Source organism: Rhipicephalus microplus, unplaced genomic scaffold, assembly GCF_043290135.1.
Source record: "Rhipicephalus microplus isolate Deutch F79 unplaced genomic scaffold, USDA_Rmic scaffold_116, whole genome shotgun sequence".
Taxonomy (NCBI): domain Eukaryota; kingdom Metazoa; phylum Arthropoda; class Arachnida; order Ixodida; family Ixodidae; genus Rhipicephalus; species Rhipicephalus microplus.
In genome coordinates, this window is record NW_027464688.1 from 380,212 (window position 1) to 452,300 (window position 72,089).

The following is a 72,089-nucleotide window of genomic DNA, read 5'->3' on the forward strand; positions in this document are numbered from 1 at the left end:
TGGGCTCGAAACTTGAACCTTTCGGTTAACAGCCGATCACGCTAGCCAATTGCCCCACGGAGACAGTCGTGCTCCACTCTCACCACCATCAGAACATATCTTCGAAACTATCAGCGCAAAGAAAAAAAAAGCGCCGCACCACCACCGGGTGGGCTTGAACCTCCAACCTTTTGTTTAACAGCCAATCGCGCTAGCCAATGGCACCACGGAGACAGTCCTGCTCCACTCTCACCACCATCAGAACATATCTTCAAAGGTATCAGCCCGAAAAAAAAAGCGCCGCACCACCACCGGGTGGGCTCGAACCTCCAATTTTTCGGTTAACAGCCGATCGCGCTAGCCAATTGCGCCACGGAGACAGTCCTGCTCCACTCTCACCACCACCAGAACATATCTTCAAAGCTATCAGCCCCAAAAAAAGCGCCGCACCACCACCGAATGGGCTTGAAACTCCAACCTTTCGGTTAACAGCCGATCGCGCTAGCCAATTGCGCCACAGAGACAGTCCTGCTCCACTCTCACCACCATCAGAACATATCTTCAAAGCTATCAGCCCAAAAAAAGCGCCGCACCACCACCGAATGGGCTTGAAACTCCAACCTTTCGGTTAACAGCCAATCGCACTAGCCAATTGCGCCACGGAGACAGTCCTGCTCCACTCTCACCACCATTAGAACATGTCTTCAAAGCTATCAGCCCAAAGAAAAAAAAGCGCCGATCAACCACCAGGTGGGCTCGAAACTCCAACCTTTCAGTTAACAGCCGATCACGCTAGCCAATTGCGCCACGGATACAGTCCTGCTTCACTCTCACCACCATCAGAACATATCTTCGAAGCTATCAGCGCAAAGAAAAAAAGCGCCGCACCACCACCGGGTGGGCTCGAACCTCCAATCTTTCGGTTAACAACTGATCGCGATAGCCAATTGCGCCACGGAGACAGTCGTGCTTCACTCTCACCACCATCAGAACATATCTTCAAAGCTATCAGCCCAAAGAAAAAAAAGCGCCGCACCACCACCGGGTGGGCTCGAACCTCCAACCTTTCGGTTAACAGCCGATCGCGCTAGCCAATTGCGCCACGGAGACTTTTTTTTCTTTATTGCCTTCTTGACTACAGGTCAAGCTAATATGACAATCACTATTACACGTGTTTCATGGGTGACAACGCGTCAAACAAAGATATTACATCTTCATTACAGTCGGTAGTCTTATACACATCTCGCACTTTTATAACAGCTTCCACGAAACACTCATTAACGGATAGAACTCTCACATCACAGTGTCTGTACGATAGCATACTACGCCAAACCGAATGAAGACCAAGTACAAATATAACATCCAAATGTTGCACAGAACTATCACAAGGCAAAAAACGAATTCCATATGAAGTAATTGCGCCACGGAGACAGTCCTGCTCCACTCTCACCACCATCAGAACATATCTTCAAAGCTATGAGCCCAAAGAAAAAAAAGCGCCGCACCACCACCGGGTGGGCTCGAAACTTGAACCTTTCGGTTAATAGCCGATCACGCTAGCCAATTGCCCCACGGAGACAGTCGTGCTCCACTCTCACCACCATCAGAACATATCTTCAAAGCTATCAAAGCAAACAAAAAAGCAACACACCACTCCCGGGAGGGCTCGAAACTCCAACTTTTTGGTTAACAGCCGATCGCGCTAGCCAATTGCGCCACGGAGACAGTCCTGCTCCACTCTCACCACCATCAAAACATATCTTCAAAGCTATCAGCCCAAAGAAAAAAAAGCGCCGCATCACCACCGGGTGGGATCGAAACTCCAACCTTTCGGTTAACAGCCGATCGCGCTAGCCAATTGCGCCAAGGAGACAGTCCTGCTCCACTCTCACCACCATCAGAACATATCTACAAAGCTATCAGCCCAAAGAAAAACAAGCGCCGCACCACCACCGGGTGGGCTCGAACCTCCAACCTTTCGGTTAACAGCCGATCGCACTAGCCAATTGCGCCACAGAGACAGTCCTGCTCCACACTCACCACCATAAGAACATTTCTTCAAAGCTATCAGCCCAAAGAAAAAAAAGCGCCGATCCACCACGAAGTGGGCTCGAACCTCCAACCTTTCGGTCAACAACCGATCGCGCTAGCCAATTGCACCATGGAGACAGTCGTGCTCCACACTCACCACCATAAGAACATTTCTTCAAAGCTATCAGCCCAAAGAAAAAAAAGCGCCGCACCACCACCGGGTGGGCTCGAACCTCCAACCTTTCGGTCAACAACCGATCGCGCTAGCCAATTGCGCCACGGAGACAGTCCTGCTCCACTCTCACCAACATCAGAACATATCTTCAAAGTTATCAGCCCAAGAAAAAAACGCAGCACCCCCACCGGGTGGGCTCGAACCTCCAACCTTTCGATTAACAGCCGATCGCGCAAGCCAATTGCGCCACGGAGACAACCCTGCTCCACTCTCACCACCATCAGAACATATCTTCAAAGCTATGAGCCCAAAGAAAAAAAGCGCCGCACCACCACCGGGTGGGCTCGAACCTCCAACCTTTCGGTTAACAGCCGATCGCACTAGCCAATTGCGCCACGGAGACAGTCCTGCTCCACACTCACCACCATAAGAACATTTCTTCAAAGCTATCAGCCCAAAGAAAATAAAGCGCCAAACCACCACCGGGTGGGCTCGAACCTCCAACCTTTCGGTTAACAGCCGATCGCACTAGCCAATTGCGCCACGGAGACAGTCCTGCTCCACTCTCACCACCATCAGAACATATCTTCAAAGCTATCAGCGCAAAAAAAAAGCAACACACCACTCCCGGGAGGGCTCGTACCTCCAACCTTTCGGTTAAGAGCCGATCGCGCTAGCCAATTGCGCCACAAAAAAGTCGTGTTCCACTCTCACCACCGTCAGAACATCTCTTCAGAGCTATCAGCCCAAAGAAAAAGAAAGCGCCGCACGACCACCGGGTGGGCTCGAACATCAAACCGTTCGGTTAACAGCCGATCGCGCTAGCCAATTGCGCCACGGAGACAGTCGTGTCCCACTTTCACCACCATCAGAACATATCTTCAAAGCTATCAGTGCAAAGAAAAAAGCAACACACCACTCCTGGGAGGGCTCGAAACTCCAACCTTTCGGTTAACAGCTGATCGCGCTGGCCAATTGCGCCGCGGAGCCAGTCCTGCTCCATTCTCACCACCATCAGAACATATCTTCAAAGCTATCAGCCCAAAGAAAAAAAAGCGCCGCACCACCACCGGGTGTGTTCGAAACTCCAACCTTTCGGTTAACAGCCGATCGCACTAGCCAAATCCGCCACGGAAACAGTCGTGCTCCACTTTCACCACCATCAGAACATATCTTCAAAGCTATCAAAGCAAAGAAAAAAGCAACAGACCACTCCCGGGAGGGCTCAAAAGTCCAACCTTACGGTTAAAAGCCGATCGCGCTAGCCAATTGCGCCACGGAAACAGTCCTGCTCCACACTCACCACCATCAAATCATATCTTCAAAGCTATCAGCCCAAAGAAAAAAAGCGCCAAACCACCACCGGGTGGGCTCGAACCTCCAACCTTTCGGTTAACAGCTGATCGCACTAGCCAATTCCGCCACGGAAACAGTCGTGCTCCACTTTCACCACCATCAGAACATATCTTCAAAGCTATGAAAGCAAACAAAAAAAGCAACACACCACTCCCAGGAGGGCTCGAAACTCCAACCTTTCGGTTAACAGCCGATCGCGCTAGCCAATTGCGCCGCGGAGACAGTCGTGCTCCACTCTCACCACCATCAGAACATATCTTCAAAGCTATCAGCGCAAAGAAAAAAGCAACACACCACTCCCGGGAGCGCTCAAACCTCCAACTTTTCGGTTAACAGCCGATCGCACTAGACAATTGCGCCACGGAGACAGTCCTGCTCCACACTCACCACCATAAGAACATTTCTTCAAAGCTATCAGCCCAAAGAAAAAAAAGCGCCAAACCACCACCGGGTGGGCTCGAACCTCCAACCTTTCGGTTAACAGCCGATCGCACTAGCCAAATCCGCCACGGAAACAGTCGTGCTCCACTTTCACCACCATCAGAACATATCTTCAAAGCTATCAAAGCAAAGAAAAAAGCAACAGACCACTCCCGGGAGGGCTCAAAAGTCCAACCTTACGGTTAACAGCCGATCGCGCTAGCCAATTGCGCCACCGAGACAGTCCTGCTCCACTCTCACCACCATCAGAACATATCTTCAAAGCTATCAGACCAACGAAAAAAAGCGCTGCACCACCACCGGGTGGGCTCGAAACTTCAACCTTTCTGTTAACAGCCGATCGCACTAGCCAATTGCCCCACGGAGACAGTCGTGCTCCACTCTCACCACCATCAGAACATATCTTCAAAGCTATCAGCCCGAAAAAAAAGCGCCGCACCACCAAAGGGTGCGCTCGAACCTCCAATTTTTCGGTTAACAGGCGATCGCGCTAGCCAATTGCGCCACGGAGACAGTCCTGCTCCACTCTCACCACCATCAGAACATATCTTCAAAGGTATCAGCCCAGAAAAAAAACGCAGCACCCCCACCGGGTGGGCTTGAAACTCCAACCTTTCAGTTAACAGCCGATCGCGCTAGCCAATTGCGCCACGGAGACAACCCTGCTCCACTCTCTCCACCATCAGAACATATCTTCAAAGCTATGAGCCCAAAGAAAAAAAGCGCCGCACCACCACCGGGTTGGCTCGAAACTTGAACCTTTCGGTTAACAGCCGATCACGCTAGCCAATTGCCCCACGGAGACAGTCGTGCTCCACTCTCACCACCATCAGAACATATCTTCGAAGCTATCAGCGCAAAGAAAAAAAAAGCGCCGCACCACCACCGGGTGGGCTTGAACCTCCAACCTTTTGGTTAACAGCCAATCGCGCTAGCCAATTGCACCACGGAGACAGTCCTGCTCCACTCTCACCACCATCAGAACATATCTTCAAAGGTATCAGCCCGAAAAAAAAGCGCCGCACCACCACCGGGTGGGCTTGAACCTCCAATTTTTCGGTTAACAGCCGATCGCGCTAGCCAATTGCGCCACGGAGACAGTCCTACTCCACTCTCACCACCATCAGAACATATCTTCAAAGCTATCAGCCCAAAGAAAAAAAGCGCCGCATCACCACCGGATGGGATCGAAACTCCAACCTTTCAGTTAACAGCCGATCGCGCTAGCCAATTGCGACACGGAGACAGTCCTGCTCCACTCTCACCACCATCAGAACATATCTTCGAAGTTATCAGCCCAAAGAAGAAAAAAGCGCCGCACCAACACCGGGTGTGCTCGAAACCCCAACCTTTCGGTTAACATATAAAACTTCTAGGCGCGTAAAACTTCAGACAACTAACATAAGAGACAAGGACGAGCGCAGACTTTCAACTGATTTTATTACTACTACGACACACATATATATATTAGAAAGAAGATAAGCAACACACAAAATCAAAAGGCGAAAAGAGAGATTGCAAAAACATCACACAAAATCAAAAGGCGAAAAGAGAGATTGCAAAAACATCACGTGCTCACCCTGGGCCCCCACGTGCCGAATTTAAAAACGCCAATTCTTTCCCAGATAATGCTATCGATGGTTTGCTGATACAGCTACCTCGAGCAATTGCTGCAGCTTCAATTACAAGTCTTGTGCCTTCATTAGGGTGGGACGCGAGAACCCTTGTCTGTTCGAACAAAGGCTGGCATCCACATTCGGAACAATGAGCGGCCAAAAAACCGTCCCGTCCTGCATTTCTTACTTTCTGGCAATGTTCTTGAAGTCTTACATTGAGGCACCTGCCCGACTGACCGACGTACTCAAGTCCACAAGACAAAGGTACGCCATAAACAATCCCTGTTGCACACTCAACAAACTTCTTTCGGTGCTTAATTTTGCAGCTACTCGTAGTGGTTCCTACGGGGCTTGTTTGGACAGATAATTTTGACAATTTATTCGGTGCGGAAAAAACCACTGACACGCCCGCTCTCTGGCCTATTTTCTTGAGTTTATGCGAGATACCATGTAGATACGGTATCACCGCCACCCTCTTGGGAGTTGCTTCTTGTAAAACGTCCCCATCGTTACCGGCCCTTGATTGTCTGCGCAGCTTCTCACACACAGAAACTAGCAACGAACCGGGATAGCCCGCTGCCTCTAGACGGAGAATCTGCCTGTCGAAACTTCGCTGGACTGAGTGGAAGCAAGATTTTGTTAAAGCGTTATATAAACATGCCTTTACAATTCCACGCTTCACCAGTTTGCTGTGAGAAGACGCGTACGGTAAAAGGGGTTTTTTCCCCCGTGGCTCATACGTCCAACACACGTGCCCAGCTGAAAAAGTTAGTATTAACTCTAAAAACCTCAGGGAACCATTTTCCGGCAACTCATACGTGAGAGACAGTGGTTCAAGGCATTCCTGGAACACTTGCAAGACTTGCTGAAAGCACTCACTAAGGACCTCAAGATCGCAATCAAACAAAATTAAGTAATCATCGACAAACCGGAAGCACTTACTGACATTCATTTGTACCAACCGTTGATGAATCTTTCTATCCAAATGAGCGAGATATAAATCGCTCAACACTGGGGCGATGCATGAGCCAATGCACACGCCTGTTTTTTGCAGAAAAACTTCACCATTCCACTCCGCAAAGGTGGAGGCAAGGTAAAGCTTCAGCACATCCAGGAAGCCAGAAACAGAAATACCACACTCGTTTTGAAAGGCAACAGCACCAAAATCCGAAATTGCTTTTTCAATGACATCAACAAGTGGTTTTTTGAGGCAGAGAATAGTAGAGATCCTTTATGTCGATGGAAACACCCACTCGACGAGTGGACACGTGTTGACGGAGGAAGCCAACAATCTGCGAAGAATTGTTCACTAGAAAAGGATCATTAATCGGCAACAGTTTTAGGTACCTCTGAAGCCAAGAGGCAACACACTTCTGCCATGTGTCCCGTTCAGAGATTATAACACGAAAGGGCATATCAATCTTATGCGTCTTTGCAGAAAAAAACAAATTAAGCGCCAGTCTTTCTTGTTTGTTAACTGATCTCACGAGGCTACATAGATTAAGCTTATCAAGCATGTTGCACGCTTTTCGCTTCGCATCCTTCAGATTAATTTGCGGGCAAAGGTTAAACACAGAGTCAATAGCCGCGTGGCCTTTACTCATGAAGGTCCGGTTTCTTACGACACAAAACCCACCTTTCTAGTGAACAATTCTTCGCAGATTGTTGGCTTCCTCCGTCAACACGTGTCCACTCGTCGAGTGGGTGTTTCCATCGACATAAAGGATCTCTACTATTCTCTGCCTCAAAAACCACTTGTTGATGTCATTGAAAAAGCAATTTCGGATTTTGGTGCTGTTGCCTTTCAAAACGAGTGTGGTATTTCTGTTTCTGGCTTCCTGGATGTGCTGAAGCTTTACCTTGCCTCCACCTTTGCGGAGTGGAATGGTGAAGTTTTTCTGCAAAAAACAGGCGTGTGCATCGCCCCAGTGTTGAGCGATTTATATCTCGCTCATTTGGATAGAAAGATTCATCAACGGTTGGTACAAATGAATGTCAGTAAGTGCTTCCGGTTTGTCGATGATTACTTAATTTTGTTTGATTGCGATCTTGAGGTCCTTAGTGAGTGCTTTCAGCAAGTCTTGCAAGTGTTCCAGGAATGCCTTGAACCACTGTCTCTCACGTATGAGTTGCCGGAAAATGGTTCCCTGAGGTTTTTAGAGTTAATACTAACTTTTTCAGCTGGGCACGTGTGTTGGACGTATGAGCCACGGGGGAAAAAACCCCTTTTACCGTACGCGTCTTCTCACAGCAAACTGGTGAAGCGTGGAATTGTAAAGGCATGTTTATATAACGCTTTAACAAAATCTTGCTTCCACTCAGTCCAGCGAAGTTTCGACAGGCAGATTCTCCGTCTAGAGGCAGCGGGCTATCCCGGTTCGTTGCTAGTTTCTGTGTGTGAGAAGCTGCGCAGACAATCAAGGGCCGGTAACGATGGGGACGTTTTACAAGAAGCAACTCCCAAGAGGGTGGCGGTGATACCGTATCTACATGGTATCTCGCATAAACTCAAGAAAATAGGCCAGAGAGCGGGCGTGTCAGTGGTTTTTTCCGCACCGAATAAATTGTCAAAATTATCTGTCCAAACAAGCCCCGTAGGAACCACTACGAGTAGCTGCAAAATTAAGCACCGAAAGAAGTTTGTTGAGTGTGCAACAGGGATTGTTTATGGCGTACCTTTGTCTTGTGGACTTGAGTACGTCGGTCAGTCGGGCAGGTGCCTCAATGTAAGACTTCAAGAACATTGCCAGAAAGTAAGAAATGCAGGACGGGACGGTTTTTTGGCCGCTCATTGTTCCGAATGTGGATGCCAGCCTTTGTTCGAACAGACAAGGGTTCTCGCGTCCCACCCTAATGAAGGCACAAGACTTGTAATTGAAGCTGCAGCAATTGCTCGAGGTAGCTGTATCAGCAAACCATCGATAGCATTATCTGGGAAAGAATTGGCGTTTTTAAATTCGGCACGTGGGGGCCCAGGGTGAGCACGTGATGTTTTTGCAATCTCTCTTTTCGCCTTTTGATTTTGTGTGATGTTTTTGCAATCTCTCTTTTCGCCTTTTGATTTTGTGTGTTGCTTATCTTCTTTCTAATATATATATGTGTGTCGTAGTAGTAATAAAATCAGTTGAAAGTCTGCGCTCGTCCTTGTCTCTTATGTTAGTTGTCTGAAGTTTTACGCGCCTAGAAGTTTTATATGGATTACCAACTAGCCCAATCCCACACTTTACTTTCGGTTAACAGCCGATAGCGCTAGCCAATTGCGCCACGGAAACAGTCCTGCTCCAACACTCACCACCATCAGAAAATATCTTCAAAGGTATCAGCCCAAAGAAAAAAAAGCGCCAAACCACCACCGGTTGGGCTCGAAACTCCAACCTTTCGGTTAACAGCCGATCGCGCTAGCCAATTGAGCCACGGAAACAGTCCTGCTCCACACTCACCACCATCAGAACATATCTTCAAAGCTATCAGCCCAAAGAAAAAAAGCGCCAAACCACCACCGGGTGGGCTCGAACCTCCAACCTTTCGGTTAACAGCTGACCGCACTAGCCAATTCCGCCACGGAAACAGTCGTGCTCCACTTTCACCACCATCAGAACATATCTTCAAAGCTATCAAAGCAAACAAAAAAGCAACACACCACTCCCGGGAGGGCTCGAAACTCCAACCTTTCGGTTAACAGCCGATCGCGCTAGCCAATTGCGCCGCGGAGACAGTCGTGCTCCACTCTCACCACCATCAGAACATATCTTCAAACTATCAGCGCAAAGAAAAAAGCAACACACCACTCCCGGGAGCGCTCGAACCTCCAAATTTTCGGTTAACAGCCGATCGCGCTAGCCAATTGCCCCACGGAGACAGTCGTGCTCCACACTCACCACCATCAGAACATATCTTCAAAGCTATCAGCCCGAAAAAAAAGCGCCGCATCACCAAAGGGTGGGCTCGAACCTCCAATTTTTCGGTTAACAGGCGATCGCGCTAGCCAATTGCGCCACGGAGACAGTCCTGCTCCACTCTCACCACCATCAGAACATATCTTAAACGTTATCAGCCCAAAAAAAAACGAAGCACCCCCACCGGGTGGGCTTGAAACTCCAACCGTTCAGTTAACAGCCGATCGCACTAGCCAATTGCGCCACGGAGAGAACCCTGCTCCACTCTCACCACCATCAGAACATATCTTCAAAGCTATGAGCCCAAAGAAAAAAAGCGCCGCACCACCACCGGGTGGGCTCGAAACTTGAACCTTTCGGTTAACAGCCGATCACGCTAGCCAATTGCCCCACGGAGACAGTCGTGCTCCACTCTCACCACCATCAGAACATATCTTCGAAACTATCAGCGCAAAGAAAAAAAAAGCGCCGCACCACCACCGGGTGGGCTTGAACCTCCAACCTTTTGTTTAACAGCCAATCGCGCTAGCCAATGGCACCACGGAGACAGTCCTGCTCCACTCTCACCACCATCAGAACATATCTTCAAAGGTATCAGCCCGAAAAAAAAAGCGCCGCACCACCACCGGGTGGGCTCGAACCTCCAATTTTTCGGTTAACAGCCGATCGCGCTAGCCAATTGCGCCACGGAGACAGTCCTGCTCCACTCTCACCACCACCAGAACATATCTTCAAAGCTATCAGCCCCAAAAAAAGCGCCGCACCACCACCGAATGGGCTTGAAACTCCAACCTTTCGGTTAACAGCCGATCGCGCTAGCCAATTGCGCCACAGAGACAGTCCTGCTCCACTCTCACCACCATCAGAACATATCTTCAAAGCTATCAGCCCAAAAAAAAGCGCCGCACCACCACCGAATGGGCTTGAAACTCCAACCTTTCGGTTAACAGCCAATCGCACTAGCCAATTGCGCCACGGAGACAGTCCCGCTCCACTCTCACCACCATTAGAACATGTCTTCAAAGCTATCAGCCCAAAGAAAAAAAAGCGCCGATCAACCACCAGGTGGGCTCGAAACTCCAACCTTTCAGTTAACAGCCGATCACGCTAGCCAATTGCGCCACGGATACAGTCCTGCTCCACTCTCACCACCATCAGAACATATCTTCGAAGCTATCAGCGCAAAGAAAAAAAGCGCCGCACCACCACCGGGTGGGCTCGAACCTCCAATCTTTCGGTTAACAACTGATCGCGATAGCCAATTGCGCCACGGAGACAGTCGTGCTTCACTCTCACCACCATCAGAACATATCTTCAAAGCTATCAGCCCAAAGAAAAAAAAGCGCCGCACCACCACCGGGTGGGCTCGAACCTCCAACCTTTCGGTTAACAGCCGATCGCGCTAGCCAATTGCGCCACGGAGACTTTTTTTTCTTTATTGCCTTCTTGACTACAGGTCAAGCTAATATGACAATCACTATTACACGTGTTTCATGGGTGACAACGCGTCAAACAAAGATATTACATCTTCATTACAGTCGGTAGTCTTATACACATCTCGCACTTTTATAACAGCTTCCACGAAACACTCATTAACGGATAGAACTCTCACATCACAGTGTCTGTACGATAGCATACTACGCCAAACCGAATGAAGACCAAGTACAAATATAACATCCAAATGTTGCACAGAACTATCACAAGGCAAAAAACGAATTCCATATGAAGTAATTGCGCCACGGAGACAGTCCTGCTCCACTCTCACCACCATCAGAACATATCTTCAAAGCTATGAGCCCAAAGAAAAAAAAGCGCCGCACCACCACCGGGTGGGCTCGAAACTTGAACCTTTCGGTTAATAGCCGATCACGCTAGCCAATTGCCCCACGGAGACAGTCGTGCTCCACTCTCACCACCATCAGAACATATCTTCAAAGCTATCAAAGCAAACAAAAAAGCAACACACCACTCCCGGGAGGGCTCGAAACTCCAACTTTTTGGTTAACAGCCGATCGCGCTAGCCAATTGCGCCACGGAGACAGTCCTGCTCCACTCTCACCACCATCAAAACATATCTTCAAAGCTATCAGCCCAAAGAAAAAAAAGCGCCGCATCACCACCGGGTGGGATCGAAACTCCAACCTTTCGGTTAACAGCCGATCGCGCTAGCCAATTGCGCCACGGAGACAGTCCTGCTCCACTCTCACCACAATCAGAACATATCTTCAAAGCTATCAGCCCAAAGAAAAAAAAGCGCCGCATCACCACCGGGTGGGATCGAAACTCCAACCTTTCGGTTAACAGCCGATCGCGCTAGCCAATTGCGCCACGGACACAGTCCTGCTCCACTCTCACCACCGTTAGAACATGTCTTCAAAGCTATCAGCCCAAAAAAAAGTGCCGCATCACCACCGGGTGGGATCGAAACTCCAACCTTTCGGTTAACAGCCGATCGCGCTAGCCAATTGCGCCACGGAGACAGTCCTGCTTCACTCTCACCACCTTCAGAACATATCTTCGAAGCTATCAGCCCAAAGAAAAAAAAGCGCCGCACCACCACCGGGTGGGCTCGAACCTCCAACCTTTCGGTTAACAACTGATCGCGCTAGCTAATTGCGCCACGGAGACAGTCGTGCTTCACTCTCACCAGCATCAGAACATATCTTCAAAGCTATCAGCCCAAAGAAAAAAAAGCGCCGATCCACCACCAGGTGGGCTCGAAACTCCAACCTTTCGGGTAACAGCCAATCACGCTAGCCAATTGCGCCACGGAGACAGTCCTGCTCCACTCTCACCACCTTCAGAAGATATCTTCAAAGCTATCAGCCCAAAGAAAAAAAAAGCGCCGCACCACCACCGGGTGGGCTCGAACCTCCAACCTTTCGGTCAACAACCGATCGCGCTAGCCAATTGCACCACGGAGACAGTCGTGCTCCACTCTCACCACCATCAGGACATATCTTCAAAGCTAGAAGCGCAAAGAAAAAAGCAACACACCACTCCCGGGAGGGCTCGAACCTCCAACCTTTCGATTAACAGCCGATCGCGCTAGCCAATTGCGCCAAGGAGACAGTCCTGCTCCACTCTCACCACCATCAGAACATATCTACAAAGCTATCAGCCCAAAGAAAAACAAGCGCCGCACCACCACCGGGTGGGCTCGAACCTCCAACCTTTCGGTTAACAGCCGATCGCACTAGCCAATTGCGCCACGGAGACAGTCCTGCTCCACACTCACCACCATAAGAACATTTCTTCAAAGCTATCAGCCCAAAGAAAAAAAAGCGCCGATCCACCACGGGGTGGGCTCGAACCTCCAACCTTTCGGTCAACAACCGATCGCGCTAGCCAATTGCACCATGGAGACAGTCGTGCTCCACACTCACCACCATAAGAACATTTCTTCAAAGCTATCAGCCCAAAGAAAAAAAAGCGCCGCACCACCACCGGGTGGGCTCGAACCTGCAACCTTTCGGTCAACAACCGATCGCGCTAGCCAATTGCGCCACGGAGACAGTCCTGCTCCACTCTCACCACCATCAGAACATATCTTCAAAGTTATCAGCCCAAAAAAAAAAAACTCAGCACCCCCACCGGGTGGGCTCGAACCTCCAACCTTTCGATTAACAGCCGATCGCGCAAGCCAATTGCGCCACGGAGACAACCCTGCTCCACTCTCACCACCATCAGAACATATCTTCAAAGCTATGAGCCCAAAGAAAAAAAGCGCCGCACCACCACCGGGTGGGCTCGAACCTCCAACCTTTCGGTTAACAGCCGATCGCACTAGCCAATTGCGCCACGGAGACAGTCCTGCTCCACACTCACCACCATAAGAACATTTCTTCAAAGCTATCAGCCCAAAAAAAAGCGCCAAACCACCACCGGGTGGGCTCGAACCTCCAACCTTTCGGTTAACAGCCGATCGCACTAGCCAATTGCGCCACGGAGACAGTCCTGCTCCACTCTCACCACCATCAGAACGTATCTTCAAAGCTATCAGCGCAAAGAAAAAAGCAACACACCACTCCCGGGAGGGCTCGTACCTCCAACCTTTCGGTTAAGAGCCGATCGCGCTAGCCATTTGCGCCACAAAAAAGTCGTTTTCCACTCTCACCACCGTCAGAACATTTCAGAGCTATCAGCCCAAAGAAAAAGAAAGCGCCGCACGACCACCGGGTGGGCTCGAACATCAAACCGTTTGGTTAACAGCCGATCGCGCTAGCCAATTGCGCCACGGAGACAGTCGTGTCCCACTTTCACCACCATCAGAACATATCTTCAAAGCTATCAGCGCAAACAAAAAAGCAACACACCACTCCTGGGAGGGCTCGAAACTCCAACCTTTCGGTTAACAGCTGATCGCGCTGGCCAATTGCGCCGCGGAGCCAGTCCTGCTCCATTCTCACCACCATCAGAACGTATCTTCAAAGCTATCAGCCCAAAGAAAAAAAAGTGCCGCACCACCACCGGGTGTGCTCGAAACTCCAACCTTTCGGTTAACAGCCGATCGCGCTAGCCAATTGCGCCACGGAAACAGTCCTGCTCCACACTCACCACCATCAAAACATATCTTCAAAGCTATCAGCCCAAAGAAAAAAAGCGCCAAACCACCACCGGGTGGGCTCGAACCTCCAACCTTTCGGTTAACAGCTGATCGCACTAGCCAATTCCGCCACGGAAACAGTCGTGCTCCACTTTCACCACCATCAGAACATATCTTCAAAGCTATGAAAGCAAACAAAAAAAGCAACACACCACTCCCAGGAGGGCTCGAAACTCCAACCTTTCGGTTAACAGCCGATCGCGCTAGCCAATTGCGCAGCGGAGACAGTCGTGCTCCACTCTCACCACCATCAGAACATATCTTCAAAGCTATCAGCGCAAAGAAAAAAGCAACACACCACTCCCGGGAGCGCTCAAACCCCCAACTTTTCGGTTAACAGCCGATCGAACTAGACAATTGCGCCACGGAGACAGTCCTGCTCCACACTCACCACCATAAGAACATTTCTTCAAAGCTATCAGCCCAAAGAAAAAAAAGCGCCAAACCACCACCGGGTGGGCTCGAACCTCCAACCTTTCGGTTAACAGCCGATCGCACTAGCCAAATCCGCCACGGAAACAGTCGTGCTCCACTTTCACCACCATCAGAACATATCTTCAAAGCTATCTGTCATAATATGTGCTGCGCGGGCGCGAAACAGAAACTAAAAAAAAACGACAATAGTGTGCCGTGCGGTGGCGAAGAGGATGTGATGTGTGCGTGTATGTGCCGGGCGGTGCCTACGAGGAAGACGACAGCTCGTGAGGCGCGGGCTCGAGCGTGGGTGACCCGTGTGTTCGGAAGTGCGAGAGGTACGTCGTTCGAGGCAGGACTACCTCGTTGGGCGTCTGGCCCACAGGTACGACCCAGGCCACGTCGCGACACTCGTACTAGCCGAGTGGACAGCTCAGCCTCCGCTAGACGACCGGTCTAGGAGAGCTGGCGCCAGGTTCCTGAACCTGTCCTTGTCCCGCTGGTCGTGGAGAGCTGGCGCCGGGTGCCTGAACCTGCCCTTGCGCCGCTGTTCCAGGAGGGCTGGCGTGGGTCTCCGAGGCGGACTACAGGTGCTCAAGGGCACAACTCCCTGCCGCCGGAACACGTGAGTCGTCGGCTCCAGTTCGTCGACAGTGGCGCTGAGCCACTGGAGTTCGACGCGGCGACCCTGCGTCTCCCGACTTCGTCACTGCAGGTGACGACGCCGCCCAACGTCGACTTCGCCACTGAATGTTGCCGACGGGGCATCAACGACGGCCCAGGCTACTACCCCGACGACCTGAACTGTAGGCCGAATGTTCTACTTATTCATTCAGTTTAGCCGCGTGTTTTTGTGTTAGGAATTTCGTAATGTGTGGGTTGTCCATGTGTGAAGGGTACAATAGAAGTTGGACGTGTGTTTGTGCACTGGCGTGCTGTCTGATTCTTTCTGGAGCGGTCCTGCCCCAATAACATCACAAACTGGCGAGCCTGCCAGGATCCGCTCGTTAAACCAGGGAAAGAAGACAGTTTCGCTCGAGGCAGACACACGTTCAGACTTCACCATGGACTTGGAAAAACTCGCCGCTATAGGGCTCTAACTAGGGTTCTCGGGTGCAGAGCTAAACAAGTGGATTGAGGCCCAACAGGCTAAGCTAAGGGATGAGAGAGCTGCAGAGCGAGAGGCAGCCAAAGAAGCTGACGAGAGGCAGCGTGAAATTCTGCAGCTTAAGCTAAAGCTTCAGGAAGGAGCTCAGAATATGCCTGTTAGCAGCTAATGACGCTTTGACTGCGCCCAGCACCTACTCACCCCTCAATCCGCAGAAGTTACTGCCTGTATTTGACGAGAAACGCGATGATCTGCACGCGTATCTGCAGCGATTCGAGCGCGTAGCCACAGGACAGGATTGGCCGCAAGAAAAATGGGGTCTCGCTGTTAGCCTGTGCCTAACGGGGGACGCGTTAACCGTGATAGGCCGAATGACTGCCGCTGATTCGCTGGACTACCAAAAAGTAAAGAAAGCTCTACTGCAGAGATTTCAGTTTACGGCTCAAGGCTACCAAGATAAGTTTCGGAAAGCACGAGCAGCCGATGGTGAAACTGGACGACAGTTAGCAGGAAGAATTACCAGTTATTTCGACCATTGGATAGACATGGCAAACGTATCCCAAACCTATGAAGGTCTAAGGGATCACGTAATCTCTGAGCAATTTTTGCGTTGTTGCCATCCAAAGCTGGTTGTTTTCTTAAAAGAGCGAGAGTGCAAGTCACTAGATGAACTCGCTAATTTGACGGATCGCTTCCTTGAGGCGCAGAATTTGACTAATATAGGAAAAGGTCCTGACCCCGCGAAAGAATCCAGTGGAAAGCCTACCGAAGCGTCGCGGAAACCGCAACTCAAGTGTATCCTGTGTCATCGTTTCGGACATTTGGCTCCTGACTGCCGCAATCCACCTAAGCAGATGCTGAAATGCAAGTTGTGCGGTAAAACGGGACATGTCACAGAAACTTGCCGAAACCAGCATGGGAACAACAAACCGAGTTCTTCGTGCGCATTTAGCGAACCGGACTCTGGCCGGGCTGGTGCTAGAAAAACAGCCAAGCGTCCAGGAGGGAAGATTCCTTGCTCAAGTCACCACGACGACAAGAACGTGCAGGGTACAATACGTTTCCTGGCCGACGGGATGCCAGTGGTCGAAGGTCTGCTGCTAGGAAGAGAGGTTCGAGTCTTACGCGATACGGGATGCAACACGGCAATCGTCCGACGGGAGCTCGTTCCTGATGTGTGCCTGACAGGCAAGAAAATCAGTGTCGTTCTCCTAGACAGGTCAACTAGCCATCTCCCGGAAGCTATTGTACAAGTCAACACGCCGTACTTCACAGGGATGCTGAAAGTGGCTTGTATGGATCAACCCCTCTATGACCTTGTGCTGGGAAATCTTCCAGGCGTCAGAGGACCATACGATCCAGATTCTGACTGGAAGCAGGCGACTCATACCCAGGTGGATGAGTTACCTGCGCAAGCACACCCGACCAAGTCACCTGTCACCTCAAGATCTGCTTCTTCAAGCGTGGCAAAAACCAAAGCCAATCAACAAGGTCAAGAAAATATCAGGCCTTTGTACGTGTCAACAACGCTCTTACCTGACGTTACCAGAGCCCAACTCGCCGAGGAACAGCGAAATGACCCGACACTCAAAGCTGTCTTTGCTAAAGTGAATAAAGAATTCAAATCGGGAAAGGGCCACTGTTACGATTCATCGAAAATAAAGGATTGCTTTATCGACGCTACCGCCTTGCCACTGGCAGGACGTTTAAACAGCTGGTCACTCCGAAAGCGTTCCGGGTAGGCATACTGGACATTGCTCATGGCAGTATCATGGCGGGACACCAAGGCATCAAAAGAACTACTGATCGTGTCCTAGAAGAATTTTATTGGCCTGACCTGAACGGAGACGTAAAGCGCTTTGTCTAGTCTTGCGACAAGTGCCAGAGAACTACCCCTAAAGGAAAAGTTGGAGTCGCACCACTAGGCAACATGCCTCTTATCCGGACACCTTTTGAAAGGGTCGCGGTTGATTTAATCGGACCATTTTCACCAAGATCGGACCGTGGGAACCGATATGTTCTGACACTTATCGATTTTGCGACTCGCTACCCTGACGCTGTAGCATTGCCCGCAATCGATGCAGTTCACATTGCGGAAGCACTCATCGAGATGTTTTCCCGCATCGGCTTACCAAAGGAAATCGTCACCGACCAAGGGGCAAGTTTTACCTCAGAAATAATGAACGAGGTTAGCAGGCTTCTCTCCGTGAAGATGCTAAAGACAAACCCCATATCATGCGATGGCGAACGGTCTCGTGGAGAAATTTAATGGCACCCTGAAGACAATGCTAAAGAGAATGTGCCAAGAGAGACCTCGATCTTGGGACAGGTACCTAGCTCCGCTACTCTTTGCATATAGGGAAGTTCCACAGACAAGCCTCGGGTTCTCTCCGTTTCAGCTCATTTACGGCCGCCACGTCCGAGGACCGCTAACCGTGCTGAGAGAACTGTGGACAAATGAGGGGCTAGACGCAGAAACGCGGACGACTTACACCTACGTCTTTGATTTGCGCAATCGCCTAGAGGAGACTTGCAAGATAGCCCATGAACAGCTGGAGAAGGCTCGTGTGAAGTAGAAAACCTATTATGACAGGAAAAGTCGCCCTAGAAAATTATGCCCAGGCAACAAGGTTTTAATTCTGCTCCCGACTGACTCCAACAAGCTGTTAATGCAGGGGAAAGGGCCAGGTGCTGCATCCAGTTGCTTACGCAAGTCGTAATTTATTGCCCCGAGAAACCCACTATTCAACAATAGAACGGGAATGCCTTGCACTTGTTTGGGCAGTGCAAAAATTTCATATTTACCTCTATGGCAAACCTTTTGTCATTCAGTCAGACCACCAACCATTACAGTATTTAAATTCCGCCAAACACGTGAACAACAGAGTGTTGAGGTGGAGTCTCCTTATGCAGGAGTACTCATTCACAGTTCATTACATCAAAGGTTGTGACAATGTTGGAGCCGACTACTTGAGTCGCGCATAACGGCCGTTTAGGTAGCAACGTGGTTCTTAATACTACTAGGCCTCAGTCGTGAATAGTTGACTCCTAGTTGCGACATAGCAACCCTACTTGTACGGTAGTTTTCCAACCGAACTGTAAGCAGCCTTCTGTGAACATTCTGCTACTATGTACATGCGACCCCTAAGACAATGCAGTGCAGTGCAGGGACCGTGCAGTGACCGTGCAGTGCAGTGACCATTCGTTCGCCCCGCGCCCTTGTAGTAGAATAGTTGCAAACAACTTTCTCGGAAAAGGGGGTGATGTCATAATATGTGCTGCGCGGGCGCGAAACAGAAACTAAAAAAAAACGACAATAGTGTGCCGTGCGGTGGCGAAGAGGATGTGATGTGTGCGTGTATGTGCCGGGCGGTGCCTACGAGGAAGACGACAGCTCGTGAGGCGCGGGCTCGAGCGTGGGTGACCCGTGTGTTCGGAAGTGCGAGAGGTACGTCGTTCGAGGCAGGACTACCTCGTTGGGCGTCTGGCCCATAGGTACGACCCAGGCCACGTCGCGACACTCGTACTAGCCGAGTGGACAGCTCAGCCTCCGCTAGACGACCGGTCTAGGAGAGCTGGCGCCAGGTTCCTGAACCTGTCCTTGTCCCGCTGGTCGTGGAGAGCTGGCGCCGGGTGCCTGAACCTGCCCTTGCGCCGCTGTTCCAGGAGGGCTGGCGTGGGTCTCCGAGGCGGACTACAGGTGCTCAAGGGCACAACTCCCTGCCGCCGGAACACGTGAGTCGTCGGCTCCAGTTCGTCGACAGTGGCGCTGAGCCACTGGAGTTCGACGCGGCGACCCTGCGTCTCCCGACTTCGTCACTGCAGGTGACGACGCCGCCCAACGTCGACTTCGCCACTGAATGTTGCCGACGGGGCATCAACGACGGCCCAGGCTACTACCCCGACGACCTGAACTGTAGGCCGAATGTTCTACTTATTCATTTAGTTTAGCCGCGTGTTTTTGTGTTAGGAATTTCGTAATGTGTGGGTTGTCCATGTGTGAAGGGTACAATAGAAGTTGGACGTGTGTTTGTGCACTGGCGTGCTGTCTGATTCTTTCTGGAGCGGTCCTGCCCCAATAACATCACACTATCAAAGCAAAGCAAAAAGCAACAGACCACTCCCGGGAGGGCTCAAAAGTCCAACCTTACGGTTAACAGCCGATCGCGCTAGCCAATTGCGCCACCGAGACAGTCCTGCTCCACTCTCACCACCATCAGAACATATCTTCAAAGCTATCAGACCAACGAAAAAAAGCGCTGCACCACCACCGGGTGGGCTCGAAACTTCAACCTTTCTGTTAACAGCCGATCGCACTAGCCAAGTGCCCCACGGAGTCAGTCGTGCTCCACTCTCACCACCATCAGAACATATCTTCGAAGCTATCAGCGCAAAGAAAAAAAAAGCGCCGCACCACCACCGGGTGGTCTTGAACCTCCAACCTTTTGGTTAACAGCCAATCGCGCTAGCCAATTGCACCACGGAGACAGTCCTGCTCCACTCTCACCACCATCAGAACATATCTTCAAAGGTATCAGCCCGAAAAAAAAAGCGCCGCACCACCACCGGGTGGGCTCGAACCTCCAATTTTTCGGTAAACAGCCGATCGCGCTAGCCAATTGCGCCACGGAGACAGTCCTGCTCCACTCTCACCACCATCAGAACATATCTTCAAAGCTATCAGCCCAAAGAAAAAAAAGCGCCGCATCACCACCGGGTGGGATCGAAACTCCAACCTTTCAGTTAACAGCCGATCGCGCTAGCCAATTACGACACGGAGACAGTCCTGCTCCACTCTCACCACCATCAGAACATATCTTCGAAGTTATCAGCCCAAAGAAGAAAAAAGCGCCGCACCACCACCGGGTGTGCTCGAAACTCCAACCTTTCGGTTAACAGCCGATAGCGCTAGCCAATTGCGCCACGGAAACAGTCCTGCTCCAACACTCACCACCATCAGAAAATATCTTCAAAGGTATCAGCCCAAAGAAAAAAAAGCGCCAAACCACCACCGGTTGGGCTCGAACCTCCAACCTTTCGGTTAACAGCCGATCGCACTAGGCAATTCCGCCATGGAAACAGTCGTGCTCCACTTTCACCACCATCAGAACATATCTTCAAAGCTATCAAAGCAAAGAAAAAAGCAACACACCACTCCCGGGAGGGCTCGAAACTCCAAACTTTCGGTTAACAGCCGATCGCGCTAGCCAATTGCGCCGCGGAGACAGTCGTGCTCCACTCTCACCACCATCAGAACATATCTTCAAAGCTATCAGCGCAAAGAAAAAAGCAACACACCACTCTTGGGAGCGCTCGAACCTCTAACTTTTCGGTTAACAGCCGATCGCACTAGCCAATTGCGCCACGGAGACAGTCCTGCTCCACACTCACCACCATAAGAACATTTCTTCAAAGCTATCAGCCCAAAGAAAAAAAAGCGCCAAACCACCACCGGGTGGGCTCGAACCTCCAACCTTTCGATTAACAGCCGATCGCGCTAGCCAATTGCGCCAAGGCGACAGTCCTGCTCCACTCTCACCACCATCAGAACATATCTTCAAAGCTATCAGCCCAAAGAAAAAAAAGCGCCGCACCACCACCGGGTGGGCTCGAACCTCCAACCTTTCGGTTAACAGCCGATCGCACTAGCCAATTGCGCCACGGAGACAGTCGTGCTCCACACTCACCACCATAAGAACATTTCTTCAAAGCTATCAGCCCAAAGAAAAAAAAGCGCCGATCCACCACCAGGTGGGCTCGAAACTCCAACCTTTCGGTTAACAGCCAATCAGGCTAGCCAATTGTGCCACGGAGACAGTCCTGCTCCACTCTCACCACCAGCAGAAGATATCTTCAAAGCTATCAGCCCCCAAAAAAAAGCGCCGCACCACCACCGGGTGGGCTCGAACCTCCAACCTTTCGGTCAACAACCGATCGCGCTAGCCAATTGCACCATGGAGACAGTCGTGCTCCACTCTCACCACCATCAGAACATATCTTCAAAGCTAGAAGCGCAAAGAAAAAAGCGACACACTACTCCCGGGAGGGCTCGAACCTCCAACCTTTCGATCAACAGCCGATCGCGCTAGCCAATTGCGCCAAGGAGACAGTCCTGCTCCACTCTCACCACCATCAGAACATATCTTCAAAGCTATCAGCCCAAAGAAAAAAAAGCGCCGCACCACCACCGGGTGGGCTCGAACCTCCAACCTTTCGGTTAACAGCCGATCGCACTAGCCAATTGCGCCACGGAGACAGTCCTGCTCCACACTCACCACCATAAGAACATTTCTTCAAAGCTATCAGCCCAAAGAAAAAAAAGCGCCAAACAACCACCGGGTGGGCTCGAACCTCCAACCTTTCGATTAACAGCCGATCGCACTAGCCAATTGCGCCACGGAGACAGTCCTGCTCCACACTCACCACCATCAGAACATATCTTCAAGGCTATCAGCCCAAAGAAAAAAAAGCAACACACCACTACCGGGAGGGCTCGCACCTCCAACTTTTCGATTAACAGCCGATCGCGCTAGCCAATTGCGCCATGGAGACTGTCCTGCTCCACTCTCACCACCATCAGAACATATCTTCAAAGCTTTCAGCCCAAAGAAAAAAAAAGCGCCGCACCACCACCGGGTGGGCTCGAACCTCCAACCTTTCGGTTAAAAGCCGATCGCGCTACCCATTTGCGCCACGGAGACAGTAGTGCTCCACTCTCACCACTGTCAGAACATTTCTTCAGAGCTATCAGCCCAAAGAAAAAAAAAGCGCCGCACCACCACCGGGTGGGCTCGAACCTCCAATCTTTGGGTTAACAGCCGATCGCGCTAGCCAATTGCGACACGGAGTCAGTCGTGGTCCACTCTCACCACCATCAGAACATATCTTCAAAGCTATCAGCCCAAAGAAAAAAAAGCGCCGCATCACCACCGGGTGGGATCGAAACTCCAACCTTTCGGTTAACAGCCGATCGCGCTAGCCAATTGCGACACGGAGACAGTCCTGCTCCACTCTCACCACCATCAGAACATATCTTCAAAGTTATCAGCCCAAAGAAGAAAAAAGCGCCGCACCAACACCGGGTGTGCTCGAAACTCCAACCTTTCGGTTAACAGCCGATAGCGCTAGCCAATTGCGCCACGGAAACAGTCCTGCTCCAACACTCACCACCATCAGATCATATCTTCAAAGCTATCAGCCCAAAGAAACAAAAGCGCCAAACCACCACCGGGTGGGCTCGAACCTCCAACCTTTCGGTTAACAGCCGATCGCACTAGCCAATTCCGCCACGGAAACAGTCGTGCTCCACTTTCACCACCATCAGAACATATCTTCAAAGCTATCAAAGTAAAGGAAAAAGCAACACACCACTCCGAGAAGGGCTCGAAACTCCAAACTTTCGGTTAATGGCCGATCGCGCTAGCCAATTGCGCCGCGGAGACAGTCGTGCTCCACTCTCACCACCATCAGAACATATCTTCAAAGCTATCAGCGCAAAGAAAAAAGCAACACACCACTCCCGGGAGCGCTCGAACCTTCAACTTTTCGGTTAACAGCCGATCGCACTAGCCAATTGCGCCACGGAGACAGTCCTGCTCCACACTCACCACCATAAGAACATTTCTTCAAAGCTATCAGCCTAAAGAAAAAAAAGCGCCAAACCACCACCGGGTGGGCTCGAACCTCCAACCTTTCGGTTAATAGCCGATCGCACTAGCCAATTCCGCCACGGAAACAGTCGTGCCCCACTTTCACCACCATCAGAACATATCTTCAAAGCTATCAAATCAAAGAAGAAAGCAACAGGCCACTCCCGGGAGGACTCAAAACTACAACCTTATGGTTAACAGCCGATCGCGCTAGCCAATTGCGCCACGGAGACAGTCGTGCTTCACTCTCACCACCATAAGAACATATCTTCAAAGCTATCAGCCCAAAGAAAAAAAAGCGCCGCACCACCACCGGGTGGGCTCGAACCTCCAACCTTTCGGTTAACAGCCGATCGCGCTAGCCAATTGCGCCACGGAGACAGTCGTGGTTCACTCTCACCACCATCAGAACATATCTTCAAAGCTATCAGCCCAAAGAAAAAAAAGCGCCGCATCACCACCGGGTGGGGTCGAAACTCCAACCTTTCGGTTAACAGCCAATCACGCTAGCCAATTGCGCCACGGAGACAGTCCTGCTCCACTCTCACCACCATCAGAAGATATCTTCAAAGCTATCAGCCCAAAGAAAAAAAAGCGCCGCACCACAACCGGGTGTGCTCGAACTTCCAACCTTTCGGTCAACAACCGATCGCGCTAGCCAATTGCACCACGGAGACAGTCGTGCTCCACTCTCACCACCATCAGAACATATCTTCAAAGCTAGAAGCGCAAAGAAAAAAGCAACACACCACTCCCGGGAGGGCTCTAACCTTCAACCTTTCGATTAACAGCCGATCGCGCTAGCCAATTGCGCCAAGGAGACAGTCCTGCTCCACTGTCACCACCATCAGAACATATCTTCAAAGCTATCAGCCCAAAGAAAAAAAAGCGCCAAACCACCACCGGGTGGGCTCGAACCTCCAACCTTTCGGTTAAAAGCCGATCGCGCTACCCATTTGCGCCACGGAGACAGTCGTGCTCCACTCTCACCACTGTCAGAACATTTCTTCAGAGCTATCAGCCCAAAGAAAAAAAAGCGCCGCACCACCACCGGGTGGGATCGAACCTCCAACCATTCGGTTAACAGCCGATCGCGCTAGCCAATTGCGACACGGAGACAGTCGTGGTCCACTCTCACCACCATCAGAACATATCTTCAAAGCTATCAGCCCAAAGAAAAAAAAGCGCCGCATCACCACCGGGTGGGATCGAAACTCCAACCTTTCGGTTAACAGCCGATCGCGCTAGCCAATTGCGACAAGGACACAGTCCTGCTCCACTCTCACCACCATCAGAACATATCTTCAAAGTTATCAGCCCAAAGAAGAAAAAAGCGCCGCACCAACACCGGGTGTGCTCGAAACTCCAACGTTTCGGTTAACAGCCGATAGCGCTAGCCAATTGCGCCACGGGAACAGTCCTGCTCCAACACTCACCACCATCAGAACATATCTTCAAAGCTATCAGCCCAAAGAAAAAAAAGCGCCAAACCACCACCGGGTGGGCTCGAACCTCCAACCTTTCGGTTAACAGCCGATCGCACTAGCCAATTCCGCCACGGAAACAGTCGTGCTCCACTTTCACCACCATCAGAACATATCTTCAAAGCTATCTGTCATAATATGTGCTGCGCGGGCGCGAAACAGAAACTAAAAAAAACGACAATAGTGTGCCGTGCGGTGGCGAAGAGGATGTGATGTGTGCGTGTATGTGCCGGGCGGTGCCTACGAGGAAGACGACAGCTCGTGAGGCGCGGGCTCGAGCGTGGGTGACCCGTGTGTTCGGAAGTGCGAGAGGTACGTCGTTCGAGGCAGGACTACCTCGTTGGGCGTCTGGCCCATAGGTACGACCCAGGCCACGTCGCGACACTCGTACTAGCCGAGTGGACAGCTCAGCCTCCGCTAGACGACCGGTCTAGGAGAGCTGGCGCCAGGTTCCTGAACCTGTCCTTGTCCCGCTGGTCGTGGAGAGCTGGCGCCGGGTGCCTGAACCTGCCCTTGCGCCGCTGTTCCAGGAGGGCCGGCGTGGGTCTCCGAGGCGGACTACAGGTGCTCAAGGGCACAACTCCCTGCCGCCGGAACACGTGAGTCGGTAGCTCCAGTTCGTCGACAGTGGCGCTGAGCCACTGGAGTTCGACGCGGCGACCCTGCGTCTCCCGACTTCGTCACTGCAGGTGACGACGCCGCCCAACGTCGACTTCGCCACTGAATGTTGCCGACGGGGCATCAACGACGGCCCAGGCTACTACCCCGACGACCTGAACTGTAGGCCGAATGTTCTACTTATTCATTTAGTTTAGCCGCGTGTTTTTGTGTTAGGAATTTCGTAATGTGTGGGTTGTCCATGTGTGAAGGGTACAATAGAAGTTGGACGTGTGTTTGTGCACTGGCGTGCTGTCTGATTCTTTCTGGAGCGGTCCTGCCCCAATAACATCACACTATCAAAGCAAAGAAAAAAGCAACAGACCACTCCCGGGAGGGCTCAAAAGTCCAACCTTACGGTTAACAGCCGATCGCGCTATCCAATTGCGCCACCGAGACAGTCCTGCTCCACTCTCACCACCATCAGAACATATCTTCAAAGCTATCAGACCAACGAAAAAAAGCGCTGCACCACCACCGGGTGGGCTCGAAACTTCAACCTTTCGGTTAACAGCCGATCGCACTAGCCAATTGCCCCACGGAGACAGTCGTGCTCCACTCTCACCACCATCAGAACATATCTTCAAAGCTATCAGCCCGAAAAAAAAGCGCCGCACCACCAAAGGGTGGGCTCGAACCTCCAATTTTTCGGTTAACAGGCGATCGCGCTAGCCAATTGCGCCACGGAGACAGTCCTGCTCCACTCTCACCACCATCAGAAGATATCTTCAAAGGTATCAGCCCGGAAAAAAAAACGCAGCACCCCCACCGGGTGGGCTTGAAACTCCAACCTTTCAGTTAACAGCCGATCGCGCTAGCCAATTGCGCCACGGAGACAACCCTGCTCCACTCTCTCCACCATCAGAACATATCTTCAAAGCTATGAGCCCAAAGAAAAAAAGCGCCGCACCACCACCGGGTTGGCTCGAAACTTGAACCTTTCGGTTAACAGCAGATCACGCTAGCCAATTGCCCCACGGAGACAGTCGTGCTCCACTCTCACCACCATCAGAACATATCTTCGAAGCTATCAGCGCAAAGAAAAAAAAAGCGCCGCACCACCACCGGGTGGGCTTGAACCTCCAACCTTTTGGTTAACAGCCGATCGCGCTAGCCAATTGCGCCACGGAGACAGTCCTGCTCCACTCTCACCACCATCAGAACATATCTTCAAAGCTATCAGCCCAAAGAAAAAAAAGCGCCGCATCACCACCGGGTGGGATCGAAACTCCAACCTTTCAGTTAACAGCCGATCGCGCTAGCCAATTACGACACGGAGACAGTCCTGCTCCACTCTCACCACCATCAGAACATATCTTCGAAGTTATCAGCCCAAAGAAGAAAAAAGCGCCGCACCACCACCGGGTGTGCTCGAAACTCCAACCTTTCGGTTAACAGCCGATAGCGCGAGCCAATTGCGCCACGGAAACAGTCCTGCTCCACTCTCACCACCAGCAGAAGATATCTTCAAAGCTATCAGCCCAAAAAAAAGCAACACACCACTCTTGGGAGCGCTCGAACCTCTAACTTTTCGGTTAACAGCCGATCGCACTAGCCAATTGCGCCACGGAGACAGTCCTGCTCCACACTCACCACCATAAGAACATTTCTTCAAAGCTATCAGCCCAAAGAAAAAAAAGCGCCAAACCACCACCGGGTGGGCTCGAACCTCCAACCTTTCGATTAACAGCCGATCGCGCTAGCCAATTGCGCCAAGGAGACAGTCCTGCTCCACTCTCACCACCATCAGAACATATCTTCAAAGCTATCAGCCCAAAGAAAAAAAAGCGCCGCACCACCACCGGGTGGGCTCGAACCTCCAACCTTTCGGTTAACAGCCGATCGCACTAGCCAATTGCGCCACGGAGACAGTCGTGCTCCACACTCACCACCATAAGAACATTTCTTCAAAGCTATCAGCCCAAAGAAAAAAAAGCGCCGATCCACCACCAGGTGGGCTCGAAACTCCAACCTTTCGGTTAACAGCCAATCACGCTAGCCAATTGTGCCACGGAGACAGTCCTGCTCCACTCTCACCACCAGCAGAAGATATCTTCAAAGCTATCAGCCCAAAAAAAAAAAGCGCCGCACCACCACCGGGTGGGCTCGAACCTCCAACCTTTCGGTCAACAACCGATCGCGCTAGCCAATTGCACCATGGAGACAGTCGTGCTCCACTCTCACCACCATCAGAACATATCTTCAAAGCTAGAAGCGCAAAGAAAAAAGCGACACACCACTCCCGGGAGGGCTCGAACCTCCAACCTTTCGATCAACAGCCGATCGCGCTAGCCAATTGCGCCAAGGAGACAGTCCTGCTCCACTCTCACCACCATCAGAACATATCTTCAAAGCTATCAGCCCAAAGAAAAAAAAGCGCCGCACCACCACCGGGTGGGCTCGAACCTCCAACCTTTCGGTTAACAGCCGATCGCACTAGCCAATTGCGCCACGGAGGCAGTCCTGCTCTACACTCACCACCATAAGAACATTTCTTCAAAGCTATCAGCCCAAAGAAAAAAAAGCGCCAAACAACCACCGGGTGGGCTCGAACCTCCAACCTTTCGATTAACAGCCGATCGCACTAGCCAATTGCGCCACGGAGACGGTCCCGCTCCACACTCACCACCATCAGAACATATCTTCAAAGCTATCAGCCCAAAGAAAAAAAAGCAACACACCACTACCGGGAGGGCTCGCACCTCCAACTTTTTGATTAACAGCGGATCGCGCTAGCCAATTGCGCCATGGAGACAGTCCTGCTCCACTCTCACCACCATCAGAACATATCTTCAAAGCTTTCAGCCCAAAGAAAAAAAAGCGCCGCACCACCACCGGGTGGGCTCGAACCTCCAACCTTTCGGTTAAAAGCCGATCGCGCTACCCATTTGCGCCACGGAGACAGTCGTGCTCCACTCTCACCACTGTCAGAACATTTCTTCAGAGCTATCAGCCCAAAGAAAAAAAAAGCGCCACACCACCACCGGGTGGGCTCGAACCTCCAATCTTTCGGTTAACAGCCGATCGCGCTAGCCAATTGCGACACGGAGACAGTCGTGGTCCATTCTCACCACCATCAGAACATATCTTCAAAGCTATCAGCCCAAAGAAAAAAAAGCGCCGCATCACCACCGGGTGGGATGGAAACTCCAACCTTTCGGTTAACAGCCGATCGCGCTAGCCAATTGCGACACGGAGACAGTCCTGCTCGACTCTCACCACCATCAGAACATATCTTCAAAGTTATCAGCCCAAAGAAGAAAAAAGCGCCGCACCAACACCGGGTGTGCTCGAAACTCCAAGCTTTCGGTTAACAGCCGATAGCGCTAGCCAATTGCGCCACGGAAACAGTCCTGCTCCAACACTCACCACCATCAGATCATATCTTCAAAGCTATCAGCCCAAAGAAAAAAAAGCGCCAAACCACCACCGGGTGGGCTCGAACCTCCAACCTTTCGGTTAACAGCCGATCGCACTAGCCAATTCCGCCACGGAAACAGTCGTGCTCCACTTTCACCACCATCAGAACATATCTTCAAAGCTATCAAAGTAAAGGAAAAAGCAACACACCACTCCGAGAAGGGCTCAAAACTCCAAACTTTCGGTTAATGGCCGATCGCGCTAGCCAATTGCGCCGCGGAGACAGTCGTGCTCCACTCTCACCACCATCAGAACATATCTTCAAAGCTATCAGCGCAAAGAAAAAAGCAACACACCACTCCCGGGGGCGCTCGAACCTTCAACTTTTCGGTTAACAGCCGATCGCACTAGCCAATTGCACCACGGAGACAGTCGTGCTCCACTCTCACCACCATCAGAACATATCTTCAAAGCTAGAAGCGCAAAGAAAAAAGCAACACACCACTCCCGGGAGGGCTCTAACCTTCAACCTTTCGATTAACAGCCGATCGCGCTAGCCAATTGCGCCAAGGAGACAGTCCTGCTCCACTGTCACCACCATCAGAACATATCTTCAAAGCTATCAGCCCAAAGAAAAAAAAGCGCCAAACCACCACCGGGTGGGCTCGAACCTCCAACCTTTCGGTTAAAAGCCGATCGCGCTACCCATTTGCGCCACGGAGACAGTCGTGCTCCACTCTCACCACTGTCAGAACATTTCTTCAGAGCTATCAGCCCAAAGAAAAAAAAGCGCCGCACCACCACCGGGTGGGATCGAACCTCCAACCATTCGGTTAACAGCCGATCGCGCTAGCCAATTGCGACACGGAGACAGTCGTGGTCCACTCTCACCACCATCAGAACATATCTTCAAAGCTATCAGCCCAAAGAAAAAAAGCGCCGCATCACCACCGGGTGGGATCGAAACTCCAACCTTTCGGTTAACAGCCGATCGCGCTAGCCAATTGCGACAAGGAGACAGTCCTGCTCCACTCTCACCACCACCAGAACATATCTTCAAAGTTATCAGCCCAAAGAAGAAAAAAGCGCCGCACCAACACCGGGTGTGCTCGAAACTCCAACGTTTCGGTTAACAGCCGATAGCGCTAGCCAATTGCGCCACGGGAACAGTCCTGCTCCAACACTCACCACCATCAGAACATATCTTCAAAGCTATCAGCCCAAAGAAAAAAAAGCGCCAAACCACCACCGGGTGGGCTCGAACCTCCAACCTTTCGGTTAACAGCCGATCGCACTAGCCAATTCCGCCACGGAAACAGTCGTGCTCCACTTTCACCACCATCAGAACATATCTTCAAAGCTATCAAAGTAAAGGAAAAAGCAACACACCACTCCGAGAAGGGCTCGAAACTCCAAACTTTCGGTTAACAGCCGATCGCGCTAGCCAATTGCGCCGCGGAGACAGTCGTGCTCCACTCTCACCACCATCAGAACATATCTTCAAAGCTATCAGCGCAAAGAAAAAAGCAACACACCACGCCCGGGAGCGCTCGAACCTCCAACCTTTCGGTTAATAGCCGATCGCACTAGCCAATTCCGCCACGGAAACAGTCGTGCTCCACTTTCACCACCATCAGAACATATCTTCAAAGCTATCAAATCAAAGAAAAAAGCAACAGACCACTCCCGGGAGGACTCAAAACTACAACCTTATGGTTAACAGCCGATCGCGCTAGCCAATTGCGCCACGGAGACAGTCGTGCTTCACTCTCACCACCATAAGAACATATCTTCAAAGCTATCAGCCCAAAGAAAAAAAAGCGCCGCACCACCACCGGGTGGGCTCGAACCTCCAACCTTTCGGTTAACAGCCGATCGCGCTAGCCAATTGCGCCACGGAGACAGTCGTGGTTCACTCTCACCACCATCAGAACATATCTTCAAAGCTATCAGCCCAAAGAAAAAAAAGCGCCGCATCACCACCGGGTGGGGTCGAAACTCCAACCTTTCGGTTAACAGCCAATCACGCTAGCCAATTGCGCCACGGAGACAGTCCTGCTCCACTCTCACCACCATCATAAGATATCTTCAAAGCTATCAGCCCAAAGAAAAAAAAGCGCCGCACCACAACCGGGTGGGCTCGAACCTCCAACCTTTCGGTCAACAACCGATCGCGCTAGCCAATTGCACCACGGAGACAGTCGTGCTCCACTCTCACCACCATCAGAACATATCTTCAAAGCTAGAAGCGCAAAGAAAAAAGCAAAACACCACTACCCAGAGGGCTCGCACCTCCAAGTTTTCGATTAACAGCCGATCGCGCTAGCCAATTGCGCCATGGAGAGTGTCCTGCTCCACTCTCACCACCATCAGAACATATCTTCAAAGCTATCAGCCCAAAGAAAAAAAAGCGCCGCACCACCACCGGGTGGGCTCGAACCTCCAAACTTTTGGTTAAAAGCCGATCGCGCTAGCCATTTGCGCCACGGAGACAGTCGTGCTCCACTCTCACCACTGTCAGAACATTTCTTCAGAGCTATCAGCCCAAAGAAAAAAAAGCGCCGAACCACCACCGGGTGACTCGAACCTCAAACCTTTCGGTTAACAGCCAATCTCGCTAGCCAATTGCGCCACGGAGACAGTCCTGCTCCACTCTCACCACCATCAGAACATATCTTCAAAGCTATCAGCACAAAGAAAAAAAAGCTCCGCACCACCACCGGGTGGGCTCGAACCTCCAACCTTTCCATTAACACCCGATCGCGCTAGCCCATTGCACCACGGAGACAGTCCTGCTCCACTCTCACCACCATCAGAACATATCTTCAAAGCTATCAGCCCAAAGAAAAAAAAGCGCCGCACCACCACCGGGTGGGCTCGAACCTCCGGCCTTTTGGTTAACAGCCGATCGCGCTAGCCAATTGCGCCACGAAGACAGTCCTGCTCCACTCTCACCACCATCAGAACATATCTTCAGAGCTATCAGCCGAAAGAAAAAAAAGCACCGCACCACCACCGGGTGGGCTCGAACCTCCAACCTTTCGGTTAACAGCCTATCGCGCAAGCCAATTGCGCCACGGAGACAGTCCTGCTCCACTCTAACCACCGTCAGAACATATCTTCAAAGCTATCAGCCCAAAGAAGAAAAAGCGCCGCACCACCACCGGGTGGGCTCGAACCTCCAAACTTTCGGTACACAGCCGATCGCGCGAGCCAACTGCGCCAAGGAGACAGTCGTGCTCCACTCTCACCACCATCAGAACATAACTTCAAAGCTATCAGCGCAAAGAAAAAAGAAACACACCACTCCCGGGAGGGCTCGAAACTCCAACCTTTCGGTTAACAGCCGATCGCGCCAGCGAATTGCGCCACGGAGACAGCCCTGCTCTACTCTCACCACCATCGGAACATATCTTCAAAGCTATCAGCCCAAAGAAAAAAAGCGCCGCACCACCACTGGGTGGGCTGAAACCTCCAACCTTTCGGTCAACAACCGATCGCGCTAGCCAATTGCACCATGGAGACAGTCGTGCTCCACTCTCACCACCATCAGAACATACCTTCAAAGCTAGAAGCGCAAAGAAAAAAGCAACACACCACTCCCGGGAGGGCTCGAACCTCCAACCTTTCGATTAACAGCCGATCGCGCTAGCCAATTGCGCCAAGGAGACAGTCCTGCTCCACTCTCACCACCATCAGAACATATCTTCAAAGCTATCAGCCCAAAGAAAAAAAAAGCGCCGCACCACCACCGGGTGGGCTCGAACCTCCAACCTTTCGGTTAACAGCCGATCGCACTAGCCAATTGCGCCACGGAGACAGTCCTGCTCCACACTCACCACCATAAGAACATTTCTTCAAAGCTATCAGCCCAAAGAAAAAAAAGCGCCAAACAACCACCGGGTGGGCTCGAACCTCCAACCTTTCGATTAACAGCCGATCGCACTAGCCAATTGTGCCACGGAGACAGTCCTGCTCCACACTCACCACCATCAGAACATATCTTCAAAGCTATCAGCCCAAAGAAAATAAGCAACACACCACTACCGGGAGGGCTCGCACCTCCAACTTTTCGATTAACAGCCGATCGCGCTAGCCAATTGCGCCATGGAGACAGTCCTGCTCCACTCTCACCACCATCAGAACATATCTTCAAAGCTATCAGCCCAAAGAAGAAAAAAGCGCCGCACCAGCACCGGGTGTGCTCGAAACTCCAACCTTTCGGTTAACAGCCGATAGCGCTAGCCAATTGCGCCACGGAAACAGTCCTGCTCCAACACTCACCACCATCAGAACATATCTTCAAAGCTATCAGCCCAAAGAAAAAAAAGCGCCAAACCACCACCGGGTGGGCTCGAACCTCCAACCTTTCGGTTAACAGCCGATCGCACTAGCCAATTCCGCCACGGAAACAGTCGTGCTCCACTTTCACCACCATCAGAACATATCTTCAAAGCTATCAAATCAAAGAAAAAAGCAACAGACCACTCCCGGGAGGACTCTAAACTACAACCTTATGGTTAACAGCCGATCGCGCTAGCCAATTGCGCCACGGAGACAGTCGTGCTTCACTCTCACCACCATCAGAACATATCTTCAAAGCTATCAGCCCAAAGAAAAAAAAGCGCCGCACCACCTCCGGGTGGGCTCGAACCTCCAACCTTTCGATTAACAGCCGATCGCGCTAGCCAATTGCGCCACGGAGACAGTCGTGGTTCACTCTCACCACCATCAGAACATATCTTCAAAGCTATCAGCCCAAAGAAAAAAAAGCGCCGCATCACCACCGGGTGGGGTCGAACCTCCAACCTTTCAATTAACAGCCAATCACGCTAGCCAATTGCGCCACGGAGACAGTCCTGCTCCACTCTCACCACCATCAGAAGATATCTTCAAAGCTATCAGCCCAAAGAAAAAAAAAGCGCCGCACCACAACCGGGTGGGCTCGAACCTCCAACCTTTCGGTCAACAACCGATCGCTCTGGCCAATTGCACCACGGAGACAGTCGTACTGACTCTCGACACCATCAGAACATATCTTCAAAGCTAGAAGCGCAAAGAAAAAAGCAACACACCACTCCCGGGAGGGCTCTAACCTCCAACCTTTCGATTAACAGCCGATCGCGCTAGCCAATTGCGCCAAGGAGACAGTCCTGCTCCACTGTCACCACCATCAGAACATATCTTCAAAGCTATCAGCCCAAAGAAAAAAAAGCGCCAAACCACCACCGGGTGGGCTCGAACCTCCAACCTTTCGGTTAACAGCCGATCGCACTAGCCAATTCCGCCACGGAAACAGTCGTGCTCCACTTTCACCACCATCAGAACATATCTTCAAAGCTATCAAATCAAAGAAAAAAGCAACAGACCACTCCCGGGAGGACTCAAAACTACAACCTTATGGTTAACAGCCGATCGCGCTAGCCAATTGCGCCACGGAGACAGTCGTGCTTCACTCTCACCACCATAAGAACATATCTTCAAAGCTATCAGCCCAAAGAAAAAAAAGCGCCGCACCACCACCGGGTGGGCTCGAACCTCCAACCTTTCGGTTAGCAGCCGATCGCGCTAGCCAATTGCGCCACGGAGACAGTCGTGGTTCACTCTCACCACCATCAGAAGATATCTTCAAAGCTATCAGCCCAAAGAAAAAAAAGCGCCGCATCACCACCGGGTGGGGTCGAAACTCCAACCTTTCGGTTAACAGCCAATCACGCTAGCCAATTGCGCCACGGAGACAGTCCTGCTCCACTCTCACCACCATCATAAGATATCTTCAAAGCTATCAGCCCAAAGAAAAAAAAGCGCCGCACCACAACCGGGTGGGCTCGAACCTCCAACCTTTCGGTCAACAACCGATCGCGCTAGCCAATTGCACCACGGAGACAGTCGTGCTCCACTCTCACCACCATCAGAACATATCTTCAAAGCTAGAAGCGCAAAGAAAAAAAAGCGCCGCACCACCTCCGGGTGGGCTCGAACCTCCAACCTTTCGATTAACAGCCGATCGCGCTAGCCAATTGCGCCACGGAGACAGTCGTGGTTCACTCTCACCACCATCAGAACATATCTTCAAAGCTATCAGCCCAAAGAAAAAAAAGCGCCGCATCACCACCGGGTGGGGTCGAACCTCCAACCTTTCAATTAACAGCCAATCACGCTAGCCAATTGCGCCACGGAGACAGTCCTGCTCCACTCTCACCACCATCAGAAGATATCTTCAAAGCTATCAGCCCAAAGAAAAAAAAAGCGCCAAACCACCACCGGGTGGGCTCAAACCTCCAATTTTTCGGTTAACAGCCGATCGCGCTAGCCAATTGCGCCACGGAGACAGTCCTGCTCCACTCTCACCCCCATCTGAACAAATCTTCAAAGTTATCAGCCCGAAAAAAAGCGCCGCACCACCAAAGGGTGGGCTCAAACCTCCAATTTTTCGGTTAACAGCCGATCGCGAGAGCCAATTGCGCCACGGAGACAGTCCTGCTCCACTCTCACCCCCATCTGAACATATCTTCAAAGTTATCAGCCCAAAGAAAAAAAAGCGCCGCACCACCACCGGGTGGGCTCGAACCTCCAACCTTTCGGTTAACAGCCGATCGCACTAGCCAATTGCGCCACGGAGACAGTCCTGCTCCACACTCACCACCATAAGAACATTTCTTCAAAGCTATCAGCCCAAAGAAAAAAAAGCGCCGATCCACCACCAGGTGGGCTCGAAACTCCAACCTTTCGGTTAACAGCCAATCACGCTAGCCAATTGCGCCACGGAGACAGTCCTGCTCCACTCTCACCACCAGCAGAAGATATCTTCAAAGCTATCAGCCCAAAGAAAAAAAAGCGCCGCACCACCACCGGGTGGGCTCGAATCTCCAACCTTTCGGTCAACAACCGATCGCGCTAGCCAATTGCACCATGGAGACAGTCGTGCTCCACTCTCACCACCATCAGAACATACCTTCAAAGTTAGAAGCGCAAAGAAAAAAGCAACACACCACTCCCGGGAGGGCTCGAACCTCTAACCTTTCGATCAACAGCCGATCGCGCTAGCCAATTGCGCCAAGGAGACAGTCCTGCTCCACTCTCACCACCATCAGAACATATCTTCAAAGCTATCAGCCCAAAGAAAAAAAAAGCGCCGCACCACCACCGGGTGGGCTCGAACCTCCAACCTTTCGGTTAACAGCCGATCGCACTAGACAATTGAGCCACGGAGACAGTCCTGCTCCACACTCACCACCATAAGAACATTTCTTCAAAGCTATCAGCCCAAAAAAAAAAAGCGCCAAACAACCACCGGGTGGGCTCGAACCTCCAACCTTTCGATTAACAGCCGATCGCACTAGCCAATTGCGCCACGGAGACAGTCCTGCTCCACACTCACCACCATAAGAACATTTCTTCAAAGCTATCAGCCCAAAGAAAAAAAAGCGCCAAACAACCACCGGGTGGGCTCGAACCTCCAACCTTTCGATTAACAGCCGATCGCACTAGCCAATCGCGCCACGGAGACAGTCCTGCTCCACACTCACCACCATCAGAACATATCTTCAAAGCTATCAGCCCAAATAAAAAAAAGCAACACACCACTACCGGGAGGGCTCGCACCTCCAACTTTTCGATTAACAGCCGATCGCGCTAGCCAATTGCGCCATGGAGACAGTCCTGCTCCACTCTCACCACCATCAGAACATATCTTCAAAGCTATCAGCCCAAAGAAGAAAAAAGCGCCGCACCAACACCGGGTGTGCTCGAAACTCCAACCTTTCGGTTAACAGCCGATAGCGCTAGCCAATTGCGCCACGGAAACAGTCCTGCTCCAACACTCACCACCATCAGAACATATCTTCAAAGCTATCAGCCCAAAGAAAAAAAAGCGCCAAACCACCATCGGGTGGGCTCGAACCTCCAACCTTTCGGTTAACAGCCGATCGCACTAGCCAATTCCGCCACGGAAACAGTCGTGCTCCACTTTCACCACCATCAGAACATATCTTCAAAGCTATCAAATCAAAGAAAAAAGCAACAGACCACTCCCGGGAGGACTCAAAACTACAACCTTATGGTTAACAGCCGATCGCGCTAGCCAATTGCGCCACGGAGACAGTCGTGCTTCACTCTCACCACCATCAGAACATATGTTCAAAGCTATCAGCCCAAAGAAAAAAAAGCGCCGCACCACCACCGGGTGGGCTCGAACCTCCAACCTTTCGGTTAACAGCCGATCGCGCTAGCCAATTGCGCCACGGAGACAGTCGTGGTTCACTCTCACCACCATCAGAACATATCTTCAAAGCTATCAGCCCAAAGAAAAAAAAGCGCCGCATCACCACCGGGTGGGGTCGAAACTCCAACCTTTCGGTTAACAGCCAATCACGCTAGCCAATTGCGCCACGGAGACAGTCCTGCTCCACTCTCACCACCATCAGAAGATATCTTCAAAGCTATCAGCCCAAAGAAAAAAAAGCGCCGCACCACAACCGGGTGGGCTCGAACCTCCAACCTTTCGGTCAACAACCGATCGCTCTAGCCAATTGCACCACGGAGACAGTCGTGCTCCACTCTCACCACCATCAGAACATATCTTCAAAGCTAGAAGCGCAAAGAAAAAAGCAACACACCACTCCCGGGAGGGCTCTAACCTCCAACCTTTCGATTAACAGCCGATCGCGCTAGCCAATTGCGCCAAGAAGACAGTCCTGCTCCACTGTCACCACCATCAGAACATATCTTCAAAGCTATCAGCCCAAAGAAAAAAAGCGCCGCACCACCCCCGGGTGGGCTCTAACCTCCAACCTTTCCGTTAACAGCCGATCGCACTAGCCAATTGCACCACGGAGACAGTCCTGCTTCACACTCACCACCATAAGAACATTTCTTCAAAGCTATCAGCCCAAAGAAAAAAAAGCGCCAAACCACCACCGGGTGGGCTCGAACCTCCAACCTTTCGGTTAACAGCCGATCGCGCTAGCCAATTGCGCCACGGAGACAGTCCTGCTCCACACTCACCACCATCAGAACATATCTTCAAAGCTATCAGCCCAAAGAAAAAAAAAAGCAACACACCACTACCCGGAGGGCTCGCACCTCCAACTTTTCGATTAACAGCCGATCGCGCTAGCCAATTGCGCCATGGAGAGTGTCCTGCTCCACTCTCACCACCATCAGAACATATCTTCAAAGCTATCAGCCCAAAGAAAAAAAAGCGCCGCACCACCACCGGGTGGGCTCGAACCTCCAACCTTTTGGTTAAAAGCCGATCGCGCTAGCCATTTGCGCCACGGAGACAGTCGTGCTCCACTCTCACCACTGTCAGAACATTTCTTCAGAGCTATCATCCCAAAGAAAAAAAAGCGCCGCACCACCACCGGGTGACTCGAAACTCCAACCTTTCGGTTAACAGCCGATCGCGCTAGCCAATTGCGATACGGAGACAGTCGTGGTCCACTCTCACCAACATCAGAACATATCTTCAAAGCTATCAGCCCAAAGAAAAAAAAGCGCCGCATCACCACCGGGTGGGATCGAAACTCCAACCTTTCGGTTAACAGCCGATCGCGCTAGCCAATTGCGACACGGAGACAGTCCTGCTCCACTCTCACCACCATCAGAACATATCTTCAAAGTTATCAGCCCAAAGAAAAAAAAGCGCCGCACCACCACCGGGTGTGCTCGAAACTCCAACCTTTAGGTTAACAGCTGATCGCGCTAGCCAATTGCGCCACGGAAACAGTCCTGCTCCACACTCACCACCTTTAGAACATATCTTCAAAGCTATCAGCCCAAAGAAAAAAAAAGCGCCAAACCACCACCGGGTGGGCTCGAACCTCCAACCTTTCGGTTAACAGCCGATCGCACTAGCCAATTCCGCCACGGAAACAGTCGTGCTCCACTTTCACCACCATCAGAACATAACTTTAAAGCTATCAAAGCAAAGAAAAAAGCAACACACCACTCCCGGGAGGGCTCGAAACTCCAAACTTTCGGTTAACAGCCGATCGCGCTAGCCAATCGCGCCGCGGAGACAGTCGTGCTCCACTCTCACCACCATCAGAACATATCTTGAAAGCTATCAGCGCAAAGAAAAAAGCAACACACCACTCCCGGGAGCGCTCGAACCTCCAACTTTTCGGTTAACAGCCGATCGCACTAGCCAATTGCGCCACGGAGACAGTCCTGCTCCACACTCACCACCATAAGAACATTTCTTCAAAGCTATCAGCCCAAATAAAAAAAAGCGCCAAACCACCACCGGGTGGGCTCGAACCTCCGACCTTTCGGTTAACAGCCGATCGCACTAGCCAATTGCGCCACGGAGACAGTCCTGCTCCACTCTCACCCCCATCTGAACATATCTTCAAAGTTATCAGCCCGAAAAAAAGCGCCGCACCACCAAAGGGTGGGCTCAAACCTCCAATTTTTCGGTTAACAGCCGATCGCGCGAGCCAATTGCGCCACGGAGACAGTCCTGCTCCACTCTCACCACTATTAGAACATATCTTCAAAGCTATGAGCCCAAAGAAAAAAAGCGCCGCACCACCACCGGGTGGGCTCGAAACTTGAACCTTTCAGTTAACAGCCGATCGCGCTAGCCAATTGCCCCACGGAGACAGTCGGGCTCCACTCTCACCACCATCAGAACATATCTTCAAAGCTATCAGCGCAAAGAAAAAAAAGCGCCGCACCACCACCGGGTGGGCTTGAACCTCCAACCTTTTGGTTAACAGCCGATCGCGCTAGCCAATTGCACCACGGAGACAGTCCTACTCCACTCTCACCACCATCAGAACATATCTTCAAAGCTATCAGCCCGAAAAAAAAAGCACCGCACCACCACCGGGTGGGCTCGAACCTCCAATTTTTCGGTAAACAGCCGATCGCGCTAGCCAATTGCGCCAAGGAGACAGTCCTGCTCCACTCTCACCACCATCAGAACATATCTTCAAAGCTATAGCCCAAAAAAAAGCGCCACACCACCGCCGAATGGGCTTGAAACTCCAACCTTTCGGTTAACAGCCGATCGCGCTAGCCAATTGCGCCACGGAGACAGTCCTGCTCCACTCTCACCACCATTAGAACATATCTTCAAAGCTATCAGCCCAAAGAAAAAAAAGCGCCGATCCACCACCAGGTGGGCTCGAAACTCCAACCTTTCAGTTAACAGCCGATCACGCTAGCCAATAGCGCCACGGAGACAGTCCTGCTTCACTCTCACCACCATCAGAACATATCTTCAAAGCTATCAGCCCAAAGAAAAAAAAGCGCCGCACCACCACCGGGTGGGCTCGAACCTCCAACCTTTCGGTTAACAACTGATCGCGCTAGCCAATTGCGCCACGGAGACAGTCGTGCTTCACTCTCACCACCATCAGTACATTTCTTTAAAGCTATCAGCGCAAAGAAAAAGCAACACACCACTACCAGGAGGTCTCGAACCTCCAACTTTTTGATTAACAGCCGATCGCGCTAGCCAATTGCGCCATGGAGACAGTCCTGCTCCACTCTCACCACCATAAGAACATATCTTCAAAGCTATCAGCCCAAAGAAAAAAAAGCGCCGCACCACCACCGGGTGGGCACGAACCTCCAACCTTTCGGTTAACAGCCGATCGCGCCAGCCATTTGCGCCACGGAGACAGTCGTGCTCCACTCTCACCACTGTCAAAACATTTCTTCAGAGCTACCAGCCCAAAGAAAAAAAAGCGCCGCACCACCACCAGGTGGGCTCGAACCTCCAACCTTTCGGTTAACAGCTGATCGCGCCAGCCGATTGCGCCACGGAGACAGTCGTGGTCCTCTCTCACCACCATCAGAAGATATATTCAAAGCTATCAGCGCAAAGAAAAAAGCAACATACCACTCCCGGGAGGCCTCGAACCTCCAACTTTTCGGTTAACAGCCAATCGCGCTAGCCAATTGCGCCACGGAGACAGCCCGCCTCCACTCTCACCACCATCAGAACATATCTTCAAAGCTATCAGCCCAAAGAAAAAAAAGCGCCCCACCACCACCGGGTGGGCTCGTACCTCCAACCTTTTGGTTAAGAGCTGATAGCGCTAGCCATTTGCGCCACGGAGACAGTCGTGCTCCACTCTCACCATTGTCAGAACATTTCTTCAGAGCTATCAGCCCAAAGAAAAAAAGTGCCGCACCACCACCGGGTGGGCTCGAACCTCCAACCTTTTGGTTAACAGCCGATCGCGCTAGCCAATTGCACCACGGAGACAGTCCTGCTCCACTCTCACCACCATCAGAACATATCTTCAAAGATATCAGCCCGAAAAAAAAAGCACCGCACCACCACCGGGTGGGCTCGAACCTCCAATTTTTCGGTAAACAGCCGATCGCGCTAGCCATTTGTGCCACGGAGACAGTCGTGCTCCACTCTCACCACTGTCAGAACATTTCTTCAGAGCTATCAGCCCACAGAAAAAAAAGCGAAAAACCACCACCGGGTGGGCTCGAACCTCCAACCTTTCGGTTAACAGCCGATCGCGCTAGCCAATTGCGCCACGGAGACAGTCGTGGTCCACTCTCACCACCATCAGAACTTATCTTCAAAGCTATCAGCTCAAAGAAAAAAAAGCGCCGCATCACCACCGGGTGGGATCGAAACTCCAACCTTTCGGCTAACAGCCGATCGCGCTAGCCAATTGCGCCACGGAGACAGTCCTGCTCCACTCTCACCACTATCAGAACATATCTTCAAAGCTATCAGCCCAAAAAAAAAAGCGCCGATCCACCACCAGGTGGGCTTGAAACTCCAACCTTTCGGTTAACAGACACTCACGCTAGCCAATTGCGCCAAGGAGACAGTCCTGCTCCACTCTCACCACCATCAGAACATATCTTCAAAGCTATCAGCCCAAAGAAAAAAAAGCGCCGCGCCCCCACCGGGTGGGCTCGAACCTCCAACCTTTCGGTCAACAACCGATCGCGCTAGCCAATTGCGCTACGGAGAAAGTCCTGCTCCACTCTCACCACCATAAGAACATATCTTCAAAGCTATCAGCCCAAAGAAAAAAAAAGCGCCGCACCACCACCGGGTGGGCTCGAACCTCCAACCTTTCGGTTAACAGCCGATCGCGCCAGCCATTTGCGCCACGGAGACAGCCGTGCTCCACTCTCACCACTGTCAAAACATTTCTTCAGAGCTACCAGCCCAAAGAAAAAAAAGCGCCGCACCACCACCAGGTGGGCTCGAACCTCCAACCTTTCGGCTAACAGCTGATCGCGCTAGCCGATTGCGCCACGGAGACAGTCGTGGTCTTCTCTCACCACCATCAGAAGATATATTCAAAGCTATCAGCGCAAAGAAAAAAGCAACATACCACTCCCGGGAGGCCTCGAACCTCCAACTTTTCGGTTAACAGCCAATCGCGCTAGCCAATTGCGCCACGGAGACAGCCCGGCTCCACTCTCACCACCATCAGGACATATCTTCAAAGCTATGAGCCCAAAGAAAAAAAAGCGCCCCACCACCACCGGGTGGGCTCGTACCTCCAACCTTTTGGTTAAGAGCCGATAGCGCTAGCCATTTGCGCCACGGAGACAGTCGTGCTCCACTCTCACCACTGTCAGAACATTTCTTCAGAGCTATCAGCCCAAAGAAAAAAAAGTGCCGCACCACCACCGGGTGGGCTCGAACCTCCAACCTTTCGGTTAACAGCCGATCGCGCTAGCCAATTGCGCCACGGAGACAGTCGTGGTCAACTCTCACCACCATCAGAACATATCTTCAAAGCTATCAGCCCAAAGAAAAAAAAGCGCCGCATCACCACCGGTGGGGATCGAAACTCCAACCTTTCGGTTAACAGCCGATCGCGCTAGCCAATTGCGACACGGAGACAGTCCTGCACCACTCTCACCACCATCAGAACATATCTTCAAAGTTATCAGCCCAAAGAAAAAAAAGCGCCGCACCACCACCGGGTGTGCTCGAAACTCCAACCTTTCGGTTAACAGCCGATCGCGCTAGCCAATTGCGCCACGGAAACAGTCCTGCTCCACACTCACCACCATCAGAACATATCTTCAAAGCTATCAGCCCAAAGAAAAAAAAGCGCCAAACCACCACCGGGTGGGCTCGAACCTCCAACCTTTCGGTTAACAGCCGATCGCACTAGCCAATTCCACCACGGAAACAGTCGTGCTCCACTTTCACCACCAGCAGAACATATCTTCAAAGCTATCAAAGCAAAGAAAAAAGCAACACACCACTCCTGGGAGGGCTCAAAACTCCAACCTTATGGATAACAGCCGATTGCGCTAGCCAATTTCGCCACCGAGACAGTCCTGCTTCACTCTTACCACCATCAGAACATATCTTCAAAGCTATCAGACCAACGAAAAAAAAGCGCCGCAGCACCACCGGGTGGGCTCGAAACTTCAACCTTTCGGTTAACAGCCGATCGCGCTAGCCAATTGCCCCACGGAGACAGTCGTGCTCCACTCTCACCACCATCAGAACATATCTTCAAAGCTATCACTCTGAAAAAAAGCGCCGCACCACCACCGGGTGTGCTCGAAACTCCAACCTTTCGGTTAACAGCCGATCGCGCTAGCCAATTGCGCCACGGAAACAGTCCTGCTCCACACTCACCACCATCAGAACATATCTTCAAAGCTATCAAAGCAAAGAAAAAAGCAACATACCACTCCCGGGAGGGCTCGAAACTCCAAACTTTCGGTTAACAGCCGATCGCGCTAGCCAATTGCGCCGCGGAGACAGTCGTGCTCCACTCGCACCACCATCAGAACATATCTTCAAAGCTATCAGCGCAAAGAAAAAAGCAACACACCACTCCCGGGAGCGCTCAAACCTCCAACTTTTCGGTTAACAGCCGATCGCACTAGCCAATGGCGCCACGGAGACAGTCCTGCTCCACACTCACCAACATAAGAACATTTCTTCAAAGCTATCAGCCCAAAGAAAAAAAAGCGCCGCACCACCACCGGGTGGGGTCGAACCTCCAACCTTTCGGTTAACAGCCGATCGCACTAGCCAATTGCGCCACGGAGACAGTCCTGCTCCACACTCACCACCATAAGAACATTTCTTCAAAGCTATCAGCCCAAAGAAAAAAGAGCGCCAAACCACCACCGGGTGGGCTCGAACCTCCAACCTTTCGGTTAACAGCCGATCACGCTAGCCAATAGCGCCACGGAGACAGTCCTGCTTCACTCTCACCACCATCAGAACATATCTTCAAAGCTATCAGCCCAAAGAAAAAAAAGCGCCGCACCACCACCGGGTGGGCTCGAACCTCCAACCTTTCGGTTAACAACTGATCGCGCTAGCCAATTGCGCCACGGAGACAGTCGTGCTTCACTCTCACCACCATCAGTACATTTCTTTAAAGCTATCAGCGCAAAGAAAAAGCAACACACCACTACCAGGAGGTCTCGAACCTCCAACTGTTTGATTAACAGCCGATCGCGCTAGCCAATTGCGCCATGGAGACAGTCCTGCTCCACTCTCACCACCATCAGAACATATCTTCAAAGCTATCAGCCCAAAGAAAAAAAAGCGCCGCACCACCACCGGGTGGGCTCGAACCTCCAACCTTTCGGTTAACAACTGATCGCGCTAGCCAATTGCGCCACGGAGACAGTCGTGCTTCACTCTCACCACCATCAGAACATATCTTCAAAGCTATCAGCGCAATGAAAAAAGCAACACACCACTACCAAGAGGGCTCGCACCTCCAACTTTTCGATTAACAGCCAATCGCGCTAGCCCATTGCGCCATGGAGACAGTCCTGCTCCACTCTCACCACCATCAGAACATATCTTCAAAGCTATCAGCCCGAAAAAAAAAAGCACCGGACCACCACCGGGTGGGCTCGAACCTCCAATTTTTCGGTAAACAGCCGATCGCGCTAGCCATTTGTGCCACGGAGACAGTCGTGCTCCACTCTCACCACTGTCAGAACATTTCTTCAGAGCTATCAGCCCACAGAAAAAAAAGCGCCGAACCACCACCGGGTGGGCTCGAACCTCCAACCTTTCGGTTAACAGCCGATAGCGCTAGCCAATTGCGCCATGGAGACAGTCGTGGTCCACTCTCACCACCATCAGAACATATCTTCAAAGCTATCAGCTCAAAGAAAAAAAAGCGCCGCATCACCACCGGGTGGGATCGAAACTCCAACCTTTCGGCTAACAGCCGATCGCGCTAGCCAATTGCGCCACGGAGACAGTCCTGCTCCACTCTCACCACCATCAGAACATATCTTCAAAGCTATCAGCCCAAAGAAAAAAAAGCGCCGATGCACCACCAGGTGGGCTCGAAACTCCAACCTTTCGGTTAACAGACACTCACGCTAGCCAATTGCGCCAAGGAGACAGTCCTGCTCCACTCTCACCACCATCAGAACATATCTTCAAAGCTATCAGCCCAAAGAAAAAAAAGCGCCGCGCCCCCACCGGGTGGGCTCGAACCTCCAACCTTTCGGTCAACAACCAATCGCGCTAGCCAATTGCGCCACGGAGACAGTCCTGCTCCACTCTCACCACCATAAGAACATATCTTCAAAGCTATCAGCCCAAAGAAAAAAAAGCGCCGCACCACCACCGGGTGGACACGAACCTCCAACCTTTCGGTTAACAGCCGATCGCGCCAGCCATTTGCGCCACGGAGACAGTCGTGCTCCACTCTCACCACTGTCAAAACATTTCTTCAGAGCTACCAGCCCAAAGAAAAAAAAGCGCCGCACCACCACCAGGTGGGCTCGAACCTCCAACCTTTCGGTTAACAGCTGATCGCGCCAGCCGATTGCGCCACGGAGACAGTCGTGGTCCTCTCTCACCACCATCAGAAGATATATTCAAAGCTATCAGCGCAAAGAAAAAAGCAACATACCACTCCCGGGAGGCCTCGAACCTCCAACTTTTCGGTTAACAGCCAATCGCGCTAGCCAATTGCGCCACGGAGACAGCCCGCTTCCACTCTCACCACCATCAGAACATATCTTCAAAGCTATCAGCCCAAAGAAAAAAAAGCGCCCCACCACCACCGGGTGGGCTCGTACCTCCAACCTTTTGGTTAAGAGCCGATAGCGCTAGCCATTTGCGCCACGGAGACAGTCGTGCTCCACTCTCACCATTGTCAGAACATTTCTTCAGAGCTATCAGCCCAAAGAAAAAAAGTGCCGCACCACCACCGGGTGGGCTCGAACCTCCAACCTTTTGGTTAACAGCCGATCGCGCTAGCCAATTGCACCACGGAGACAGTCCTGCTCCACTCTCACCACCATCAGAACATATCTTCAAAGATATCAGCCCGAAAAAAAAAGCACCGCACCACCACCGGGTGGGCTCGAACCTCCAATTTTTCGGTAAACAGCCGATCGCGCTAGCCATTTGTGCCACGGAGACAGTCGTGCTCCACTCTCACCACTGTCAGAACATTTCTTCAGAGCTATCAGCCCACAGAAAAAAAAGCGAAAAACCACCACCGGGTGGGCTTGAACCTCCAACCTTTCGGTTAACAGCCGATCGCGCTAGCCAATTGCGCCACGGAGACAGTCGTGGTCCACTCTCACCACCATCAGAACATATCTTCAAAGCTATCAGCTCAAAGAAAGAAAAGCGCCGCATCACCACCGGGTGGGATCGAAACTCCAACCTTTCGGCTAACAGCCGATCGCGCTAGCCAATTGCGCCACGGAGACAGTCCTGCTCCACTCTCACCACTATCAGAACATATCTTCAAAGCTATCAGCCCCAAAAAAAAGCGCCGATCCACCACCAGGTGGGCTTGAAACTCCAACCTTTCGGTTAACAGACACTCACGCTAGCCAATTGCGCCAAGGAGACAGTCCTGCTCCACTCTCACCACCATCAGAACATATCTTCAAAGCTATCAGCCCAAAGAAAAAAAAGCGCCGCGCCCCCACCGGGTGGGCTCAAACCTCCAACCTTTCGGTCAACAACCGATCGCGCTAGCCAATTGCGCTACGGAGAAAGTCCTGCTCCACTCTCACCACCATAAGAACATACCTTCAAAGCTATCAGCCCAAAGAAAAAAAAAGCGCCGCACCACCACCGGGTGGGCTCGAACCTCCAACCTTTCGGTTAACAGCCGATCGCGCCAGCCATTTGCGCCACGGAGACAGCCGTGCTCCACTCTCACCACTGTCAAAACATTTCTTCAGAGCTACCAGCCCAAAGAAAAAAAAGCGCCGCACCACCACCAGGTGGGCTCGAACCTCCAACCTTTCGGCTAACAGCTGATCGCGCTAGCCGATTGCGCCACGGAGACAGTCGTGGTCTTCTCTCACCACCATCAGAAGATATATTGTCGCGACGTCAAGAGAGAGGTCGTACTCGAAGACGCTGAGAAAACAGCAACCGGTCGGTCTTTTTGTTAACCGCGTGAGAGGGAGTTCCTCATCTTTTTCGTTGTTGCGTTCTGCATAAAAGCGTGCAGATGCGCGTATGCGCTGTCGCCTTCGTCTTTTTCGCGGGACGTACGTGACATTTGCCTCCCTCCAAAAATGGCATCGTCCCGATGCGCAGCCAAGGCACTCTACTTATAAAAACGCACATATGCACCGGCACGCACAGTACAAACGAGAGTTAGCTGGACAAGTAGGGTTTCATCCGGATGACATGCACGATTTCGGGTGAGCAGTTTCGGCGACTAGAACTGCAACTGCCGTCGGGAATAACTTCGTAGTTGATGTCGTTCAATCGTCGGGTGACTCGATATGGGCCAAAGTATCGTCGTAATAGCTTTTCTGAAAGTCCGCGTCGACGTATTGGGATCCAGACCCATACCTTGTCGCCTGGTTTGTAGGTTACCAATTTATGTCGTAGGTCGTACCGTTTCGCATCTTTGTGTTGCTGGTGACAAATACGCACGCGGGCTAGCTGTCGGGCTTCTTCGGCGCGCTGACCAAATTCTTCGGCGTCAGCGTGAGTGTCGTCACACTCGTGCGGCAGCATAGCGTCCAACGTTGTAGTGACTTCGCGCCCGTGTATTAAACTAAACGGCGTCATTCCGGTAGTTTCCTGCCGGGCAGTATTATAGGCGAAGGTCACATAAGGCAAGATTTCGTCCCAGTTCTTGTGTTCTGTGTCGACATACATGCAGAGCATGTCTGCGAGGGTCTTATTAAGCCGCTCTGTTAGTCCGTTTGTTTGTGGGTGGTACGCCGTTGTTCTCCGGTGAGCTGTACCACTGAGCCTGAGAACCGACTCCAAAAGTTCTGCCACGAACGCAGTTCCTCTATCCGTGATGAGAACTGTTGGAGCACCATGCCGAAGGACGACGTTTTCTATGAAGAAATGAGCCGCTTCTGCTGCTGTGGCCCTCGGCATGGCTTTAGTTTCTGCGTAGCGAGACAAGTAATCAGTGGCGACAATGATCCATCTGTTCCCTGTGGTAGAAGTTGGGAATGGGCCCAGGAAATCCATTCCGATTTGGGCGAATGGCTTTGCTGGTACTTGAACGGAATGTAATAAGCCTGCCGGCCTGCCGGGTGGTGCTTTGCGTCTTTGACAGTCGGCACATGTTTGGACGTGATGTTTCACAGCAGCAGGTAGGTTAGGCCAGTAGTAACTGTTTTGCAGACGGGACAATGTTCGAGTGTAACCGAGATGACCAGAGGTGACTTCATCATGGCAGGCTTCCAGAATTTCTTTTCGCAGTGATGCAGGGACGACGAGCAAGTATGGGCTGCCGGTGGGAGAAAAGTTTTTCTTGTATAGGACGTCGTTCCTTAAACAAAAAGATGGCACTCCTCTCGCAAAAATTCGCGGCACGTCTTCCCGTCGTCCTTCTAAGAAATCGATAAGCGAAAGCAGGTGAGGGTCACGGCGCTGCTCTTGTGAGATAGTGGCCGCGTTGATGACTCCCAAGAATGCGGCGTCCATAGACTCGTCATTAATAGCGGCAGGCTCAACAGGTGACCGCGAGAGACAGTCTGCGTCGGCGTGCTTCTTCCCTGATTTATAAATAATGGTCATATCAAACTCCTGAAGCCGAAGGCTCCAGCGTGCTAAACGGCCGGATGGGTCTTTCAAGTTAGCGAGCCAGCAAAGCGAGTGGTGATCACTGACGACCTTGAATGAGCGGCCGTACAGATACGGTCGAAATTTGAGAACCGCCCAAACCACAGCGAGGCACTCTTTCTCGGTAGTCGAGTAGTTCTCTTCCGTGCGAGAGAGAGCTCTGCTGGCATAGGCTATCACTTTCTCGCAGTTATCTTGCCATTGTATCAGTACGGCGCCCAGGCCTACATTGCTTGCGTCGGTGTGAAGTGCTGTTGGCGCTTCCTGGTCAAAGTGCGCCAGAACCGGAGGTGTTTGGAGGCGTTGGCGTAATTCGTTGAACGCTGTTTGTTCCTTTTCGCTCCAAAGAAAGGGGACATCCTCTCGTGTGAGCCTCGTCAGAGGCGCCGCAATAGACGAAAAGTTGGCGATGAATCGTCGGTAATAAGCGCAGAGGCCTAAGAAGCGTCTCACTGCTCTTTTGTCATGCGGTGCGGGAAACTTTGCGACGGCGTCGATTTTGCCCGGGTCAGGTCGAACACCTTCGTGGCTGACCACGTGGCCTAAGAAGCAAAGTTCGTTGAAACCGAAATGGCACTTCTCTGGCTTTAAAGTCAGGCCAGCCGAACGTATAGCTTGTAGAACTGCGAATAATCGACTTAGGTGTTCCTCGAATGTAGCTGAGAAGACGACAACGTCGTCTAGATAAACCAAGCATGTCTGCCACTTAAGTCCTGATAGCACAGTGTCCATTAAACGCTGAAAAGTGGCTGGCGCTGAGCATAACCCGAATGGAAGCACTTTAAATTCATAAAGACCGTCGGGCGTCACGAAAGCAGTTTTCTCACGGTCTCTCTCGTCGACCTCTATTTGCCAATAGCCACTTCGCAGGTCCATCGATGAGAAATAGCGTGCATGCCGCAGCCGATCAAGAGAGTCATCTATACGTGGCAGTGGATAGACGTCTTTCTTCGTTACTTGGTTTAACTTGCGGTAATCTATACAGAAACGCAAGCTGCCGTCTTTCTTTTTAACCAATACCACGGGGGATGCCCAGGGACTCTTGGAAGGCTGTATTACGTCATCTTGGAGCATCTTCTGAACTTGCTTTTGGATCTCCTCACGTTCTTTCGGAGCCACACGGTATGGGTTTTGATGGATCGGTCTCGTATTTTCTTCAATGATGATTCGGTGCCGGGTCAGTGGTGTTTGCTTGACTTTCGACGTGCACGAAAAACAATTTTTGAACTGGTGTATCAGCTCTAGTAGGCGCTGTTTTTCCGAGGCTGACAGGGTTGAGCAAATGTTGACAGACAAAGGTGTCGAGGCTGGGATGGTCGCCTCATCCGGTTGCAAAGCGAAGCAATCTCTGGCTTGGTCCACGTCGTCGTAGTAGGCAATCGCGGTGCCCTTCTGGATGTGACGACGCTCGTTGCTGAAGTTGGTGATCAGGACTTCTGCCCGCCCATCGATTAGTGCCAGAATGCCTCTCGCTATTGAAACACCTTGCGTAAGCAATAGCGTGTCTATTCGCTCCGCTATCACCTCATTACGGCACGGCCGTTCACACAACACCGACACAAGGCAGCAAGATCTCGGCAGGAGCATCACATCATCGGCTACACGTAAACGTTGCAGTTGTTCTTCAGTGTTGGCGTCGGCGTAAGGATGGGCGGAAAAGGTGACGATACGTTCTGGGATGTTGATGATAGCACCGTACTCTCGCAGAAAATCCATACCCAAAATCAACTCTTTACAACAGTCCGGTAAAATGAGAAAAGTGGCGACGAAGTTCGAATCATCGATTACGAGCCGAGCGGTGCATTTACCGGTTGGCGTCATTAGCTGCCCACCAGCACTCCTTATGCTCGGCCCACTCCACGGCGTCTTAACCTTCTTAAGGCGGTCGGCGAGCTCTTGTCGCATAATAGAGAAGTCAGCACCAGTGTCAACCAGTGCTGTTACGTGGTGTCCGTCTATAATAACGCTGAGGTCGGCACGTACAATTTCATTGGCAGTAGTACTCGTGGTTGTTGTCGCCTTCGTCATCACCGTCGTCACGTCGTCTTTGTGTAGAGGCAAGGGGGTCTTTTTGGCGTCTCGGCAATTGGCAACCTTGCCCCCGGAGGTCGCGGCAGTTAGTTTCCCTGGCACGGGCTTGGGGAGCGGTTTCTGATGGCGTCCGCGTATCTTTGGCGATTCGGAGAATTCTGACCTCGTGCAGGTGAGGGAGACCGCCAGCGACGACTTGGTGAAGACGCTTGGTTGGTCGGTAGGTGATCAGCACCATGTTCACGAGGGTCTTCAGAATAAAAAGAAGCGGGCCGAGAAAAGTTTCCAAACCGGGTTTCTCGATGACGGCAGTAGCGCGAGATGTGGCCTGGTTCGCCGCAGTGGAAACAAAGGGGTCGACGGTCGGCAGTGCGCCACAAGTCGGTCCGACGTACTGGTGGTCGCCGCACAGGTTCACGCTGCCACCACGGCAGGGTAACGGGCCGCGGCTGAAAGGGTGGTTCTTCTGGGGCAGGTGGATGACGGCGGACGGCATCAGCATAGGTCAGTGGACGTGGTTCGGGTGGTGGCGCCGGTGATGGAAAGGCTTGCCGTAGTTCCTGGCGCACGATTTCTGCAACAGAAGCAACTGGGGGATCGGTAGACGGAAGGCCGAGGGCCCGCAGCTCTTCCCGCAGGATTTGTCGAATCATTTGCCGTAAAGAGTCTTCGGAAACGGCAGCGTTTTGAGCGGCGGCACCAACAGGCGTTTGGTCGGGCAGGCGGTCAAAGTGGCGGCATCGTTGCCGGAGCGCCCGCTCAATGACAGTCGCCTCTTTGATGAATTCATCCACTGTTGTTGGCGGATTTCGTACAAGGCCGGCGAAAAGCGGTTCCTTAACTCCCCGCATCAGATGACGAACTTTCCTTGCCTCGGGCATGTCAGGGTCAGCGCGGCGAAATAGGCGGGCCATATCCTCAGCGAACATGGCCACGCTTTCGTTCGGCTTTTGCATGCGGACTTCGATCATCTGTTGTGCGAGATCCCGTCGGTCCGCACTCGGGAACGTCTCGAGAAGCTTTTGGCGGAAATTGTCCCAGGTTTGGAAAGTAGGCTCCCTGTTCTCATACCATGTGCGAGCGCTATTTTCCATTGCGAAGTAGGCACGGCCAAGTTTTTCTTGCACGCTCCAACGATTCACCACAGCGGTCCGCTCGAACTGGTCGAGCCAGTCCTCGACATCTTCATACGGTTCTCCACGGAAGACTTCGGGAATACGAGGAGTCTCAAAAGTTACCTGGTAAGGGTGAGTCGTCTGGGCCGGGGCCGGGGGAAGATTCGCAGACGCTGAAGGGGCCGCCATGTTGGTAACAGGAGATGCCGTCAAGAGTTCTGGGCTTAGGCCTAATAGGCGCCGGCTGAATCGGTGTACTGGAGTCGCAACAAGACGTTGAGGCTCCGGACTGGGTGTACGGTCCCGAACAACGCTTTCTTGCATCAGGTTGCAGGCCCCAGCACCTCCACCAGTGTCGCGACGTCAAGAGAGAGGTCGTACTCGAAGACGCTGAGAAAACAGCAACCGGTCGGTCTTTTTGTTAACCGCGTGAGAGGGAGTTCCTCATCTTTTTCGTTGTTGCGTTCTGCATAAAAGCGTGCAGATGCGCGTATGCGCTGTCGCCTTCGTCTTTTTCGCGGGACGTACGTGACAATATTCAAAGCTATCAGCGCAAAGAAAAAAGCAACATACCACTCCCGGGAGGCCTCGAACCTCCAACTTTTCGGTTAACAGCCAATCGCGCTAGCCAATTGCGCCACGGAGACAGCCCGGCTCCACTCTCACCACCATCAGGACATATCTTCAAAGCTATGAGCCCAAAGAAAAAAAAGCGCCCCACCACCACCGGGTGGGCTCGTACCTCCAACCTTTTGGTTAAGAGCCGATAGCGCTAGCCATTTGCGCCACGGAGACAGTCGTGCTCCACTCTCACCACTGTCAGAACATTTCTTCAGAGCTATCAGCCCAAAGAAAAAAAAGTGCCGCACCACCACCGGGTGGGCTCGAACCTCCAACCTTTCGGTTAACAGCCGATCACGCTAGCCAATTGCGCCACGGAGACAGTCGTGGTCAACTCTCACCACCATCAGAACATATCTTCAAAGCTATCAGCCCAAGGAAAAAAAAGCGCCGCATCACCACCGGTGGGGATCGAAACTCCAACCTTTCGGTTAACAGCCGATCGCGCTAGCCAATTGCGACACGGAGACAGTCCTGCACCACTCTCACCACCATCAGAACATATCTTCAAAGTTATCAGCCCAAAGAAAAAAAAGCGCCGCACCACCACCGGGTGTGCTCGAAACTCCAACCTTTCGGTTAACAGCCGATCGCGCTAGCCAATTGCGCCACGGAAACAGTCCTGCTCCACACTCACCACCATCAGAACATATCTTCAAAGCTATCAGCCCAAAGAAAAAAAAGCGCCAAACCACCACCGGGTGGGCTCGAACCTCCAACCTTTCGGTTAACAGCCGATCGCACTAGCCAATTCCACCACGGAAACAGTCGTGCTCCACTTTCACCACCAGCAGAACATATCTTCAAAGCTATCAAAGCAAAGAAAAAAGCAACACACCACTCCTGGGAGGGCTCAAAACTCCAACCTTATGGATAACAGCCGATTGCGCTAGCCAATTTCGCCACCGAGACAGTCCTGCTTCACTCTTACCAGCATCAGAACATATCTTCAAAGCTATCAGACCAACGAAAAAAAAGCGCCGCAGCACCACCGGGTGGGCTCGAAACTTCAACCTTTCGGTTAACAGCCGATCGCGCTAGCCAATTGCCCCACGGAGACAGTCGTGCTCCACTCTCACCACCATCAGAACATATCTTCAAAGCTATCACCCTTAAAAAAGCGCCGCGCCACCACCGGGTGTGCTCGAAACTCCAACCTTTCGGTTAACAGCCGATCGCGCTAGCCAATTGCGCCACGGAAACAGTCCTGCTCCACACTCACCACCATCAGAACATATCTTCAAAGCTATCAAAGCAAAGAAAAAAGCAACATACCACTCCCGGGAGGGCTCGAAACTCCAAACTTTCGGTTAACAGCCGATCGCGCTAGCCAATTGCGCCGCGGAGACAGTCGTGCTCCACTCGCACCACCATCAGAACATATCTTCAAAGCTATCAGCGCAAAGAAAAAAGCAACACACCACTCCCGGGAGCGCTCGAACCTCCAACTTTTCGGTTAACAGCCGATCGCACTAGCCAATGGCGCCACGGAGACAGTCCTGCTCCACACTCACCAACATAAGAACATTTCTTCAAAGCTATCAGCCCAAAGAAAAAAAAGCGCCGCACCACCACCGGGTGGGGTCGAACCTCCAACCTTTCGGTTAACAGCCGATCGCACTAGCCAATTGCGCCACGGAGACAGTCCTGCTCCACACTCACCATCATAAGAACATTTCTTCAAAGCTATCAGCCCAAAGAAAAAAGAGCGCCAAACCACCACCGGGTGGGCTCGAACCTCCAACCTTTCGGTTAACAGCCGATCGCACTAGCCAATTGCGCCACGGAGACAGTCCTGCTCCACACTCACCACCATCAGAACATATCTTCAAAGCTATCAGCCCAAAGAAAAAAAAAGCAACAAACCACTACCGGGAGGGCTAGCACCTCCAACCTTTCGGTTAAAAGGCGATCGCGCTAGCCATTTGCGCCACGGAGACAGTCGTGCTCCACTCTCACCACTGTCAGAACATTTCTTCAGAGCTATCAGCCCAAAGGAAAAAAAAGCGCCGCACCACCATCGAGTGTGCTCGAAACTCCAACCTTTCGGTTAACAGCCGATCGCGCTAGCCAATTGCACCACGGAAACAGTCCTGCTCCATACTCACCACCATCAGAACATATCTTCAAAGCTATCAGCCCTAAAAAAAAGCGCCAAACCACCACCGGGTGGGCTCGAACCTCCAACCTTTCGGTTAATAGCCGATCGCACTAGCCAATTCCGCCACGAAAACAGTCGTGCTCCACTTTCACCACCATCAGAACATATCTTCAAAGCTATCAAAGCAAAGAAAAAAGCAACACACCACTCCCGGGAGCGCTCGAACCTCCAACTTTTTGGTTAACAGCCGATCGCGCTAGCCAATTGCGCCACGGAGACAGTCCTGCTCCATACTCACCACCATAAAAACATATCTTCAAAGCTATCAGCCCAAAGAAAAAAACCGCCGCACCACCACCGGGTGGGCTCGAACCTCCAACCTTTCGGTTAAAAGCCGATCGCGCTAACCATTTGCGCCACGGAGACAGTCATGCTCCACTCTCACCACTGTCAGAACATTTCTTCAGAGCTATCAGCCCAAAGAAAAAAAAGCGCCGCACCACCATCGGGTGTGCTCGAAACTCCAACATTTCGGTTAACAGCCGATTGCACTAGCCAATTGCCCCACGGAGACAGTCGGGCTCCACTCTCACCACCATCAGAACATATCTTCAAAGCTATCAGCGCAAAGAAAAAAAAGCGCCGCACCACCACCGGGTGGGCTTGAACCTCCAACCTTTTGGTTAGGGGCCGATCGCGCTAGCCAATTGCACCACGGAGACAGTCCTACTCCACTCTCACCACCATCAGAACATATCTTCAAAGCTATCAGCCCGAAAAAAAAAGCACCGCACCACCACCGGGTGGGCTCGAATCTCCAATTTTTCGGTAAACAGCCGATCGCGCTAGCCAATTGCGCCACGGAGACAGTCCTGCTCCACTCTCACCACCATTAGAACATATCTTCAAAGCTATCAGCCCAAAGAAAAAAAAGCGCCGATCCACCACCAGGTGGGCGTGAAACTCCAACCTTTCGGTTAACAGCCGATCGCGCTAGCCAATTGCGCCACGGAGACAGTCCTGCTCCACTCTCACCACTATTAGAACATATCTTCAAAGCTATGAGCCCAAAGAAAAAAAGCGCCGCACCACCACCGGGTGGGCTCGAAACTTGAACCTTTCAGTTAACAGCCGATCGCGCTAGCCAATTGCCCCACGGAGACAGTCGGGCTCCACTCTCACCACCATCAGAACATGTCTTCAAAGCTATCAGCGCAAAGAAAAAAAAAGCGCCGCACCACCACCGGGTGGGCTTGAACCTCCAACCTTTTGGTTAACAGCCGATCGCGCTAGCCAATTGCACCACGGAGACAGTCCTACTCCACTCTCACCACCATCAGAACATATCTTCAAAGCTATCAGCCCGAAAAAAAAGCACCGCACCACCACCGGGTGGGCTCGAACCTCCAATTTTTCGGTAAACAGCCGATCGCGCTAGCCAATTGCGCCAAGGAGACAGTCCTGCTCCACTCTCACCACCATCAGAACATATCTTCAAAGCTATAGCCCAAAAAAAAGCGCCACACCACCACCGAATGGGCTTGAAACTCCAACCTTTCGGTTAACAGCCGATCGCGCTAGCCAATTGCGCCACGGAGACAGTCCTGCTCCACTCTCACCACCATTAGAACATATCTTCAAAGCTATCAGCCCAAAGAAAAAAAAGCGCCGATCCACCACCAGGTGGGCTCGAAACTCCAACCTTTCAGTTAACAGCCGATCACGCTAGCCAATAGCGCCACGGAGACAGTCCTGCTTCACTCTCACCACCATCAGAACATATCTTCAAAGCTATCAGCCCAAAGAAAAAAAAGCGCCGCACCACCACCGGGTGGGCTCGAACCTCCAACCTTTCGGTTAACAACTGATCGCGCTAGCCAATTGCGCCACGGAGACAGTCGTGCTTCACTCTCACCACCATCAGTACATTTCTTTAAAGCTATCAGCGCAAAGAAAAAGCAACACACCACCACCGGGTGGGCTCGAACCTCCAATTTTTCGGTAAACAGCCGATCGCGCTAGCCAATTGCGCCAAGGAGACAGTCCTGCTCCACTCTCACCACCATCAGAACATATCTTCAAAGCTATAGCCCAAAAAAAAGCGCCACACCACCACCGAATGGGCTTGAAACTCCAACCTTTCGGTTAACAGCCGATCGCGCTAGCCAATTGCACCACGGAGACAGTCCTGCTCCACTCTCACCACCATTAGAACATATCTTCAAAGCTATCAGCCCAAAGAAAAAAAAGCGCCGATCCACCACCAGGTGGGCTCGAAACTCCAACCTTTCAGTTAACAGCCGATCACGCTAGCCAATAGCGCCACGGAGACAGTCCTGCTTCACTCTCACCACCATCAGAACATATCTTCAAAGCTATCAGCCCAAAGAAAAAAAAGCGCCGCACCACCACCGGGTGGGCTCGAACCTCCAACCTTTCGGTTAACAACTGATCGCGCTAGCAAATTGCGCCACGGAGACAGTCATGCTTCACTCTCACCACCATCAGTACATTTCTTTAAAGCTATCAGCGCAAAGAAAAAGCAACACACCACTACCAGGAGGGCTCGAACCTCCAACTTTTTGATTAACAGCCGATCGCGCTAGCCAATTGCGCCATGGAGACAGTCCTGCTCCACTCTCACCACCATCAGAACATATCTTCAAAGCTATCAGCTAAAAGAAAAAAAAGCGCCGCACCACCACCGGGTGGGCTCGAACCTCCAACCTTTCGGTTAACAACTGATCGCGCTAGCCAATTGCGCCACGGAGACAGTCGTGCTTCACTCTCACCACCATCAGAACATATCTTCAAAGCTATCAGCGCAATGAAAAAAGCAACACACCACTACCAAGAGGGCTCGCACCTCCAACTTTTCGATTAACAGCCAATCGCGCTAGCCCATTGCGCCATGGAGACAGTCCTGCTCCACTCTCACCACCATCAGAACATATCTTCAAAGCTATCAGCCCGAAAAAAAAAGCACCGCACCACCACCGGGTGGGCTCGAACCTCCAATTTTTCGGTAAACAGCCGATCGCGCTAGCCATTTGTGCCACAAAGACAGTCGTGCTCCACTCTCACCACTGTCAGAACATTTCTTCAGAGCTATCAGCCCACAGAAAAAAAAGCGCCGAACCACCACCGGGTGGGCTCGAACCTCCAACCTTTCGGTTAACAGCCGATCGCGCTAGCCAATTGCGCCACGGAGACAGTCGTGGTCCACGCTCACCACCATCAGAACATATCTTCAAAGCTATCAGCTCAAAGAAAAAAAAGCGCCGCATCACCACCGGGTGGGATCGAAACTCCAACCTTTCGGCTAACAGCCGATCGCGCTAGCCAATTGCGCCACGGAGACAGTCCTGCTCCACTCTCACCACCATCAGAACATATCTTCAAAGCTATCAGCCCAAAGAAAAAAAAGCGCCGATGCACCACCAGGTGGGCTCGAAACTCCAACCTTTCGGTTAACAGACACTCACGCTAGCCAATTGCGCCAAGGAGACAGTCCTGCTCCACTCTCACCACCATCAGAACATATCTTCAAAGCTATCAGCCCAAAGAAAAAAAAGCGCCGCGCCCCCACCGGGTGGGCTCGAACCTCCAACCTTTCGGTCAACAACCGATCGCGCTAGCCAATTGCGCCACGGAGACAGTCCTGCTCCACTCTCACCACCATAAGAACATATCTTCAAAGCTATCAGCCCAAAGAAAAAAAAGCGCCGCACCACCACCGGGTGGGCACGAACCTCCAACCTTTCGGTTAACAGCCGATCGCGCCAGCCATTTGCGCCACGGAGACAGTCGTGCTCCACTCTCACCACTGTCAAAACATTTCTTCAGAGCTACCAGCCCAAAGAAAAAAAAGCGCCGCACCACCACCAGGTGGGCTCGAACCTCCAACCTTTCGGTTAACAGCTGATCGCGCTAGCCGATTGCGCCACGGAGACAGTCGTGGTCCTCTCTTACCACCATCAGAAGATATATTCAAAGCTATCAGCGCAAAGAAAAAAGCAACATACCACTCCCGGGAGGCCTCGAACCTCCAACTTTTCGGTTAACAGCCAATCGCGCTAGCCAATTGCGCCACGGAGACAGCCCGCCTCCACTCTCACCACCATCAGAACATATCTTCAAAGCTATCAGCCCAAAGAAAAAAAAGCGCCCCACCACCACCGGGTGGGCTCGTACCTCCAACCTTTTGGTTAAGAGCCGATAGCGCTAGCCATTTGCGCCACGGAGACAGTCGTGCTCCACTCTCACCACTGTCAGAACATTTCTTCAGAGCTATCAGCCCAAAGAAAAAAAAGTGCCGCACCACCACCGGGTGGGCTCGAACCTCCAACCTTTTGGTTAACAGCCGATCGCGCTAGCCAATTGCGCCACGGAGACAGTCCTGCTCCACTCTCACCACCATCAGAACATATCTTCAAAGATATCAGCCCGAAAAAAAAAGCACCGCACCACCACTGGGTGGGCTCGAACCTCCAATTTTTCGGTAAACAGCCGATCGCGCTAGCCATTTGTGCCACGGAGACAGTCGTGCTCCACTCTCACCACTGTCAGAACATTTCTTCAGAGCTATCAGCCCACAGAAAAAAAAGCGAAAAACCACCACCGGGTGGGCTCGAACCTCCAACCTTTCGGTTAACAGCCGATCGCGCTAGCCAATTGCGTCACGGAGACAGTCGTGGTCCACTCTCACCACCATCAGAACATATCTTCAAAGCTATCAGCTCAAAGAAAAAAAAGCGCCGCATCACCACCGGGTGGGATCGAAACTCCAACCTTTCGGCTAACAGCCGATCGCGCTAGCCAATTGCGCCACGGAGACAGTCCTGCTCCACTCTCACCACTATCAGAACATATCTTCAAAGCTATCAGCCCAAAAAAAAAGCGCCGATCCACCACCAGGTGGGCTTGAAACTCCAACCTTTCGGTTAACAGACACTCACGCTAGCCAATTGCGCCAAGGAGACAGTCCTGCTCCACTCTCACCACCATCAGAACATATCTTCAAAGCTATCAGCCCAAAGAAAAAAAACGCCGCGCCCCCACCGGGTGGGCTCGAACCTCCAACCTTTCGGTCAACAACCGATCGCGCTAGCCAATTGCGCTACGGAGAAAGTCCTGCTCCACTCTCACCACCATAAGAACATATCTTCAAAGCTATCAGCCCAAAGAAAAAAAAAGCGCCGCACCACCACCGGGTGGGCTCGAACCTCCAACCTTTCGGTTAACAGCCGATCGCGCCAGCCATTTGCGCCACGGAGACAGCCGTGCTCCACTCTCACCACTGTCAAAACATTTCTTCAGAGCTACCAGCCCAAAGAAAAAAAAGCGCCGCACCACCACCAGGTGGGCTCGAACCTCCAACCTTTCGGCTAACAGCTGATCGCGCTAGCCGATTGCGCCACGGAGACAGTCGTGGTCTTCTTTCACCACCATCAGAAGATATATTCAAAGCTATCAGCGCAAAGAAAAAAGCAACATACCACTCCCGGGAGGCCTCGAACCTCCAACTTTTCGGTTAACAGCCAATCGCGCTAGCCAATTGCGCCACGGAGACAGCCCGGCTCCACTCTCACCACCATCAGGACATATCTTCAAAGCTATGAGCCCAAAGAAAAAAAAGCGCCCCACCACCACCGGGTGGGCTCGTACCTCCAACCTTTTGGTTAAGAGCCGATAGCGCTAGCCATTTGCGCCACGGAGACAGTCGTGCTCCACTCTCACCACTGTCAGAACATTTCTTCAGAGCTATCAGCCCAAAGAAAAAAAAGTGCCGCACCACCACCGGGTGGGCTCGAACCTCCAACCTTTCGGTTAACAGCCGATCGCGCTAGCCAATTGCGCCACGGAGACAGTCGTGGTCAACTCTCACCACCATCAGAGCATATCTTCAAAGCTATCAGCCCAAAGAAAAAAAAGCGCCGCAACACCACCGGGTGGGATCGAAACTCCAACCTTTCGGTTAACAGCCGATCGCGCTAGCCAATTGCGACACGGAGACAGTCCTGCTCCACTCTCACCACCATCAGAACATATCTTCAAAGTTATCAGCCCAAAGAAAAAAAAGCGCCGCACCACCACCGGGTGTGCTCGAAACTCCAACTATTCGGTTAACAGCCGATCGCGCTAGCCAATTGCGCCACGGAAACAGTCCCGCTCCACACTCACCACCATCAGAACATATCTTCAAAGCTATCAGCCCAAAGAAAAAAAAGCGCCAAACCACCACCGGGTGGGCTCGAACCTCCAACCTTTCGGTTAACAGCCGATCGCACTAGCCAATTCCACCACGGAAACAGTCGTGCTCCACTTTCACCACCAGCAGAACATATCTTCAAAGCTATCAAAGCAAAGAAAAAAGCAACACACCACTCCTGGGAGGGCTCAAAACTCCAACCTTATGGTTAACAGCCGATTGCGCTAGCCAATTGCGCCACCGAGACAGTCCTGCTTCACTCTTACCACCATCAGAACATATCTTCAAAGCTATCAGACCAACGAAAAAAAAGCGCCGCAGCACCACCGGGTGGGCTCGAAACTTCAACCTTTCGGTTAACAGCCGATCGCGCTAGCCAATTGCCCCACGGAGACAGTCGTGCTCCACTCTCACCACCATCGGAACATATCTTCAAAGCTATCAGCCTGAAAAAAAGCGCCGCACCACCACCGGGTGTGCTCGAAACTCCAACCTTTCGGTTAACAGCCGATCGCGCTAGCCAATTGCGCCACGGAAACAGTCCTGCTCCACACTCACCACCATCAGAACATATCTTCAAAGCTATCAAAGCAAAGAAAAAAGCAACATACCACTCCCGGGAGGGCTCGAAACTCCAAACTTTCGGTTAACAGCCGATCGCGCTAGCCAATTGCGCCGCGGAGACAGTCGTGCTCCACTCGCACCACCATCAGAACATATCTTCAAAGCTATCAGCGCAAAGAAAAAAGCAACACACCACTCCCGGGAGCGCTCGAACCTCCCACTTCTCGGTTAACAGCCGATCGCACTAGCCAATGGCGCCACGGAGACAGTCCTGCTCCACACTCACCAACATAAGAACATTTCTTCAAAGCTATCAGTCCAAAGAAAAAAAAGCGCCGCACCACCACCGGGTGGGGTCGAACCTCCAACCTTTCGGTTAACAGCCGATCGCACTAGCCAATTGCGCCACGGAGACAGTCCTGCTCCACACTCACCACCATAAGAACATTTCTTCAAAGCTATCAGCCCAAAGAAAAAAGAGCGCCAAACCACCACCGCGTGGGCTCGAACCTCCAACCTTTCGGTTAACAGCCGATCGCACTAGCCAATTGCGCCACGGAGACAGTCCTGCTCCACACTCACCACCATCAGAACATATCTTCAAAGCTATCAGCCCAAAGAAAAAAAAAGCAACAAACCACTACCGGGAGGGCTAGCACCTCCAACTTTTCGATTAACAGCCGATCGCGCTAGCCAATTGCGCCATGGAGACAGTCCTGCTCCACTCTCACCACCATCAGAACATATCTTCAAAGCTATCAGCCCAAAGAAAAAAAAGCGCCGCACCACCACCGGGTGGGCTCGAACCTCCAACCTTTCGGTTAAAAGGCGATCGCGCTAGCCATTTGCGCCACGGAGACAGTCGTGCTCCACTCTCACCACTGTCAGAACATTTCTTCAGAGCTATCAGCCCAATGAAAAAAAAAGCGCCGCACCACCATCGAGTGTGCTCGAAACTCCAACCTTTCGGTTAACAGCCGATCGCGCTAGCCAATTGCGCCACGGAAACAGTCCTGCTCCATACTCACCACCATCAGAACATATCTTCAAAGCTATCAGCCCCAAAAAAAAGCGCCAAACCACCACCGGGTGGGCTCGAACCTCCAACCTTTCGGTTAATAGCCGATCGCACTAGCCAATTCCGCCACGAAAACAGTCGTGCTCCACTTTCACCACCATCAGAACATATCTTCAAAGCTATCAAAGCAAAGAAAAAAGCAACACACCACTCCCGGGAGCGCTCGAACCTCCAACTTTTCGGTTAACAGCCGATCGCACTAGCCAATTGCGCCACGGAGACAGTCCTGCTCCATACTCACCACCATAAAAACATATCTTCAAAGCTATCAGCCCAAAGAAAAAAAACCGCCGCACCACCACCGGGTGGGCTCGAACCTCCAACCTTTCGGTTAAAAGCCGATCGCGCTAACCATTTGCGCCACGGAGACAGTCATGCTCCACTCTCACCACTGTCAGAACATTTCTTCAGAGCTATCAGCCCAAAGAAAAAAAAGCGCCGCACCACCATCGGGTGTGCTCGAAACTCCAACATTTCGGGTAACAGCCGATTGCACAAGCCAATTGCCCCACGGAGACAGTCGGGCTCCACTCTCACCACCATCAGAACATATCTTCAAAGCTATCAGCGCAAAGAAAAAAAAGCGCCGCACCACCACCGGGTGGGCTTGAACCTCCAACCTTTTGGTTAACAGCCGATCGCGCTAGCCAATTGCACCACGGAGACAGTCCTACTCCACTCTCACCACCATCAGAACATATCTTCAAAGCTATCAGCCCGAAAAAAAAAGCACCGCACCACCACCGGGTGGGCTCGAACCTCCAATTTTTCGGTAAACAGCCGATCGCGCTAGCCAATTGCGCCAAGGAGACAGTCCTGCTCCACTCTCACCACCATCAGAACATATCTTCAAAGCTATAGCCCAAAAAAAAGCGCCACACCACCACCGAATGGGCTTGAAACTCCAACCTTTCGGTTAACAGCCGATCGCGCTAGCCAATTGCGCAACGGAGACAGTCCTGCTCCATTCTCACCAAAATTAGAACATATCTTCAAAGCTATCAGCCCAAAGAAAAAAAAGCGCCGATCCACCACCAGGTGGGCGTGAAACTCCAACCTTTCGGTTAACAGCCGATCGCGCTAGCCAATTGCGCCACGGAGACAGTCCTGCTCCACTCTCACCACTATTCGAACATATCTTCAAAGCTATGAGCCCAAAGAAAAAAAGCGCCGCACCACCACCGGGTGGGCTCGAAACTTGAACCTTTCAGTTAACAGCCGATCGCGCTAGCCAATTGCCCCACGGAGACAGTCGGGCTCCACTCTCACCACCATCAGAACATATCTTCAAAGCTATCAGCGCAAAGAAAAAAAAGCGCCGCACCACCACCGGGTGGGCTCGAACCTCCAATTTTTCGGTAAACAGCCGATCGCGCTAGCCAATTGCGCCAAGCAGACAGTCCTGCTCCACTCTCACCACCATCAGAACATATCTTCAAAGCTATAGCCCAAAAAAAAAGCGCCACACCACCACCGAATGGGCTTGAAACTCCAACCTTTCGGTTAACAGCCGATCGCTCTAGCCAATTGCGCCACGGAGACGGTCCTGCTCCACTCTCACCACCATTAGAACATATCTTCAAAGCTATCAGCCCAAAGAAAAAAAAGCGCCGATCCACCACCAGGTGGGCTCGAAACTGCAACCTTTCAGTTAACAGCCGATCACGCTAGCCAATAGCGCCACGGAGACAGTCCTGCTTCACTCTCACCACCATCAGAACATATCTTCAAAGCTATCAGCCCAAAGAAAAAAAAGCGCCGCACCACCACCGGGTGGGCTCGAACCTCCAACCTTTCGGTTAACCACTGATCGCGCTAGCCAATTGCGCCACGGAGACAGTCGTGCTTCACTCTCACCACCATCAGTACATTTCTTTAAAGCTATCAGCGCAAAGAAAAAGCAACACACCACTACCAGGAGGGCTCGAACCTCCAACTTTTTGATTAACAGCCGATCGCGCTAGCCAATAGCGCCATGGAGACAGTCCTGCTCCACTCTCACCACCATCAGAACATATCTTCAAAGCTATCAGCCCAAAGAAAAAAAAGCGCCGCACCACCACAAGGTGGGCTCGAACCTCCAACCTTTCGGTTAACAACTGATCGCGCTAGCCAATTGCGCCACGGAGACAGTCGTGCTTCACTCTCACCACCATCAGAACATATCTTCAAAGCTATCAGCGCAATGAAAAAAGCAACACACCACTACCAAGAGGGCTCGCACCTACAACTTTTCGATTAACAGCCAATCGCGCTAGCCAATTGCGCCACGGAGACAGTCCTGCTCCACTCTCACCCCCATCTGAACATATCTTCAAAGCTATCAGCCCAAAGAAAAAAAAGCGCCGATCCACCACCAGGTGGGCGTGAAACTCCAACCTTTCGGTTAACAGCCGATTGCGCTAGCCAATTGCGCCACGGAGACAGTCCTGCTCCACTCTCACCACTATTCGAACATATCTTCAAAGCTATGAGCCCAAAGAAAAAAAGCGCCGCACCACCACCGGGTGGGCTCGAAACTTGAACCTTTCAGTTAACAGCCGATCGCGCTAGCCAATTGCCCCACGGAGACAGTCGGGCTCCACTCTCACCACCATCAGAACATATCTTCAAAGCTATCAGCGCAAAGAAAAAAAAGCGCCGCACCACCACCGGGTGGGCTCGAACCTCCAATTTTTCGGTAAACAGCCGATCGCGCTAGCCAATTGCGCCAAGGAGACAGTCCTGCTCCACTCTCACCACCATCAGAACATATCTTCAAAGCTATAGCCCAAAAAAAAGCGCCACACCACCACCGAATGGGCTTGAAACTCCAACCTTTCGGTTAACAGCCGATCGCGCTAGCCAATTGCGCCACGGAGACGGTCCTGCTCCACATTCACCACCATTAGAACATATCTTCAAAGCTATCAGCCCAAAGAAAAAAAAGCGCCGATCCACCACCAGGTGGGCTCGAAACTGCAACCTTTCAGTTAACAGCCGATCACGCTAGCCAATAGCGCCACGGAGACAGTCCTGCTTCACTCTCACCACCATCAGAACATATCTTCAAAGCTATCAGCCCAAAGAAAAAAAAGCGCCGCACCACCACCGGGTGGGCTCGAACCTCCAACCTTTCGGTTAACCACTGATCGCGCTAGCCAATTGCGCCACGGAGACAGTCGTGCTTCACTCTCACCACCATCAGTACATTTCTTTAAAGCTATCAGCGCAAAGAAAAAGCAACACACCACTACCAGGAGGGCTCGAACCTCCAACTTTTTGATTAACAGCCGATCGCGCTAGCCAATAGCGCCATGGAGACAGTCCTGCTCCACTCTCACCACCATCAGAACATATCTTCAAAGCTATCAGCCCAAAGAAAAAAAAGCGCCGCACCACCACAAGGTGGGCTCGAACCTCCAACCTTTCGGTTAACAACTGATCGCGCTAGCCAATTGCGCCACGGAGACAGTCGTGCTTCACTCTCACCACCATCAGAACATATCTTCAAAGCTATCAGCGCAATGAAAAAAGCAACACACCACTACCAAGAGGGCTCGCACCTACAACTTTTCGATTAACAGCCAATCGCGCTAGCCAATTGCGCCACGGAGACAGTCCTGCTCCACTCTCACCCCCATCTGAACATATCTTCAAAGTTATCAGCCCAAAGAAAAAAAAGCGCAGCACCACCACCGGGTGGGCGTGAAACACCAACCTTTCGGTTAACAGCCGATCGCGCTAGCCAATTGCGCCACGGAGACAGTCCTGCTTCACTCTCACCACTATTAGAACATATCTTCAAAGCTATGAGCCCAAAGAAAAAAAGCGCCGCCCCACCACCGGGTGGGCTCGAAACTTGAACCTTTCAGTTAACAGCCGATCGCGCTAGCCAATTGCCCCACGGAGACAGTCGGGCTCCACTCTCACCACCATCAGAACATATCTTCAAAGCTATCAGCGCAAAGAAAAAAAAGCGCCGCACCACCACCGGGTGGGCTTGAACCTCCAGCCTTTTGGTTAACAGCCGATCGCGCTAGCCAATTGCACCACGGAGACAGTCCTACTCCACTCTCACCACCATCAGAACATATCTTCAAAGCTATCAGCCCGAAAAAAAAAGCACCGCACCACCACCGGGTGGGCTCGAACCTCCAATTTTTCGGTAAACAGCCGATCGCGCTAGCCAATTGCGCCAAGGAGACAGTCCTGCTCCACTCTCACCACCATCAGAACATATCTTCAAAGCTATAGCCCAAAAAAAGCGCCACACCACCACCGAATTGGCTTGAAACTCCAACCTTTCGGTTAACAGCCGATCGCGCTAGCCAATTGCGCCACGGAGACAGTCCTGCTCCACTCTCACCACCATTAGAACATATCTTCAAAGCTATCAGCCCAAAGAAAAAAAAGCGCCGATCCACCACCAGGTGGGCTCGAAACTCCAACCTTTCAGTTAACAGCCGATCACGCTAGCCAATAGCGCCACGGAGACAGTCCTGCTTCACTCTCACCACCATCAGAACATATCTTCAAAGCTATCAGCCCAAAGAAAAAAAAGCGCCGCACCACCACCGGGTGGGCTCGAACCTCCAACCTTTCGGTTAACAACTGATCGCGCTAGCCAATTGCGCCACGGAGACAGTCGTGCTTCACTCTCACCACCATCAGTACATTTCTTTAAAGCTATCAGCGCAAAGAAAAAGCAACACACCACTACCAGGAGGGCTCGAACCTCCAACTTTTTGATTAACAGCCGATCGCGCTAGCCAATTGCGCCATGGAGACAGTCCTGCTCCACTCTCACCACCATCAGAACAGATCTTCAAAGCTATCAGCCCAAAGAAAAAAAAGCGCCGCACCACCACCGGGTGGGCTCGAACCTCCAACCTTTCGGTTAACAACTGATCGCGCTAGCCAATTGCGCCACGGAGACAGTCGTGCTTCACTCTCACCACCATCAGAACATATCTTCAAAGCTATCAGCGCAATGAAAAAAGCAACACACCACTACCAAGAGGGCTCGCACCTCCAACTTTTCGATTAACAGCCAATCGCGCTAGCCCATTGCGCCATGGAGACAGTCCTGCTCCACTCTCACCACCATCAGAACATATCTTCAAAGCTATCAGCCCGAAAAAAAAAGCACCGCACCACCACCGGGTGGGCTCGAACCTCCAATTTTTCGGTAAACAGCCGATCGCGCTAGCCATTTGTGCCACGGAGACAGTCGTGGTCCACTCTCACCACCATCAGAACATATCTTCAAAGCTATCAGCTCAAAGAAAAAAAGCACCGCATCACCACCGGGTGGGATCGAAACTCCAACCTTTCGGCTAACAGCCGATCGCGCTAGCCAATTGCGCCACGGAGACAGTCCTGCTCCACTCTCACCACCATCAGAACATATCTTCAAAGCTATCAGCCCAAAGAAAAAAAAGCGCCGATGCACCACCAGGTGGGCTCGAAACTCCAACCTTTCGGTTAACAGACACTCACGCTAGCCAATTGCGCCAAGGAGACAGTCCTGCTCCACTCTCACCACCATCAGAACATATCTTCAAAGCTATCAGCCCAAAGAAAAAAAAGCGCCGATCCACCACCAGGTGGGCGTGAAACTCCAACCTTTCGGTTAACAGCCGATCGCGCTAGCCAATTGCGCCACGGAGACAGTCCTGCTCCACTCTCACCACTATTAGAACATATCTTCAAAGCTATGAGCCCAAAGAAAAAAAGCGCCGCACCACCACCGGGTGGGCTCGAAACTTGAACCTTTCAGTTAACAGCCGATCGCGCTAGCCAATTGCTCCACGGAGACAGTCGGGCTCCACTCTCACCACCATCAGAACATATCTTCAAAGCTATCAGCGCAAAGAAAAAAAAGCGCCGCACCACCACCGGGTGGGCTCGAACCTCCAATTTTTCGGTAAACAGCCGATCGCGCTAGCCAATTGCGCCAAGGAGACAGTCCTGCTCCACTCTCACCACCATCAGAACATATCTTCAAAGCTATAGCCCAAAAAAAAGCGCCACACCACCACCGAATGGGCTTGAAACTCCAACCTTTCGGTTAACAGCCGATCGCGCTAGCCAATTGCGCCACGGAGACAGTCCTGCTCCACTCTCACCACCATTAGAACATATCTTCAAAGCTATCAGCCCAAAGAAAAAAAAGCGCCGATCCACCACCAGGTGGGCTCGAAACTCCAACCTTTCAGTTAACAGCCGATCACGCTAGCCAATAGCGCCACGGAGACAGTCCTGCTTCACTCTCACCACCATCAGAACATATCTTCAAAGCTTTCAGCCCAAAGAAAAAAAAGCGCCGCACCACCACCGGGTGGGCTCGAACCTCCAACCTTTCGGTTAACAACTGATCGCGCTAGCCAATTGCGCCACGGAGACAGTCGCGCTTCACTCTCACCACCATCAGTACATTTCTTTAAAGCTATCAGCGCAAAGAAAAAGCAACACACCACTACCAGGAGGGCTCGAACCTCCAACTTTTTGATTAACAGCCGATCGCGCTAGCCAATTGCGCCATGGAGACAGTCCTGCTCCACTCTCACCACCATCAGAACATATCTTCAAAGCTATCAGCCCAAAGAAAAAAAAGCGCCGCACCACCACCGGGTGGGCTCGAACCTCCAACCTTTCGGTTAACAACTGATCGCGCTAGCCAATTGCGCCACGGAGACAGTCGTGCTTCACTCTCACCACCATCAGAACATATCTTCAAAGCTATCAGCGCAATGAAAAAAGCAACACACCACTACCAAGAGGGCTCGCACGTACAACTTTTCGATTAACAGCCAATCGCGCTAGCCAATTGCGCCACGGAGACAGTCCTGCTCCACTCTCACCCCCATCTGAACATATCTTCAAAGTTATCAGCCCAAAGAAAAAAAAGCGCAGCACCACCACCGGGTGGGCGTGAAACTCCAACCTTTCGGTTAACAGCCGATCGCGCTAGCCAATTGCGCCACGGAGACAGTCCTGCTTCACTCTCACCACTATTAGAACATATCTTCAAAGCTATGAGCCCAAAGAAAAAAAGCGCCGCACCACCACCGGGTGGGCTCGAAACTTGAACCTTTCAGTTAACAGCCGATCGCGCTAGCCAATTGCCCCACGGAGACAGTCGGGCTCCACTCTCACCACCATCAGAACATATCTTCAAAGCTATCAGCGCAAAGAAAAAAAAGCGCCGCACCACCACCGGGTGGGCTTGAACCTCCAACCTTTTGGTTAACAGCCGATCGCGCTAGCCAATTGCACCACGGAGACAGTCCTACTCCACTCTCACCACCATCAGAACATATATTCAAAGCTATCAGCCCGAAAAAAAAAGCACCGCACCACCACCGGGTGGGCTCGAACCTCCAATTTTTCGGTAAACAGCCGATCGCGCTAGCCAATTGCGCCAAGGAGACAGTCCTGCTCCACTCTCACCACCATCAGAACATATCTTCAAAGCTATAGCCCAAAAAAAGCGCCACACCACCACCGAATTGGCTTGAAACTCCAACCTTTCGGTTAACAGCCGATCGCGCTAGCCAATTGCGCCACGGAGACAGTCCTGCTCCACTCTCACCACCATTAGAACATATCTTCAAAGCTATCAGCCCAAAGAAAAAAAAGCGCCGATCCACCACCAGGTGGGCTCGAAACTCCAACCTTTCAGTTAACAGCCGATCACGCTAGCCAATAGCGCCACGGAGACAGTCCTGCTTCACTCTCACCACCATCAGAACATATCTTCAAAGCTATCAGCCCAAAGAAAAAAAAGCGCCGCACCACCACCGGGTGGGCTCGAACCTCCAACCTTTCGGTTAACAACTGATCGCGCTAGCCAATTGCGCCACGGAGACAGTCGTGCTTCACTCTCACCACCATCAGTACATTTCTTTAAAGATATCAGCGCAAAGAAAAAGCAACACACCACTACCAGGAGGGCTCGAAACTCCAACTTTTTGATTAACAGCCGATCGCGCTAGCCAATTGCGCCATGGAGACAGTCCTGCTCCACTCTCACCAGCATCAGAACAGATCTTCAAAGCTATCAGCCCAAAGAAAAAAAAGCGCCGCACCACCACCGGGTGGGCTCGAACCTCCAACCTTTCGGTTAACAACTGATCGCGCTAGCCAATTGCGCCACGGAGACAGTCGTGCTTCACTCTCACCACCATCAGAACATATCTTCAAAGCTATCAGCGCAATGAAAAAAGCAACACACCACTACCAAGAGGGCTCGCACCTCCAACTTTTCGATTAACAGCCAATCGCGCTAGCCCATTGTGCCATGGAGACAGTCCTGCTCCACTCTCACCACCATCAGAACATATCTTCAAAGCTATCAGCCCGAAAAAAAAAGCACCGCACCACCACCGGGTGGGCTCGAACCTCCAATTTTTCGGTAAACAGCCGATCGCGCTAGCCATTTGTGCCACGGAGACAGTCGTGGTCCACTCTCACCACCATCAGAACATATCTTCAAAGCTATCAGCTCAAAGAAAAAAAAGCGCCGCATCACCACCGGGTGGGATCGAAACTCCAACCTTTCGGCTAACAGCCGATCGCGCTAGCGAATTGCGCCACGGAGACAGTCCTGCTCCACTCTCACCACCATCAGAACATATCTTCAAAGCTATCAGCCCAAAGAAAAAAAAGCGCCGATGCACCACCAGGTGGGCTCGAAACTCCAACCTTTCGGTTAACAGACACTCACGCTAGCCAATTGCGCCAAGGAGACAGTCCTGCTCCACTCTCACCACCATCAGAACATATCTTCAAAGCTATCAGCCCAAAGAAAAAAAAGCGCCGCGCCCCAACCGGGTGGGCTCGAACGTCCAACCTTTCGGTCAACAACCGATCGCGCTAGCCAATTGCGCCACGGAGACAGTCCTGCTCCACTCTCACCACCATAAGAACATATCTTCAAAGCTATCAGCCCAAAGAAAAAAAAGCGCCGCACCACCACCGGGTGGGCACGAACCTCCAACCTTTCGGTTAACAGCTGATCGCGCTAGCCGATTGCGCCACGGAGACAGTCGTGGTCCTCTCTCACCACCATCAGAAGATATATTCAAAGCTATCAGCGCAAAGAAAAAAGCAACATACCACTCCCGGGAGGCCTCGAACCTCCAACTTTTCGGTTAACAGCCAATCGCGCTAGCCAATTGCGCCACGGAGACAGCCCGCCTCCACTCTCACCACCATCAGAACATATCTTCAAAGCTATCAGCCCAAAGAAAAAAAAGCGCCCCACCACCACCGGGTGGGCTCGTACCTCCAACGTTTTGGTTAAGAGCCGATAGCGCTAGCCATTTGCGCCACGGAGACAGTCGTGCTCCACTCTCACCACTGTCAGAACATTTCTTCAGAGCTATCAGCCCAAAGAAAAAAAAGTGCCGCACCACCACCGGGTGGGCTCGAACCTCCAACCTTTTGGTTAACAGCCGATCGCGCTAGCCAATTGCACCACGGAGACAGTCCTGCTCCACTCTCACCACCATCAGAACATATCTTCAAAGATATCAGCCCGAAAAAAAAAGCACCGCACCACCACCGGGTGGGCTCGAACCTCCAATTTTTCGG